This window comes from Macadamia integrifolia, chromosome 3, assembly GCF_013358625.1.
Source record: "Macadamia integrifolia cultivar HAES 741 chromosome 3, SCU_Mint_v3, whole genome shotgun sequence".
Lineage (NCBI taxonomy): Eukaryota > Viridiplantae > Streptophyta > Magnoliopsida > Proteales > Proteaceae > Macadamia > Macadamia integrifolia.
The window spans coordinates 13,308,343-13,371,282 of NC_056559.1; the positions used below are offsets into that span (position 1 = coordinate 13,308,343).

The 62,940-nt window shown below is 36.7% G+C and overlaps 7 protein-coding genes, 1 long non-coding RNA gene and 1 pseudogene across 9 annotated transcripts; 6 read left to right on the plus strand and 3 right to left on the minus strand.

Moving 5' to 3' along the window:
• Nucleotides 1-3,115: 3,115 nt before the first annotated feature.
• On the plus strand, nt 3,116-3,973 carry LOC122073656. Its single transcript, XM_042638281.1, has one exon. The coding sequence runs from the start codon at nt 3,243-3,245 to the stop codon at nt 3,741-3,743; it is 501 nt and encodes a 166-aa protein (XP_042494215.1). The 5' UTR covers nt 3,116-3,242; the 3' UTR covers nt 3,744-3,973.
• A 105-nt stretch (nt 3,974-4,078) lies between these two features.
• Nucleotides 4,079-7,973, minus strand: LOC122073655 (tubby-like F-box protein 5). Of its 2 annotated transcripts, XM_042638280.1 has the most exons (6): nt 7,444-7,973; nt 6,286-7,102; nt 5,789-6,167; nt 5,596-5,683; nt 5,062-5,194; nt 4,079-4,977 (listed from the first exon to the last, which is right to left on the minus strand). In XM_042638280.1, the coding sequence occupies exons 3-6, from the start codon at nt 6,140-6,142 to the stop codon at nt 4,305-4,307; spliced, it is 1,248 nt and encodes a 415-aa protein (XP_042494214.1). In that variant the 5' UTR covers nt 6,143-6,167; nt 6,286-7,102; nt 7,444-7,973; the 3' UTR covers nt 4,079-4,304. The 2 variants fall into 2 exon arrangements, with proteins under 2 accessions (XP_042494214.1, XP_042494212.1); XM_042638278.1 differs by having other exon boundaries at nt 6,286-7,973.
• Nucleotides 7,974-14,526: 6,553 nt separating this feature from the next.
• LOC122073542 lies at nt 14,527-16,547 on the minus strand (annotated as a pseudogene).
• Nucleotides 16,548-22,582: 6,035 nt separating this feature from the next.
• On the plus strand, nt 22,583-23,549 carry LOC122072866. Its single transcript, XR_006138599.1, has 3 exons — nt 22,583-22,751; nt 23,099-23,167; nt 23,290-23,549. It is a non-coding gene; the product is annotated as an uncharacterized LOC122072866 (long non-coding RNA).
• A 3,550-nt stretch (nt 23,550-27,099) lies between these two features.
• LOC122074170 (putative pectinesterase 11) lies at nt 27,100-30,052 on the plus strand. Its single transcript, XM_042639031.1, has 5 exons — nt 27,100-27,341; nt 27,925-28,084; nt 29,031-29,219; nt 29,296-29,531; nt 29,732-30,052. The coding sequence occupies exons 1-5, from the start codon at nt 27,100-27,102 to the stop codon at nt 29,937-29,939; spliced, it is 1,035 nt and encodes a 344-aa protein (XP_042494965.1). The 3' UTR covers nt 29,940-30,052.
• Nucleotides 30,053-31,536: 1,484 nt separating this feature from the next.
• Nucleotides 31,537-33,980, plus strand: LOC122073945 (laccase-11-like). The gene is made up of 6 exons (XM_042638674.1): nt 31,537-31,691; nt 31,793-31,944; nt 32,035-32,279; nt 32,355-32,483; nt 32,618-33,541; nt 33,715-33,980. The coding sequence occupies exons 1-6, from the start codon at nt 31,584-31,586 to the stop codon at nt 33,843-33,845; spliced, it is 1,689 nt and encodes a 562-aa protein (XP_042494608.1). The 5' UTR covers nt 31,537-31,583; the 3' UTR covers nt 33,846-33,980.
• A 3,121-nt stretch (nt 33,981-37,101) lies between these two features.
• Nucleotides 37,102-42,959, plus strand: LOC122073946 (putative glucose-6-phosphate 1-epimerase). The gene is made up of 10 exons (XM_042638675.1): nt 37,102-37,276; nt 37,505-37,618; nt 37,887-38,000; nt 38,644-38,695; nt 39,356-39,493; nt 39,599-39,697; nt 40,205-40,302; nt 42,001-42,108; nt 42,230-42,311; nt 42,703-42,959. The coding sequence occupies exons 1-10, from the start codon at nt 37,209-37,211 to the stop codon at nt 42,766-42,768; spliced, it is 939 nt and encodes a 312-aa protein (XP_042494609.1). The 5' UTR covers nt 37,102-37,208; the 3' UTR covers nt 42,769-42,959.
• Nucleotides 42,960-43,535: 576 nt separating this feature from the next.
• Nucleotides 43,536-45,206, minus strand: LOC122073947 (syntaxin-112-like). Its single transcript, XM_042638678.1, has 3 exons — nt 45,034-45,206; nt 44,794-44,859; nt 43,536-44,693 (listed from the first exon to the last, which is right to left on the minus strand). Exon 3 carries the CDS (start codon nt 44,662-44,664, stop codon nt 43,765-43,767), a length of 900 nt encoding a protein of 299 aa, XP_042494612.1. The 5' UTR covers nt 44,665-44,693; nt 44,794-44,859; nt 45,034-45,206; the 3' UTR covers nt 43,536-43,764.
• Nucleotides 45,207-54,255: 9,049 nt separating this feature from the next.
• On the plus strand, nt 54,256-58,130 carry LOC122073060. The gene is made up of 4 exons (XM_042637569.1): nt 54,256-54,337; nt 54,415-54,539; nt 54,626-54,762; nt 57,853-58,130. Exons 1-4 carry the CDS (start codon nt 54,286-54,288, stop codon nt 57,998-58,000), a joined length of 462 nt encoding a protein of 153 aa, XP_042493503.1. The 5' UTR covers nt 54,256-54,285; the 3' UTR covers nt 58,001-58,130.
• Nucleotides 58,131-62,940: the final 4,810 nt, after the last annotated feature.

Here is a 62,940-nt window from a genome sequence, read left to right on the forward strand (position 1 = left end):
GTTGGATGGTGACACCAAACTCGGATATGTATTCATGAGAGTCCCTTGACATGTGGCATGTCACTATAGGTGGATTAATACTAGTATGATGGTGGTTCTTTGATCATGGATCCAGGGCTACCTATGCCAACTTCATGCTAGGTGACACGCTCTACCTAATAGAATGGTTGATGATAGGTATATAACAAATCATATAATTCAAACTAAAACGAGCAATTACTAATGAAGTCCAAATTATCCTAATTTCAATTGAGGGGTCAGATCCTATGGATTAAGAAGTTCTCTCCTCATTGTGGATGAAGGGAACCTCAACCCTAATTGATAAAAGTGTTTTGCCCTTTTTTCTTTAGGAAGTGGTTCTCTTAGAGAGCATATATGGCCTATGTTTATCTCTCTTCTAAAAAGGGACAAATCTAGGGCAAACATATAAGGGGAGCGGCCAAAGCTTGGACATAATTATTTTCCCATTTTATTAGGATAGTGTAGGGTGTCAAAACCAAACCGAACCATTTAAATCAAGACCAAATCTTTTAATAAAATGTTAATTTCTTATTTTAAATTTGACACTGTTTAATTAGTTAAACGGTTTAAACCGAAGATAAAAATTTTAAAACCGATTAATATATACATAATAAGTCAAGTCATTCAATGTTAAATTTATATATATTTCAAAAAGAAAAATCCATATCAAACAATTATTAAAAAAAAACATATAACAATAAAAAAAATTAATTCAAAATTAAGTTTACATCCATTTCAATAAAAAATCAAAAAGAAAAGAAATCATTTGAATAAAAATTTTTAAAAACTTGATAAAACCGTAGAAATCAAAACCATTTATACATGGTTAACAATTAAACAATTTGATTTTAATTTTATTTAAAAATCTTGCACTGAACTGAACCCAACCATGAAACACCCCTAAGTCTAGTCATTAAAATGGCAAAATTAAGGACGAGCATTTTAATGAATGCGGACCATTCAAATTTCAAGGTGCATTCCGATCCTCTGAAGATCTTGAGATGTTTAATGAATCCCAGAAGAAAGGAGTTTGAGAGTCTCTGAAAGCATCCTTCTTTAAAAATAGAGAGGGAACAGAAAGAATCAAGTAAAATAAGATGGCAAAGTAAAGAATCCATCCTTAACCTACTCAAAAAAACATATATATATATATGAGACTTCTGTCGCTTAAAGAGCATTCTCAAATGCTGAAAAGAATGACGCAACCATTGCCTTGGCCTTAAAAAGAAGATGCCAAAATCAGAAAACCTCTATTATAATTCAAGGTATCGTCTGCAAAGCTATTTATGTCAACCTCATGGCTGAACAGACCATCACCCACAGGCAAATTTGTTCTACTGCAAACCAGTCATGGCTGAACAGAGGCGGCCCTTCTTCCGGCTCCCTTGGTTGATTGCCCAAGGGCAACCGATAGTACAAGCACCAGCACCGGCACCGGCACGAGCACCACCACTACCTGCACCTGCCCCTGCCCCTGCCCCTGCCCCTGCCCCTGCCCCTGCGCCTCCGCCTCCTAGACCCCCAACACAGCAGACCTCTGCAATACCAATTCAGCCACCACCTTTTCTGCCTCAAGTGACAGCCCCTTCGCAGCCACCTCCTCCTTCTCCCCAACCCCAAGCCCAACCGAGGACTGTTTCTCAGCCCCCCTCACCGTCTACCAATGCTCCATCACGATTACCTTCACAGCCTCCATCACCATCTCGTAATGTCCCACCACCGTCACCTCGATCACAAACAGCATCTCAGCTTCCCTCTCCATCACCATCTCGTAATGTCCCACCACCATCACCTCGATCACAAACAGCAACTCAGCTCCCCTCACCATCTACCTTTGCCCCATCACGACTACCTTCACAGCCTCCATCACCAGCTCGTAAGATGACACCATCACCTCGATCACAAACATCATCTCAGCCCTCCTCACCATCCCACTCACTTCAATCCCAACCAGTAACTCAAAAAGCCACATCCCCTCCATCACCATCTCATACAGCCTCTCAAAAAGCCACCCAGCCCCCATCTCCATCCCGCACTGCTCCCCAACAAACACTTGGAACAACTCCACAGTCTCCTTCTCGTACAACCCTCATGGAGCAGCCAAAGGTTCGACCTGCCTCCCAGCCCCCATCACCAACGCAGCAAGCCCCATCATCAATACCAACATCCCAAGCAAGCTACCCCCCTCCATCTCATACAGCCCCTGCCTCCCAGCCCCCATCTCCATCCCGCACTGCTCCCCAACAAACACTTGGAACAACTCCACAGTCTCCTTCTCGTACAACCCTCATGGAGCAGCCAAAGGTTCGACCTGCCTCCCAGCCCCCATCACCAACGCAGCAAGCCCCATCATCAATACCAACATCCCAAGCAAGCTACCCCCCTCCATCTCATACAGCCCCCGCCTCCCAGCCCCCATCTCCATCCCGCACTGCTCCCCAACAAACACTTGGAACAACTCCACAGTCTCCTTCTCGTACAACCCTCATGGAGCAGCCAAAGGTTCGACCTGCCTCCCAGCCCCCATCACCAACGCAGCAAGCCCCATCATCAATACCAACATACTCAAGCAAGCTCCCCTTCTCCATCACCATTTCAGAAAGTCCCTCAACCACCATCACCATTAATGTTACCTCCTGCCCAAGATGAACCACCCCAGCCACCATCCCCAAATCCTGTGTCTTTGATAGAAGCCTCATCTAGACCTCTCTCCCCCTCCCAAAATCAAAACCTGAAAAAAGCTACCACTAAGCCAGACGAGGCTGCAAAGTACCCACACCAAGCATCAGGCCAAGTTGTGGCAGGTACATCCTCTTCCAGGGAAGTTCCAGAGACATCTCCAAAGGCAGAAACTAAAGCAGAGCAGAGAACAAGCTCAGAACCAAAGAGAGAGGAGCCCAAACCCCTAGCTGACGAGGAACCAAAGCAAAGGACAATCACTGAACTAATCAGCACGGCTTCAGGATTAAGCCCTAAAACAAAAGGGCAGCCAAGTATCACACCTCAAGTAGGACAGAAGCAGCCGGAGAAACATGCAGCCCCAGATGGAAAGGAAACCACAGAAACTAGTGCTAAAGAACGAGAGAGCAAAGTGGTGCTAAAGAACGAGAAGCAAAGTGGTGACGAGTGAATCTCGCCCAAAATCTACATCTCTTGCTGAACGAGGCTCCCTGCAGAGAGAGATCAGGGAAGACATTTCAAAGTTCATCCACAAACTGACCATGGGAGATCCAAAACAGGCCAAAGATGAGAAACCAGCAACTGTTATAACCCTGTCAGGCGAAAATAGAGGAGCAGCCATGCATGTGGGTTCTGAGTCAGCAAAACGAGAAGGTAGGTCCCAGTGGAGGATGGAGGATTCAAAGACAGGGGAGGACAGTTCAACCTCGGCATACCTTAATAGCAATCTGCAGAGTGTCAACAATTCAATTATTTTCAACAGTTCCTTTAGCGAAAGGAATCCTGGAGTTCATCTCGTTCTCTCTCACAATCCAAAAGAACCAATCAGCATGAAAGAGGAAACAGAGAGAATCGAGGCAAGCAAAGCAGAGTTCAACATAACCCCAGCTCAGAAGCTCACTTATGAGCCAAGAAGCCTTTTTGTGGAATCCAGTGACACTGACCAAAACAACCCTGAGAAGCCTAGCCATCACAGTTGCCACTACAGCTTTGAGAAGGAAAAGGACAATGACAAGCAAACTGAAGATTCTTCAACTAAGTAGGGTGTGATTACCTAATCATAGAGGTTATGTTGATATATTGCAACCTGCACTACAGAAAGTTTATGTTTGTAGAAAACAGTAATAATCATAATAAGAAGGATGCTGCCATCCTTCCCCTCTAGTATGTATTATCTTTTTTTCCAGCTGCTGTAGCTGGGGTGCGGACATGAAAAGTACCATGGTTGTGTGTAGTGAAAGTACTATCTGAACATTTAGATATATTACAACAAGGTATACAATGGTAACACAAACAAGATAGCTTAGCACAGTTAAATGAGTATAATCATTTCTCCAAAATTACATATCAAATATTTGGTAGTGATGGAATACGAAACTTTAGAAAGAGCATTACATTATAACTACCATCCATAGATAAAATAGGACTGCATCTTACAAGGCATGTTTTGTGCACAATTCAGCCAAGAGATCAACAAATTCCTGCACAGCTGAGAGACTAAATGATGACAAACAGCAGATTTTAATGAGCCTTAGTTTGAAAATATTTACAACCAACTTCCTATGGACATGAGCCATATTCAAGATCAATGACAACAAAAGAAGTCATTCACATGCTGGCTTGGTGTCGAAGCTGCTAAGGCAGATTGCAAAGGCTTGGAAGGCAGAGAGGGGGTAACGATAATCCATTGTAAATATGTCCTTCCCTATTTTTCCAAACTGCAGTATCACCTTTTCTTGCTCTGCCACCGAAACCTGGTGAGAAGGCTCCACAGCTGCCACAAGCTGGAAGTTCTTAACTGAGGCCACAGTAACACGTCCCCTAAAATTTAGGCACCAGCACTGCAGCTGCTCATGCCATCTAGGTGCTTTGTTCTTTAAAACCAGTGGTTCCCCTGTACCATGGACTAAAGCTGGTCGCTCTGGGAGGCTACTGGAGCTGATATCCACAACTGGATTATTGGGTTTAGAAACCGATAAGAAAGAAAATTGCTCATCAAGGGAGTTGGAGAATTCAGTTGGTGTTGGAGCAGATCCCCCCTCTTGAATTGCGGAGACAGGGATGAAATGCATGGTGCATTGCATCCTCCTTGGGCCTCTAGTGCGAAGAACATTGAGTTCATAGGAGATTGTGGCAACATTGTAATTACCAGCAGGGACCCTTGGCAACACCTGCTTAGCATGAATTCTTCGATTGGACCGACTATTTGATTGGACTGCAGTGTCATATGGAGGCTGGCTATCATAAATGGTGAACTTCGTCCCTAGAAAATTCGACCTGGAAATATTTTGTATTAATTGTTGGGATCATGATAAAGAATGTAGTAGCCAAGAAGGTTCCAAGAAAATATATCAAACTTGCCTCATTTTTCCAACATATGTATTGCTTGCACGGGAGAAATCATTTGCATCCAAGGATATCACAAAATCTGTACCTGCTGCCCTTCTGATCTTTCGTGCTGCAAATAACAATTTCCCATTCTCCCCCAACAAAGCTGAGAGATTTCATTCAAATCATCAGTAACACAGAAGTCAGATGACCAGCTGCATTTTCATCTCAACAAATAATTTTTGAAACTCCATTACAAGCACATCTTGGTATCACCACATCACAATTTCTATATTTCAGGCATCAAACTCCAAGAGGAATACCTACAGTAAGGTGTCACCAATCTTATCTCTTCTAATCTAGAAATATAAAAGAAAAAAAAAAGGTCAACTTAAAACTTTCAGTCCAGGAACATCTTTGGCCTGACACTATCAGGAAATGCAGAAATGCATCCTTGAGTGTAGCAACTCTCATAATTCAACCAACAATCAAATGGGACTATACAACAGATGGAAAAACAAGCATAACAAAACAAACGCCACCAAAAGAATGTGTGAAAATACTAACCAGGGGTCAGACCAAGATACAGGCGATAAGTAGAAGTTGCTCTCTCCCTCCTTATGAAGCACTGTATGGGAGAATCACGCGGACCGGGCTGCCAAAAGTTCAACCACAAAGAAAATCAGCAGAGAATCCTGAATACAAAAATGAAATCAAGGAAGTAACAAGCAGGAAGCAGAGGAGTGGAAACAAAAGCCACCTGTTTCAATGATATAGGGAATGTGAGCCTCCCACTTTGTTCTGGGTTCTTCACAACCACTTTTGTAATCTCTCTCCATGACCTGCAAACAGAGGCACATGCAACCACATGCCTCCGCGCAGGCCATGTCGTCTCGCTCGTTTCCAACCTCTGGATAACATCTAAAAGCAGCTCCGGCGGCAGGTTAGCCCAACGGCTCTGCTGGAGGGATCCAACATGCAACCTATACCCATCGGAGTTGATGTGCGATCTGGTGCGGCTGGGCGCATGCTTCCCTTCTACCCCTCTCCACGACATGTTCCCTATCCCATCTCTCATCTCTTTCAGCTCACGAACAATACTTTTTAGCGACATTGAAACCACACCACACAGATGGTTCCTTTAAAAATTCCAAACGAAAAATCAAAATAAACATATAAGTAAATAAAAGAGAATGGGTAAAAGTAAAGCTATCGAAGAGATTTGGCAGATCATGAAACTCTCAAGTTTTCTTTTACCTGATGGCGATGGGGCTATCGAATTAAATCTCAAAGGGGACCCGCAAAGTTTCAACCTTTTTGGAGGAATCCGGTGACCGGCGACGAACAGTTGGATCAGTGCAGAGTTGAAAAGCCAGCAATTTTACACCTCTGCAAGCGCCGTCACCGGACAGAGTTATCGCATTGAAAGAATTGCATTAAAGCGAGATCTACGTTACGGTTCATTCTTCATCTTCAAACCCTTTCTCGTTATCTTTACTTGTTCGCGTCCGATGAAATCATTATCCTCGAAAGATCACGGACTCTTTAGCATAAGAACTCACCGGGAATTTGTCGAAATCCACTCAAATGTTACCAGAAAGAAATGTTTGAAATGAAAACTGATTTTTCCATTATTGATGAAACTTCCTGATAATCCCAAATCACTGTAATGCAGGTTGAACAACCACAATCCCTTTGATTTGCTTGGACCACCCCATAAATTCGATGAAGGACAGAACGACCGTCGGAGTAAACTAGCAAGAATGCTTGGAACTACTTGAAAGTTGAAGATGGTAGAAGATAGATCGAAGCATTCAAGCTTCAGATTCTTGAAATAACAAAAGTTGCAGATCGGAGAAACACGGCCGAAACTCGAGAAGGCCGACCGTGCCCTCCGCTATGCTTTTATTCTTTTATTTCAAAACCCTAAGCAGTCCCTATTCATCCTCCGCCAACCGCCACTACCACCACCACCACCGCCAGCGAGCCTCGTACGCCACAGCTGCAGTCACTGCACCAACGACACCTTTACTCGGATCCCAACCTCTTTCATCTCCTCCTAAACCGCTCCTTCCTACACGTATTCAGATTTCAGCTCCAACATTTTCATTCCAAATTTTTTAATAAGAAAAATCCATTTTTAAAATTAGAATCCATTGGTTTTCGTTATTTTCTGTTTTTTTCCTAACAATCCCTTCGCTACCGTGGCTGCTTGATCTTTTCGAGATTCCCCGTTGGATTTTCCGATTTCCACTGTATTTTTGGTAGGCTTTTGTTTTTCTTTTCCTACCTATTAATTCTCCACAAAAAAAACACCTATTTTTTTCATGACTTTTTAGGTAAAAATGAATTAAGAAACACTTGATCTAGCTGAGCATTAGAAGGAAAAGGAAGAAAAAGAGAATAGACTCAGACTGTGAGAGTGACTGCAACGCTTTGGCCCTCCCCATGAGTCCCTTCGCTTTCGCTTGGGATCTTTAATGAAGCAAAGCACTGACAGCTTTTTCACTCCTTTTTCTCTTTCTTCAGTAATAATTTTTCTTTCCTGAAAGCTCCTGTAGCTGGGAAAGGTGACACTTTTGACGATGGATGATGGATGATGGATGATGGATGATGGCTGATGGATCAGAGTTGAAGAAACTTTAGATGAGCTCCGTCGCCTCTGAAGCTCTGGTAGCCTGATAGATGAATTGGACTACGAGTTTCAATCCAGGAAAACCTCAAAGCCCTGAATTTCCAATCCCGCCGTAGCAAACGAAGCCATTAACACTAAAAGAAGCAGAATCTGGATGTGACGAGTCATCTTCAACCTTCGTTCGAGCTCTCCTAGGAAACTGTTGTCTTCTCTTTCTCGATCATTTGGGTTGGATCATGAATGTGATTTTAGTTCCCGAGTGAATAGAAGTGAAGTAGTTCCAATTGCAGACTTTTTGCGATTATTGCTTTCGATCGGTAACGCAATTATATGTTAAACCATAGATGTGCTCTTAAGATAAATGACTATATTATATTGTCTGCCATGTGGCAACTTAATTGAGCATTATGAATATTTTGGATTATATGTTGTCCACGTCACTTTTTGTCCACTTGGCAAATTTAACCAATACATATTTCTTCATGTCATTCTTTTTATGGCCATCCACTACGCGTCGAAGTGATTTCTACTGCCCACCATATTTCACCACGTGGAATGATGATTGTAATAATTTTTATAATTGGGTTGGTGGACAAGTCATGGATTAATGACACATATGTTGAAATTCAGAGCTAATTCCATTAATAAAAACCCGCACATGCATATTCATGTATTTCCTTTAACTCTTGGTAATCCTTAAAATTTAAAATTTATGGGAAAGTGAATATTAGTGTGGAGGCCAATAAGGAGATGTATATGGGGATCAACAAGAGTGAGGTGGATTGTTGGAATTTTCCGGGGATAGGGCATTATTTTGTCATCCTCTTAATCTGAGTGTAGAGGCCATGACGTGATCTTTCTTTTTCCCAAATTTTATCTTAGAGAAAAAGTTCTTTGAATCGTTGGACAAGGTACGCTAGTACTCTATGTCTATCTATTTCCTTCTTGCATGAAATGACCTCAATGCCTTTCAATATATAATATTGTTTTCTCTCCTTATTGGTGTGTTCCTCTATGCTATTTGCTCAAAGAACCTTTGTCCTTTTTTTTTATCACATGGTGAAATTTGTTTTAGTGGAATTCAACTTCTAAGCTGAGGAGCATGGTGTAGAACCAACTCTGGTGGTGCATAAATGGGCATCATTTGATAAGCCTTAAAATGCTAAGGTATGCCAACTAAGCCTGTCGATACAGGGCTTGCCCTTATGGTTGGCACTTCTCCCTTAGGAGAATGCTTCGAAGGCTTAATCAATGGATCAAGTTCTTTTCACGGCATCTAAATCATAAAATTATATTAATACTTTTTCAAGAAGATTGTGGCCCTCGTCGGCCGTTGGGCCACATTCTATCCCCTCTATGAGTCCTTTTCTTGACCCATGTGAGCGTCTTGTATGACTCCAAGTGGGCCCATCACCAAGAAAAGAAAATAGCCAATTAACCCCTTCAGCCTTCAAGCCATCAAATGATTGATTGAAGAAAATCAACCTGATCTACATAGAAAATGTAGGTTTATTTCCTGATCTATGAACACAATGGGATATAGTATGCAGAATCCAATATTTTCTTACCTACTTAACCATTCTAATAATTGTTAAGAAAATGGAATTGGCATCAATTCATATAGCTAGGTACAAAAGATTGGGAAATTGAAAACTCCCCAATGACCATAAATTGTTCAGCCTTTTTTTTTCCCAATGGTCTGAATGTTGAGTCTATTCTAATCGTCTAATCTAGTGGTCCTTAAAATACTTCTTGAAAGGATTCTCTTAATTCAAACCCCCACCCCCATGTGAAAGTAAGATTCTATCCTATGTCTTTGGTACTAGTGATCAACCCTAAGTATTACTTTTGGATCATAATTTTTATCTCAAACTTTAGGAGAGAGTTTTCTGGATTCTTCTATTTAGGATTTTTTTTTTGTGTACGACTTCTATTCAGTTGTTATAGGGTTGCTTGGAGGAAATCTAATCGGGTGTATACAGTTCTAAAATAAATTGATATTTTGGCTTTTTGTTCTTTCATATAGAGTTTTTTTGTTCTTTGATAGTTTCTCTAAATCCTAAATCCTAAATCCTAAATCCTAAAAAACTCTTGGTCTTTATTGGACTTATATTAGACCCAATTGTCTTAACTACCTGTCACTAAGCTAGAAGCTCATCTCATAAATTTCAAGTTCAACTACATCTCCATAATCCAAACAATATCAAAGAATACTCCCTTAACTCTTTCTCAATGTATTTTAGTAGTTGAAACTTGTAAAATGACAAAATCACACCCAAATATCACCATCAAAGGGCTAGAACACACATGAAAAACCCAATTCTTATTCATTGAAATGCATAAAAAAAATTATTAATTTAAAGGGATAATTTAGTTATTTTGCATTCCTTTAAGAGATAAAAATGTTGTAGTAGAGGAAATTTTGCTAGATTCTCCTCTTTCGAGCTTGATGAATATAAAAATTAAGGGGAAAACTTTCCCACAATGTCATTATAATGTCACCTTCTCACATGAATTCTCATATTTGTGTCAGAAGGAATTCTTTCCCAAAAATTAATTATGAGTTTTTTGGATAAGAATATTTTTTGTAGCGGACTAGTAAGATATATTCCCTTGTTCATGTTTGTATGTAAACATCATCTATGCTTACATATAAATGTAGATGATATCATTATTTGTTCTGCCATTTATATAGCGTGGGAGATTCCTTTAGATTTGTGCCATGAGGAACCCTCTCCCAAGAATTAAATAACATTTTTTTCGTATAAGAATATTTTTTGTAAGGGATTTGTAAGATATATTCCTTATTCATAGCTATGCCTATATATATATATATATATATATCTTCTGTATAGCTTGAAAGATTCTTTCATATTTACGTCATGAGGAACTCTCTCCCAAGAATTAAATAACGAGTTTTTCTATTAGGATATGTTTGATAGCTAAGAGGAATAAAAGAAAGAAATGAAACTGTGAGAAAAATAAAAAGAGTATGTATGTTTGGTAACCAAGAGAAGAAAATAAAAGAAAAGAAAAAAATTCAAAAAATTTTGCATTTCAGGGGAGAGATAGATACATAGGAAATCATTGTGTAATCATTTATTTTTTGTCTTATTATGTTTTCATATTTTCTCATGTTTTATTGTGGATTTTACAAGAATTTTTTTTTTGAAGCAAAAGAAAACTTCACAATTCCCAAGAGAAATTTGGAATTTCAAAAACTAAATCTTCTCTTGCATGAATACATACCAAGTGTAAAAAGAAATTCCTAACCCAAGAAAAAAGTACAAAAAATTTATTTTTTTCTTTTCTTTTCTTTTGTTCTCTTGGGTACCAAATACAGCCTAAAAGAATATTATTTTGTTAGGGATATGGAAGACATATTCACTTGTTCATGTTTATATAGATGATATCATTCTCTGTTTTGTCATTTATATAATGTGTGAGATTCTTTCATATTTGTGTCACGAAGAACCCTTTCCCAAGAATTAAATAATAAATTTTTTGAATAGAATTATTTTGTAACAAATTTATAACATATATTCCCCTTGTTCATATTTATTTGTAAGCATCATCAATGCCCAATGCGCCTTATACTATCCAAATTCCCCAACAGTTTCATCTTTTAATGCTATTGCAAGGCATTTCAAATTTTCTCAAAAAACACAACCCTCACTAGCTTTTTGTTTTTTGGGTGAGAACCCTTACTACCCTTCCCTTATCAAGTGATGGAAGAATAATTGTGGTAGTCAAAATATAAACAATCAACATAGAGAGGAGAATAGGAGTTGTGATTGTTTTTAGAGAGAGAGAGAGAGAGAGAGAGAGAGGAGAATAGGAGTTGTGATTGTTTTTAGAGAGAGAGAGAGAGAGAGAGAGAGAGAGAGAGAGAGATATGCATACATATTCACATACATAATCATTAATATATCGATTTCAGTGTAACGTTACCCGAAATCATCAAATCTCAAAGAATGACACAATGAAAAGGATTGAAGAACATCTTTTCATGGTAGTCTACTCTGCCCATTATGACTGGAAATGGACCACTGGGAAATGCCTCATTATTACCCCCACGCCCCACACCCCACACCCCACGCCCCCACCCAAGGGATTTTCCCTTGGGCCCATAAACATCACAATTTATTGGCCCACTTGATATCCAATGTGTCCCAAAAATTGGACCAAAACTCTCATATTGCTTTTCTGACTCCAATCAGACTCTACACAGTCTATCATGCTTTCTTTGGTATAATTAATTTTAGGTGTATCAAAAGTGAACCTAACCGATAAGAGCGATCAAACCGACCGAAAAATCCGATTCAAACCAAGCTGAACCGGATGTTAAATGGATTGGTTTCGGTTCAAGGGTCTTAAGATCTATTGGTTTTGGTTTGGGTTGGGTTAGCCCAATGGGACCAATTGTTCAGCCCAACAATTGATATAATTAATTGTAGGGTTTCATGAATAAAGAAATTCATTTGATAACTTTAATTTTTGAGGATTGATTTCATCACTAATTTTCTTCCTCTACCGAACCAAACATTAATAGTAGAAAGTAGTTTACAACACAGCCCTTACATGGGAGATCAACAGGGTTTCAGAGGTAGAAGAGAGAGTAATCGAGGAATGGCAGGGTTAGAGAATGGCATATTTGCCCCAGTTGCAAACATGTGCTTTTTAAACAACTTAACGGGATATAGATTCAAAGAATTTTGGTGAAATTTGTGAAGTACTATTTCGGGTGAAATTAATTTAAATGATTCCATAAAATATTTCTTGTAATCATACTAAAAGAGCCCATGTCTTGATATATATATATATATATATATACTAGTAAGATTGACACGTGCAAATGCACGTGTGAGCATTTGTTAGGTCGCAGAGAAATTAAATGTCTACTACAATCTTAATGCATTCTAAAAATTATCCTTTGTAAAATTAATTGATCCAAATTTTTGAAAGGCTCAATCAATTTCAGTCTAAATTGGAAAGAAAAGAAAAATAATTTAAAGTATCTAATTATAGAGTTCACCTCACTTTTGGAGAAGCAATTATTGATTGGATGCCAAGAAACTTGAGACAATGCCAAACCACATTTTCATACTATGATTATTCAACAGAAAACACACAATTTCATTTAATCATCCAATCATGTAGGTACAATAACATTTAATCAGTCGAGAAAGAAACCCGAAGACACAACCTGTTTTGGGCTTTAAGCAATTATGTAAGCATAATATCACAATTAATTTGAACATAGTCAATGCTAACATCATACAACACTAAAGATTAATCAGGTCATTCTCCTTGGGCCTAATCTGAACTAATTAAGCCATCGACTTGGGAAAATATTGAGGTCATAAGAAATATGTCACATATTTATAACTATAAACATCCTAAACCTAAACCAAGATGGGGGAAAAATGAGAGGAAATGTGTGTGTGTGTGTGTGTGTGAGAAAGAGAGAGAGAGAGAGAGAGAGAGAGAGAGAGAGAGAGAGGAAAGTAAAAGAAACCTTAAAATAGGAAGAAAAAGAGAAATATTGTTTGCTTCACATTATTAAGGAATAAAATCATAATAAATAGTGTCAGCAATGAAAACACTATTCATTAGCATCGTATGGGTGGGTGATCCACAATCTATCAGATAATCATCTTTAGGATCAAACCCCAAGGAAATGAGTACCAAAGACAACACTCTCAGATTGCAGAGAAGAAATTTAAGTTCTCCAACACCCATCACGTGAAGAAATTTCTCAAAAAAGGGTTTGGAGTTGAAGAAAGGAAAGAAATAAGTTTCTATGATAATGGAAACAAATTAATATGATTTCAAAGAAAACAAAAGAACATCAGTATCAAGAAATGCATCAACCATTCTCTATGGCCCTCGAAACTTTCTTGGTTGAGCCTTTTTATCAGTGATATCCATGCCAGTGCCAGGTTTGGTAACTGTAAATGCATGTTCATGGATCCACCTCTTAAAGACCAAACCAAAGCCCCCTCTCTTTATTGTTAATTTTTAAATGCTAATGAGGCAGGCAAGAGGGAAAAAATCCCGATATGAGCATGTAATTGAACATAGGTAAAATAATTCAATACTGTTAAATTAAAGGTTGAATCATCATGGGTGAGTAAGGGTACAATATGAAAGCTCAAACGGTTTAACCCTATAATTCTAATGAATTCTATTTGGAAGTCAAGATGCAAATCTCCAATACTTGACAACCACACAATGCTAGTCAAAACACAAGAAAGATACCATGAGAGGCAACAATAGCACAATGGAAACTCGACAATTATAAGTGATGATAAATTTATTTGAAGAAAGTTTATTCTTGAGTTCATACATGACATTCGTAAAAGTATAAAGATCATCAAGCAATTTCTCATAAATTCATGTGTTAAAAGGAGAATACACCAATTTTGTTGTTCTATTCTCTTAAAAAAGATAGTGGTTGCAAACATACTCTCGACAAATATTGAAGTTAAAGAATATGGAAAATATCTAAAGAATCTATCCTTCCACTTGTGAGACTATGATATGCCTTTGTAAAGAATATTCAGCTTCCATAGCAGATGTGAGAGAAGAAGACACCAGGTCTGTGTTGCCATCTTTGCTACTTTTTTTTCTTTTGCTCTCTTGTAATTGCTTCTTAATTATTTCATTCCTTTTCTTTTGCTTTGTAATTGCTTCTTAGTTGTTTCATTATTTTCTTTATTTGCAAGCATATTGGTTTCCTTGTGGAGAGATGAGATAGAGCGTAAACAGTTCATATGGTTATAACATTTAAGATAAAATCTAAGAGATCCTTTTTTCTTTTTTTTTCTAAAATAAAATTAGGGAAAGAGGAGACGTGTGTGAGAGAGAATGAACATAGAAGATTTTTTTATTGCAAAAGGAAGGACAAATGTATTAGAGTTAGAAAATAATGAATAATATTGAATCCAAAAATAATAGAAAGGCACACACTTCCATTAAGCTTGAGAGATATAAACATTCAACTCACAGAGTTCTCATGCTTGACATGTTACTCAATAGAGGAAACTTCATTTATGTTCCATTTATATCAATGATCCCCCTGTGCAAGAAAAATAATTTCATCCATTTTAACTACCCAAAGTTTCTTCGGTGAAGAACACAAAAGGAATGTCATATCATAAGGACCAGAAAGAATATAAAAAGAGAAGGCTTTTACTCACATGTCAATTAAATTTACCAAAGTAGAAATCCAAGACGAAGTGGCCCTTCTACACTTGTAGTCTATATGGTTCTGCCATTGAGAAAATCAAGGCAAGGAGAACCAAGTTAAAATTTGAATTTTGTTCTTAGAAGGTTCTCAGCTGCTCGTTGGAGAATTTATAACTGATTGTAAGAATTTTAGCTATGGATCTTCCCACACCCCCACCCCCCCCAAAAGAAAAAAATAAATAAATAAAGGAAAAAAGCAAGACATGTAGATAGAAATAGAAACTTACAAATCCCTTAAGTTGGTTAAATTTGCAAGTCTATCTGACAATGGCCCTGTGAAATAATTCTAGGAAATCAGACTAATAATAAAAACAATCAAACATTCCATAATATATTAAATTTATTCAAAAAAGATGTAAATTCAAGGGAAGGGGGAACCAGAACTGAATATCAAAGAGGGATGTTCAAGTGGAGAAGAGAATACAACTTACATTCTCTTTATGTCCACCAATGTGCCTAGAAAGAGATCCAAAGAGCTAGTTGGCATGAGGACCCTGAAAATTTGAATGTTTGTAAATGAAAATTTTTAAAATGAATCATTTTTTGAACTATGCAGATAGGAAAAAGGTTGAAAAATCAGAACTTATAGGTCCCGAGAGTAGTGATGTTCCCAATTTCTTTTGGGATTGGACCCAACTATCAGTTTCCGAGAAGGGAGCTGAAACGACATCTCTCTCCATTTTCAAGGAACGAACAGAAGATTTGGATTTGCTTAACATAGAGCCCAAAAGCAGAGAAAGAGAGAGAGAGAGAGAGAGAGAGAGAGAGCTTACGAATATTTTATTTTATTTTACATTAAAAAAAAAAATCCAAGACTCATAATTAGCAACAAAACTTACTTCCATAGAAAGTGGGGGCAATCCTTGCATAATCAACCAAGAAAAAGAATCACTAATAAAGGACGGAAAATAAAAGAGAATCCCCCTTGCCATTAGTTTATTCAGTAAACTAAAGGCCTCTTAACGGTCGGCCTTATCTACTCGCTCAATCTCGTCCTTCTTCTTGAAGTCATAACTGTTCGATGAACCCTTGGCAACAATGATGAGCTCATCTGCCAAGCATTCTGCTATGGTTTTTATATTCCTAAAAGCACTCTCATGAGCACCTGTTAGAAGATATATTGCTTGGTTAACACGCCTTAGAGGAGAGATATAGCTTCATGCCTCACCACACCAGTAGAACCAATTGGAGTTGCAACTTCTCTTAGCCCGCTGTTGATGATTGCATTAACAATTACTTGAATGGGGTTTAAGTCTGTGAGGAGGTGGAAGATTTCCATACCATGCTTGACAATTCGGACAACTATTAGTTTCTTCTCGTTGTTTCGTCCATGCATAATCAGAGAATTTGTTAGCCTCTCCACAATGGGGCATTGGGTCTTCTTGAATCTCTTCACAGAATACCTCCCTTATGTGTGGTACATAGGTGGCATGCTTGGATGGAGACACACCAATGTAACCCACCAAATAAATATCACCGGTCTGATCTTCTTCGAAAGACCATTTGTTGAAAAGCTTCACCTCTGGTTGAGCTCCGACGACCGCCATCGCCGCTGATGCGAAGCATAAACTTGTGCGTTCTCTAAACCCTAAAACGCCTACATCGCACAAGGATACACTTAGGAAGATGCATATCATAACAGGATGATACATTATCATAAAATATATTTAAAAAAGAAAGAGAGAGGAACATGAGATTAAAAAAAGAAAAATAAAGGTGTGTGAGAGAGAGTGAAAAAAGCGCGAGAGATAAAGAAGGGATTTGGATGTGGATCGTGAGAGAGAGTGAAAAAAGCGTGAGAGATAAAGAAGGGATTTGGATGTGGATCGTGAGAGGAATAAGAAATAATTTTTTTAGAGTATTTAACACAATTTTGAATAGAAAATTTCGATTTGCTTAACACAAAGCCCAAAAGAAGAGAGAGAGCTATGAAGATGGAAGGATAAGGAAGTGATAGGCAAAGCATATCATAAAAGATATTTAAAAAAAGAAAGAGAGAGGAACGTGAGATTTGGAAAGGAAAAGAAAAGTGTGTGCGTGTGTGAGAGAGTAGAATAAGAAAGAGAGATAGCAAAGGATTTGAACGTGACTTGTAAGAGGAATAAGAAAGTAAATCTTTTTTAGAATATTTAAATTTTTTTTAGAGATTATTTAAGTATTAAATAAAGTAAAGGGTACCAAAAATTTGGAAAAAATTAGAACAACAAACAACAAAGAAAGTAAAAACGATAAGGTATTTAAATAAAATACAAGGACAAAGTAGTCAAGTGAAAGATTAGCCACGAAGTTTGAGTACATACTTTTATATAATAGTATGATATATAATTTTTTTTTTTTTGGGGTAGAAGCTCAAGTCTAGTCATGATAATTTACCAAAAAAAAAAATGCCTATTCATGATATGATGGAATGTGACATTTTAACGAAATGGCATTTGATTGTAATGAGTTTTCTTAAATTCATGGTGAATGAAAAGGATGTTTTAAATGCACAAATGGAATATTATGAGGATTTTTTTTTTGGAAAAATTATTAATACCTTATAAATGTTTGTGAATCAACTTCACCATATAGTGAAGGAAAGCTTAGAAAAGGGGATCATGTCTACTAATAATAGTTGGGGGAGTGACGATTGGACTTGTAAGACCAGCTGGTGGAGCTGATAATGTCTTTGGTAGACCTGTCATTCCGAACTTACTAACTATGGTCTGGATTCTAGATTAAAATTGAGTTGTTTTCTTGTTATAGTACCAATATTTGAACTACTAAGGCACCGTTTGATAACGTTTTTAATGTTTCTAGACATAGAAACAGAAAAAACGATTTTTCACGTTTTCAGAAACAAAAACGGATTTTTTGGTGTCTGATAAACTTGATTCTCGAAACATTTTTTGTAGACATAATGCCACTAAAAACCCAATAGTATCATTGGTTGCTCAAAAGGGAGAGAGGGTTCGGTTGCCTCTTTTTAGGTTTAAATAGTTGAGAGATTTATTGGCCACAACAACCTTTTTTTTTTTTCTTCTCAAATTCGTTTCTAGAAACAATGAAACAAGTTAAATTTGTTTTGTTAAAGTTGTTTCTAAAATTGTAAATTGGCATAAATTTTGATTTATGTTTTTAGAAACAGGTGAAACGGAACAATTTTATCAAACACTTTTTAGATTGTTTTTTCATTTCTAGGAACAAGAAAACACAGAAACGGAACGTGGTCAAATGGTGCCTAAATGTCATGTATGACGTGAACATGAATTTAGGAGATGATATTGGTATAGATAATGATCCAGATCGGATCGGATCAATGGATATTAGTTGGTTTTGCCCTTGTTTTTTTCGTAAAAGTAAGTACTATTTTTTTTACTATTTTGCCCCTAAAACGATACGAATAACCAATGTAGATTAATCAGAGATCGGTCTCAGCTAATACCAGTCCGATACAACTGATTCCACAGATACAAGACCCATACTTGAAACCATGAGCGTGAAGCGAGCGACAAAAGCAAATGGTGAAGACGTTGTCAAGGCAGAATGTATGTGTGATTGGCATCTGAATCATGGATTTAGTTTTAAACAAAGAGAATTAAAAGAAGTCATAAAAATTCGAAAAAATTACATAATTACCCACTTTTGGGTTTCTCTTTACAAAATTACCCACCAAAAGTTCCAGATAACAAAAATACCCAAAATTAGGTTTTCCTTTACAAAATTACCCACTTAAAGTTTAAGTTAACAAAAATACCCAAAATTGAGTTTGAGTTTTCAAAACTACCCACTCAAAGTTTCATTAATAAAAAAATACATGATTATATGTGGAAGATGAAGACTCATTATTTTGGATAGTTTTGTAAACTCAAACTTGATTTTAGGTATTTTTGTTAACTGAAATTTTGGGTGGGTAGTTTTGTAAACACAAACCTAATTTTGGGTATTTTTGTTAACCAAAACTTTTGGTGGATAATTTTGTAAAGGAAAACTCAAAAATGGGTAATCATGTAATTTTCCCTAAAAATCACAATGCTTCCAAACGTTATCTTCGACTCAACTTCGAGTGATCATCCATTGTCATTCAGAGACATAGGAAGGTAGCCTAATTCCATGTTGGTGTGGGAGAGGAGATGGACCGGGCCCAGATGCTTTGATGATTAAGCATTTTTGTATTTAATAATTAATTTTTTTTTTTTCAAATGGAAAACAAATTAGTTTGATATTTTAGTGTCATTTATATTTTTGTTTATGTCACACATTTATAGTTTTGAAGGTGTTTGGTATCATTTATGATCCTTAATTTATTTAAAATAAATTAAAATAACGATAAAACGACAAACCATTTATGTATTATGGTAAAAAAAAAAAATCGTTTTTTGACATTTATGTAGACAACTTTAATCAACGCATGTTCATAAATCCCAAAATCGATACGTTATTTCTATATATAATTAGAAAGATAAGTCCGACCCTTTCTTCTTGCAACTCCACGCATCACTTCTTCTTCCTCTTCTTCTTCTTCTTCTTCTTAAGATTAGGCTTTAATTAAGAGGGATACCAAACAATATTCATTTTTTTAATAAAAATTGATTTTATTAAGGATTTTTTTTTAAATAAACCATAAACAAAAACATAAATGATTTTTTTTTTTGATAAAAAAATTCATCTTCTGATAATATCTAGTGGGCAATAAATTACAACAAAATTATCAATTTAAACATACCTAACTTATGGTTTGAATTCACTCATATTAATACTTAGGAAAAACTCATCCTCAAATAAAATGTTAGGACTAAGGAGTGTACACCAAATTTATACATATACAAAATAGAAAAAATTAAAACAATTGCAAATTCAAATAGGGTTTTTTTTTTTTACTTTATAATTTATTGCAAATCAAATCTTCCGTATCATCCTTATACCGTGAAGATATAAAGTGGACCGATAATTCAAAAGGTAACAAAGATCTAATGAAATCCATGATTAAGCTAGCAATGAAAAAAAAAAAAAACTATCTTCTTATAGGCTTTCTTGTTGGTGGTGGTTGTCCTTGTTGCTCATGTTTCCCTTTCTCTTACATTATTTGCAAGTTGTTGTGCAAGTAGCGCTTGTCTTTTAATTCGTTCATGGGTTTTCATATCTTTTTCAAAAGATTGGATATTCTTACACTAGTGTGGACTGCAAGAAAATGATAAGAAGAAAGAACAAAAAGTCTAATTATGGATACACTTAAACGTGTGAAAAGACAGAGGAATTTTGATAAATAGATAAGGACATATCAAAAGAAAAGGAGTTTCATGACTATATATACAAGGTTAATGTGTTCAACTTATCTAAGATTTTCCGGGTAAGAAATCAACTATATCAAATGGATTTGACTAGAATGATGGCAACATATTTTATTTTTTCTAAGAAAGGAATGGACTAAAATCATATATTATTGAACATGATGTTGAGACTCGGCTAGCATTCACCCTTAGAATCTAGCCGATAAGAATAGGGTGTCAAATCCCTGATGGGTTTTCAAAACTCACATCTGATATGAGATAATAGCTTCCGTATTGAACCCTATGATCAGGTGGAAAATGAAAGAACAAGAGACATAGATTAGAAATGGCTATATATTGTCCAATTGAGTTCATTTTTCATCTTAAAAAATCTTCTTTGATGTTGGTGTTTGAAAACTTGGGACCCATGAAATCAAACACTGAAACTGAAAGAATAGCCATTGATTTAATTTCTTCCTATTTTTTCTTTATTTCACCTCGAAGGACCTCATCAAAATATGATGTGAACCCCAGTTTAGGTTTCTTTAAACTTCATTTGTGTCTACCCTTTGATCTTACATACATGGTTTCTTTAATTGACATAATTGCAAGTTAAACATCTTCTATAACTATCTTAAAAATTTTTTTTTTTTTTTGAGGTGTAAATTATCTAATAAAATTCAACAATAGAATTGACCCAAGAAGATAACAGAAGGCAAAAAGTTTATATGATTGATATGACATTAAAATTCATATATCATACTACTATATAAAAGTATGTACTCCATTTCTTTAGTATACTTTTTCAAAATGATCAAAAAACCATTTACATTTACCAAAAAAAATTCCCAAATAATCAAAAAACGCTAGAAAAAAATCCCCAAATGAGCAAAAACCCCTCAAAATGGAATATGAAACAAATATCATAATAATTAAACTCTCTATAATTCTCTCTCTCTCTCTCTCTCTCTCTCTCTAAACGTGGACGAGCAAGGGGAGAATGGAGTATTAAAAATGCATATAATTATGATTATTAAGTATTAAAAATGTATATAATTATAAACCCTAATCCCACTCATCCTCTCACCCCTAAGAATGGAAGATAAATCAAATAATAATAATAAACTCTATAATTCTCCCTCTCTCCCTCTCTAAATGTGGAGGAAAAAGGAGGGAAGTGGAGTATTAAAAAAACATAATTATAAACCCTAAACCCACTCATCCTCTCACCCCTCAAAATGGAAGATGAAACAAATAATAATAATAAATTCTATAATTCTCACTCTCTCTCTAAACGTGAAGGAGAAAGGGGGAGAGTGGAGAGAGAAATAGAGAGAATTATGGAGAATGAGGATGGAATGAACAATTATGGAGAGAGATATACCAAATAATAATAATAATAATAAACTCTTCATAATTCTCTATTTCTCTCTCTCTCTCTCTCTCTAAACGTGTAGGAGAAAGGAGAGACTAATAATTAATTATAATTATTGATTAATTAAATATTAAAAAGGATTAAAAAAAGGCATATAATATTCCTCCTTAAATCTCTCTCTCTCTCTCTCTCTCATAAAATGTGGAGCACAATGGAGGGAGATTCTCCGTAGAGAGAATTAAAAATAATTATGGAAATATTAAAAAGGTAAATATAGAGAGATATACCATTAAAAAAAAAACTGCTCCTAAAATCTCTCATTCCATCCCTTACAAAATCTAAACGTGGAGGAAAGGGGTATTTTCTCACTCACTCTTTCTAAATGTGGAGGAGAAAAGGGTGTCATTAATTATAATTATTACGTATTAAAGGGATAAAAAAAAGGCACAAAATTATGGAGAGATTTATTGCATAAAAACGGTATCTGTCAATGATCTTTCATCGACTTTAAAGGTTTTTACTGTATGGAATCATTCCTTATATATACCATAGAGAAGACAAAAAAATCAACTATAATATCTCAGGATTTCTCAATTTTTTGTCTCTTACAACAATAGCTCAGAATATTTCCACCTAATCTTTCTCTTATCCTATTTATTAGTAAAGAAACGCTTCCCTCTCATTCATTAGGAAATAGAATCTCTCTCTCCCCATGTATTTATTAATTTTTTGATATATTTCTTATCCTAGTTATTAGTAAATAAAATCTTCCCTCTTCTCTCCCCTTTATTAGAAAGCAAAATCAGAAATCTTTTTTTTCTCTCTCTCACACACGTTCCTATCTCTACCCAACGTCCGTTATTTCTCTTTTTCTCTCTCTCTCTCTCTCTCTCACACACACACACACACACACACACACACATACATGTTCTCAATTTTTTTCTTATCCTATTTATTAGTAAAGAAACTCTTCCCTCTTCCCTCTTCCCTTTTCCCTCTCCTTCATTAGGAAATAGAATCTCTCTCCCCCCCATGTATTTATTACGTCTCTTATCTTATTTATTAGTAAATAAAATATTTTCTCTTCTCCCCCTTTTATTAGGTAACAAAATCAGAGAGCTGTGTCTCCTCTTTAGTCTTCTCTTCCAAAGCCCACAATATGCTTTAAGAGAGCTCAAAGAACTCCCTTTCTCTGTTATTCCTTTGGCTCCAAGTAAGCTATTGTAAGGTTTCTTATACAGTTCTTTAGTTTTTTCTTTTCCTGTCCAATGATTTAATTTAAGGTATTCGTCTTCGCTCCTTGATCCTATAATGCACTTCTTATCTTCTAAAATTTGTTTGTTTGTTTGTTTGTTTGTTTTTTTTGTTTTGTGTTCTTTTTTTTCTGCTCTTTATGGATGTAAACCTGTGGATTTTAATATGTTTTCTGATTTAGGTTATCTAGGAATCTACTTAAATTTTTTTTTTCTTTTAATCCATACTTTTTAAATATTCGATTTTCTTCGTTCATTTATGGGTTTATCGTATCTAATGTTGGGATAACCCTCTAACTTGTCTTAGGTATGAAACAACCTTAGGGCTTCATAATCCTCGATCGGTTGAAGAAGTTTTTAAGGATTTCAGATGAAGGTACGCTGGGACAATCAAGGCTCTCACCATTGGTTGGATTTTGCTTCGTTGCTTCTCTCATTCTTATTTTGAGGATTTCTTGATTCGTAGGTTTTGATGTTTACATTGTTTTTCTTTTGCAGATGTTGAGAAATTCTTTCAATAATGTGATCCTCGTGAGTCCTATTTTTTATTTGGGATTAGCACGGTTTTGGTTTAAAAAAAGTAATAGTGACTACGGTATCAATTTGGTTTCTGGATGCTGTTAAATTGTATATTTTGAGTATTTGATGGTTGTAATTACTTAGATTTCACTTTAGAGTTAGTTGGATCTCAGATTCAGAGATATCTCCAATTGTATCCCTTATTTTATTTTCATGCAATCCGACCAACTCTTACTTCTCTTCGAGTCCCAAGTTCCCAATAGCTACCGTTTAATTGGAGATTCAATTGAGCACGTAGGACTTACATTAGATGCTCTAATAATTTCTAATGGATTAACCTTTTTTACTGGATGCATGTGATTGCCTCTAGATTTGTCTGAAAAAGAAATGGCTAAAAAGGGACCCCTTCAGCATTGGATATCTGTAACAAAGTGATCCTAAATTGCCAAGTAAAGGAATCTATGAAAGAAAGAGTTGAGACTTTCAAGCAAACCATTAATACAAAGAATTAATATGTTCTGCAGGTCTTTCAATCATGTTCAATTGATCTTCAATTTTTGTGATATGCTCTCTTACATGAAAGCATTACATTGTTGTTTTTATGAACTTTATAAGAAAATCATTTTTTTATTACACAATGATGAAATTGGTGATTGTGATTGCATTACCGTTAACAAGCTTCTGAACTTTTGATTTTTCTGGTTGTAACCAAGGCTATAAAAAGAGCTTAAAAAGAAAGGGCGTCAATGTCGTTCCCTCTTCAGAGACTTCAAGGTTGTTTTCATCCACATTCAAGATTCCTAAACTAAAGAACCCATCCTCGATAGCTTGTAACTGAATCTCTTAGAGAGACACAGAGAGACATTTTACTAAAGAGAGGCCTCTCTCTTACCATTGATTGTCTAAAAATATGTTGTAATTGTCTATCATTATTTGAAATTTAATAGTCATCATAAATTACTAATTGCTTCAATGGATATCATATATGATTGAAATACATCTTTCTCTCTCTTAGCCATGTGCATTTGCACGTGTCCCTTTTACTAGTATATATATATATATATATATATGAATTAAATTTAGGACACAACCATAGTTTTAGAGCACGTTATCAGAATGGGTATCGGTCATCCCTAAAACTGTTACAGTATCAAAATGATTGATATTGGATTGTCCGTATTGAATAGAAATACCACTGCTTTACCTTAAAAATGTTTTTTATTTTTTTATTTTTTATTTTTTAATTGGTGGTCCATATCGTTCAACCAATACGATATTCGTCAGGTATCAAAATCGAACACTTGTCAAACCAATACAAGTCACTCGAAAAGAACAATCCAATACAATACCATAAATAATGATAAGACACTTTTATTTTTTCACACCCCAAGAAACATATTGAAACACATTATCATTCATCCAAAATCAGATTGTCCAATTGATAACTTCAAGTTATGTTCAATTTCTACCACCAAATGGACAGCAGACATCATCAATTACCATGGCATATTTTTCATCTTCTTTGCTTAAGGGTGTGCTGCTATCGAGGAACAAATCATAATCCTAATATATACCGGGCAAAGTTTTTCATCACTTAGGGTGAAGAGAGAATATCTTCATCCACAATGATTTGACAATGTGATTAAACTTTTAAGATCCTCTATTAGTAAATGTCCAAAATACCCCTCTGCAGTTGAATTAGAAGACCCATATTTTCTCTCCTTACAAATGCATTATAGTGCCTCAACTATGTACCTTAGATTTGAAACAAAAGATATACAGAGTATCAAATACGACCATGCATACATACATCCATGCATGCATGCATTTTTCCTTGAGACTTGAGAGGTCGAGTAAGGTTCACTCTTACAACTCTTAAGGGAGAGATGACAGGGGGAGGTGGTTCCGCCAGACTCCGTAACACTTTGGTTAGGTACGTAGCAAGTATTTTCCAAGTTTCGATTCCCAAAATAAGGGACGGCCACATATGCAGTTGAAGCAAAGCATTCAAATTCAACCTTCTATCCTTGGGCCACAACCCATTAAACAACCATCGACAAACTTAACTCTCTCTCTCTCTCTCTCTCTCTCTCTCTCTCTCTCTCTCTCATGCAGGTTTATGTTGAAGCCTGTCTGAGTGGTGTTTAATTAGAAGCCAGGAGTACCCATCTCAAGGATTTAGGGGGCGGTATCGGTATGTACTGATCCGATATCTATCTGGATTGGATCAGAACAGCATATATTGGTCGGTTTTGCTTTTTTTTATTTATTTATTTATTTATTTATTTTATAGATATAATCTTTTTACTGTTTTATTTCTGAAATAATATGAGTAATTGATCCGAATCGATCAAGAATCAGAGATCAATTTCAACCAATATCAATATGCTGCAGCCGATACAATACAGAAACATGAAACCATGACTTTTCCCCCATTCTAGATCTAGTAGTTCTGTCAGTCAATAGACTCAACTTCTTCTACTAGTTTAACGTGAGGGGTTGTAGGATATGTTGGTGGTTCAGATAACCCTTTCAGATAAAATTACATCTAATTAAAGTTGGTCTATATATGTTGGTGATTATTATATATGATAAAAAATTAAGGACAAGTGTTTTCTGTCTTTGTGTGCCCGTGGGTCTAGACACAGAGGTGCATGCCCCCAGGAGGGGCACTATGGTTGTTGCACGCCTTTGTATCTGTGGCGCAAGGGCCGCTCTTGAATAAAAAACTTTGCCCTGAAAATTAAATAGTTTATACAATTATGTTGAATATTACAAAAAAAAAAAAAAAAAGAGTTAATGATTGAAAATTTTCATTTCTCTTCTCTTTAAATACGGGTGTGAAAACCTAACCTTGAACCAATGAAACATACCAAACCACTAGAGATATGAGCTTATTGCATTATGATTCAGGCTGAGGTATTGTGGGACCAAAATCAAACCGAATCACATTGAAGCCGATAGGACATCAAACTGAACTTAAGGAACTGGACAAAAACCATTACAATCCAATAAGAGTCTGACACTAACCCACAATTCATTAAAACAAAACACCTTTTTTCCCCCATAACTTTGAATACATTTACATAGTAAATAGAAATCAAATAAAAACTAAACCAATAAAAAACCAAAACAGATACATCCTTATTGGTTCATATTTCAATTCCATTCATTCTCACACCACACTCGATGAAACCAAAACTGGTTCATCCTTATCGGTTCATGTTTCGATTTGACTCATTCTCAACCAAAACCGACTCAAACCAACAGATTGACACCCCTACCTTTAGGTTCCGTGCAACCATGTCACCAATATAGGTTAAAAGTTAAAACAATTGTAATGAAGCCATGGCACTTCCTTTCCATAATTATCAATCCATCAACTACATACCTTACGTACAATATGTTGATGGCGATAGAATGTGTCATTACAGCTTCCAAAAAAACCTAATTTCAGGGCACCTTATGCGCTTAAGCTATGTAACTCATTAGATAAGTAAGGAGGTCTAAAGGTCTAAGGGTCTTCCTTCCTAAATTGAACTTCTCTTACTATGAACATTGTAATCAAGAATCCTATTCAAGTATTGCTTACACTGTAGGTAAGAAGCGGCCATCTCTTGGATTAGGGTTGACCTTGTGAAGGGTGGCCATATAAAAAGGTCCTAGCTTTCTCGTACTCTGTGTTATTTTTTCTTTCATTTCATGTGTGCATGTGCTAGGGTATAGCTTCTATTCATTTAATAAAATTCTCTGCACTACCATCGAGACAAAGAGATGGTACAAATACACATGGGTGGTGGATCAATGGGGATTCACATTTGTGCTTGTGTTGTTCTTCTCCTTGTTGCCATGGCTTCCTCTTCTCTCATGGTTACTTCACATGCAGCTTCCACTGATTGGTCTACTGCCCTTCTCATCAAGGTTGATCAATCAGGAAATGGAGATTTTAAGAAGATACAAGATGCTATTGATGCCGTGCCATCTAATAACGTTGACAATGTCTTCATATGGATTAAGCCTGGGACTTACAGGTATCTCTCTCTCTCTCTCGGGTGATTAACCTTTAAAGTTGATATCAGCTATTGTTGGAGATACGATGTCTTACATTTCACCAGCTTGCACAAGTGAGTTGGTTCTAAAAGGCCATTATTACAAGGCCAAGTGCCCAAAGGTTTGGAGAACTTGGCCTTAATTAATGAACTGGCAAGGGGGGGGGGATTTTTCAGGTATATGGGTATTTTGGTAAATTACCTTTATACTGTTTCGCTATATGTTTAGAGCGAATATTCTTTCTTTATAATCAATCTGAGAGAGGTGAGAGGATGAACTATTATAACCTTATTCTCCATTGAGAGTGAAACAAGCAAATCTCATCACAATCTGGGTAAATTAATTGTGTGATTGAATGCTTGCCATTGTCATTAGTTTTGCTGCATCGTTTTAGGTTCTTATTTACTACACCCATTTCTTATACTAATTTAGCATTATGTAATATAAAGAATAAGTTAAAGCTCGATCAAAGAAATAAATGAAAAACGGAATTAGGGCTGACTTGTTCTTTTCTGGGTTGAGTTCTTGTTGGTGATCAGTATCTAACTTTTGTTATCTTTGCAGAGAAAAAGTAGTGGTGCCAGCTGACAAGCCTTTCATTACATTGAGTGGATCGAAGGCTAGTACAACCATTATAACCGGGAGTGACCGTGGCAATATATTTGAGTCTCCTACACTTTCTGTATTGGCTACTGACTTTGTGGCCCGATATCTCACAATACAGGTACTAAAACTGATGTGTTTAATTTTGGTTCATATTCGGTTAAATTAAATACGGTTTGTAGTGTTGGTTCACATTCGGTTTAAATATGATTTCTAGAGTCGGGTTTGAAAACCGGTTTGCAATTTTTGTTATTAATGTGTTTGATTCATATTCATTTTAAATGCCATTTGTAGTGTCCCTTCACATTCGATTTCACCTTTGTGCCCTTTAATTCGATTCCTTTTACACCTAATTTGAGAGCATGGATAGATAGATTTAGAATAACTAAATCTTAGCCATCTCAATATATAATGGCGATTTATCTCTTACTATACATTCTAACATCATAAAACGCCACCTCAGAAATAAAGTCAGTTAGAAACACAAAACCAACATTTGCTTGAACGAAAAATAGTATAAGAAATTAAGTTTATTCGATCTGGTTTTCCAATGCAAATCAAAACCGAACTAATAAGAGAACTTATAAATCAGAATCAAATCATTTCTTAGCGATCCGATTCATTCTATCATAATTGGTGAGGTTCCGTTCGGTTCCATTTTGACAGCCTTACTCGGGGTGGTCAGGTAGCACCATGGTTTCAGGTATCGGTTTGGGTTTGGCCGTATTGGATTGATATTGGCTGAGATCTCTGACCAATCCAGATCGTTTCAGGGGTATAATAATAAAAAATTGGTATTCTGTATAAAAAGTAGGGGTAAAATCGACTAATACCCATTGATCCGATTCGATCCGATTCAGATACCGATATCATCACCTAAATCCTTGGGTAGCACCTACTATTGTTACTTAGTTTGGAATCTGTACTACCCAGCTGGGGTACTGTGTACTTACTAGGTACAGCCATGAAATGTACAGTCTAGAATGATTCATGACCTATATAAGTTCAATAAATGAATGATTCAGATGGGGTTGTGGTTGTTCTTAATGGTTGATTAATGGTTACAGAACACATTCGGGGCTGGTGACAAAGCTGTTGCATTGAGGGTTTCAGCAGATAGAGCAGCATTTTATGTGTGCAGGATAGTCTCTTATCAGGATACCCTCCTTGATGACACAGGAAGACACTATTACAACAACTGTTACATTGAAGGTGCCACTGACTTCATCTGTGGAAATGCAGCTTCCCTCTTCGAGGTAACCTCTCTCTCTCTCTCTAACATAATCAATTCAAATCTCCTTATGGGTTCTGGGTTGGATTACTCCTGTACAGAGATGCCATCTGCATTCGCAATCAGAAGGAACCGGTGCAATCACGGCGCAGAGAAGAGAATCACCCTCAGAGAACACCGGCTACACATTTCTGGGTTGCAAGATCACAGGAGTGGGCACTTGCGTCTTAGGAAGGCCATGGGGGCCTTACTCTAGGGTGGTGTTCACCAAAACTTTCATGTCTAGTTCTGTACTACCTCAAGGATGGGATGACTGGGGTCGTCCATCCACGCATGGGTACTCTTACATATCCTTCAAATCACCTTTTTTGCATCAACTCCTATATTATATGATTTCTCACTCTTAATTCTCAACCCGGGTGCTCAACTACCTATAAGACTTCTCACATCCGATTTAGGATTATTATTTTTGTCATTCGCATGAAACCCTAATATTTAATTTCTTCATTGTTGTTGTGATTGTGTGACTATGTACAGTACCGCGTATTATGGAGAGTACAAGAATTATGGACCAGGAGCTAATTCTTCAGGAAGAGTTAAATGGTCGCGAAACCTCACCGATGAAGAGGCCAAGCCTTTCTTGACAAAGGACATGATCGGTGGGCGGGCTTGGCTTAGGCCTGCACCTACTTATTTCCGGAGACCCTCTTGGATCATCTCCAACAAGGGTGACGGGAATAAGTAGTAAATGCATGTTTTATTACACATTATTGTATTCATTGATCTTTCTCTTGAGAAAGAGACTTGTTTATATAATATGAGCTTAAGAAATAAGAATGGGCCAAAGATTTTTCATTACGTTATTGTAGTCTTTGACAACCATGCACGTCTTCCTCTTTAATGGTTGGGGACCCTATATCTACAGTTCCCTTGTCAATGTCTATGCCCTTCGTTTGCTATATATGTATTATACTTCAAATATTAGAATAAGGGATATTTTCCATATGTAAAGCAAAGGAAATGAAAACAACATGGAGAGTAGAAAACCCTCCACCAAAGGCCACCCAAGCACTGGGATATCCTAGGACCTAGCAATAAACTGGTTTCTCACATTATCATGACAAGAAGATAAGATAGTGAGAGATAAAAGGCAATAGTAAATCAAGTCTAATGGTAACTCTTGGATGAGGAAGTCTTTCTATTCATGTTACGCTCGATTAGATATGGTAGATCGTTGCACAAAAGATAAGACGGCCAATAGTATAAGAGATAGTATTTCGATTGACGTGTGATAAAACCCAGCCCTATTTGTAATCGAATGACTTTATCAACTTAGGGACAAACCAACCCTTGGAAAAAACATCCACCCAAATCTCTCTGGAAAATGGACAAGAAAAAAAATAAACGATAAGTATCTTCAAGGGTATTCCAACAGGGATAATAACTAGGGATACTAATGGATTGCAGATGAATGCAACACTGGGTTGGGAGGGTGCAAGTGATAGCTCTCTAAGGGATAAATCTATGCATGTGGATTGATCCTTTAAACCAAATCACCTTGACCCAATGAATGAAAGTAATCTTTTACTGTAACAATTTCCGGGTGGAAGAGGTAGAGATTCAGAAATTCTGGATGGACCATGGGTCCTCTGGATAAATGATGCTACCTTATCCTAGTGTGAATCATATAAGACAAAGAGTAATAAAAAAGTTGACGTCTTTATTTTTTGTAGTACTCTTTTATTCCCCACCAAACGAAGACGGCCACCTTAGTGTACGATGAAGGAAATGCGGATAATAATGGTTAGCTCAGTGTAATCAACCGTGGATACACAAAGTAAAACCATTTGAATAATAGTTATTATGGAATTTTTCTGATTAAAAAGAAAAGAAAGGAGGAGGCCATGGTAAGAAGTATGGTTCATCCAACTTTACCTATGGGCGAGTGTTTGCAATGGAAGATCAAGTAAAAACAGAAAGAGTCAATGATAAACAATGGTGGAAAGTCTAAAAGCTATTCCTTTCCTTAACGGCAAAGCTCAGTGTAAGTAGGTTGGCCTCATGTACCTCTCTTTGCAGAAGCCCTCTAATATTTTAAAGTTGCAGGTGCTTCTCCACCCTTCTTCTTCTTCTTGGTTTGTATTGTCTTTGAACTTCTTCTCATTTCCTAGCCTGCAAGTCAATAACCCCAAACAAGTCCCCATCAATATTTGCTTGCAAGCTTAGGCATTCGATGAGCCCTTCACATCCCATACCTAATCAAACCACACCATCTCCCTTCTAACAAACTGATAGCCTACCCTAACCTCCCCCTAAAAGAAAAAGAACATATAAATATCTCTCATTCACATACACAATTTACTTGGGTCTCAAACATTTTGACCAAAAAATGGCAACTCAAGGCACTTTCTACTCATCATCTCTCTTTCTGTTCTTGTTCTTCTTTGGCCTCCTTTCCTTTTCTGCTGAAGCAGCATTGAAGAAGTATCAGTTTGATGTGAGTGGTTTTGAATTTATATTTCTATCAATTTTTATGATTTGCATTTAACTTGGCCTTCCCATTATTGATGATCTTCTTCTCTTCTTCATTGTTTCCAGATTCAAGTGAAGAATGTGAGCAGATTGTGTCATGCCAAGCCCATTGTAACTGTAAATGGGATGTTCCCAGGACCTACTATTTATGTTAGAGAAGGAGATAGAGTTCAAGTCAATGTTACAAACTCTGCTCATTATAACATGTCTATCCATTGGTAATGTGATGATCTATATCAATTTCATATGTTATCAAACATCAACTTATGGTAATCTAACAAAAATTGAACACTCGTTGGCTTTCGCAGGCATGGATTGAAGCAATTTCGCAATGGTTGGGCAGATGGACCTGCTTATATAACACAGTGTCCAATCCAGGCTGGGAATAGCTACACTTATGATTTCAATGTCACAGGCCAAAGGGGAACCCTATGGTGGCATGCACATATTTTTTGGCTGAGGGCAACAGTCCATGGTGCCATTGTGATCATGCCTAAACAAGGGACCCCATTTCCATTCCCACAGCCACACATGGAGTTTAATATACTTTTGGGTGAGTAGTACTACAGCTAGCTATTGTGAAGATCATACGAAGACTGGACTCTAATTCTTGCTTGTCATATTGCAGGAGAATGGTGGAACACTGATGTTGAAGAAGAGGTGAAAAAGGGTAACAAGTTGGGCTTGCCACCTAGAGCATCAGATGCTCATACCATCAATGGGAAGCCAGGACCACTCTTTCCATGTTCTGAGAAATGTAAGAAAACCCGCTATGATATCATGTAAAGTTTTCAAACTCTTAGGTGTGTAAGGGGTTGTAGGCTAATTAGTAGCCGATGTGGGACTAAATCCCAAAACTAATTGCTCAATCATTCCCTTGCTTTGTTTTAGATACTTATGCGATGGAGGTAGAGCAAGGAAAGACCTACCTCTTGAGAATCATCAATGCTGCCTTGAACGACGAGCTTTTCTTTGCGATTGCTGGACATAGTATGACTGTTGTGGAGATTGATGCAGTTTACACCAAGCCCTTTACTACTCAAGCTCTACTTGTTGGACCTGGCCAGACCACAAATGTCCTTGTTCAGGCTAACCAAATTCCAAACAGATACTTCCTGGCTGCTAGGCCTTTCATGGATGCTCCACTTACCATAGACAATAGAACTGCCACTGCAATCCTTCAATACAAAGGCATTCCAAATACTGTAATTCCAAGCCTACCTCATTTGCCTGCACCAAATGATACATCCTTTGCATTGAACTACACCAGCAAGCTTAGGAGTCTAAACTCTGCTAATTTCCCTGCAAAGGTTCCCCTCAATGTGGATAGGCATCTTTTCTATACCATTGGTTTGGGAATGAACCCATGTCCTACTTGCCAAAATGGAACACAACTCACAGCTTCCTTGAACAATATCACTTTTGTGATGCCCAAAATAGGGCTTCTTCAAGCTCATTATTTCAACATCAAGAGAGTATTTAGGACAGATTTCCCTGACCGTCCCCCTACCCCATTTAATTTCACAGGTGCACCACTTACAGCAAACCTAGGAACCTCCTTAGGTACTAGACTCAGTAAGATTGCCTATAATTCTACTGTGGAGTTGGTTCTTCAAGACACTAATCTTCTCACTGTTGAGTCTCATCCATTCCATCTCCATGGTAACAATTTCTTTGTGGTTGGTATGGGAATCGGAAACTTTGATCCGGCGAAAGACCCGGCAAAATATAACTTGGTGGATCCTCCTGAGAGAAACACTGTTGGAGTTCCCACTGGAGGTTGGGCTGCAATAAGGTTCAGAGCTGACAATCCAGGTATATCATTATTAATAGTAGTAGTGATACTAATGCTCAGGAAAACTGTGTCAAGGACTTGGATAGAACTCATCCTTAAAAGTTAATCGTTAAAGAAAGAATGCCTAAGTGCCTATAATTCTCTACATCCACTCACATCTATCTTTTTCAATTATGAATGTCATATATTCCAGGTGTATGGTTCATGCATTGTCATTTGGAGCTCCACACGAGTTGGGGATTGAAGATGGCTTTCGTGGTAGAAGATGGAGAAGGCCCAGAACAATCCATATTACCACCTCCAAAAGATCTTCCCACTTGCTAAATTCCTCACACACCAATTAACTGTGAATAACTCACCAGAGAGCCATTTGTTTGTGCGAGTCTCTTCTTGTTGGAGATAACTTTTCTTGTATGTTTATGTTAATTAAAAATAAGTGAAAATCTGCTTCTTTTTGCATGATTGTTTTGAGGTGTTTAAATCTACCTCTGTACTATGGCTCCAACATTTAATTATGGTTTTTTTTTTAGATTATTTTGGATCCTATTTGTTCTGTGTTATTTTCCTCAACAAAATGAGGACCACAATAAGCAATTCCCATATCTTCATATGCATGGTCTTAAGATCCACAGGGGCAAGAAGGGGTCCAAATGCCCACTTATTGCTACACTACTATAGAGAGGGTGGGGTAGGAGGGTCCAAAACACATGAACTCTACTTGGATTTATGCTAGATTTTCATTGGCTAGTTACGCCACTATGGTAGAAGCACATCTCCAGGATGAACGAGTAGGTTCAAATCCCACCTTTACAATTAAATATTAATCTATTATTATTTTTACTGTAGTTAGCATTATTTAAAAGAGATATTGGGTTGGGTGACCTTTCTGTTGGGGTCCTTTGTTTCTTTTCTTTTCTTATAATATATTATTTATGTAAGAAAAAAAAAATAGAGCTTATAGTATCATTGTTAGATGTGAATAGAATATACCATCTTTATTATTCTCCCCCCCCCCTCCCTTCTTGACAAATTTCATGAAAGAGAAAGAACACTTCTCTTATTCTTATTTTATCATGTTTCAAGAACTACAAGCATCCAAATGATGTGTACCATTCAACAAAAAAGAAAAAAAAATGATGTTTACCAAACTAAAATCAATTTAATTTGCACTTAATATCCATGTAATCTACAAGTAATAAGAATTGAATAATACATGCATTAAAAACTTAAAAAAGGATAAGAGTCCTTAGAAAATACTTTTAAATGTAAGAAATACCTCACACACCTTATTCTTTATTGGAACCTTATTGCCTTTTATCGTAGCAAATATATGAGAAAAAAATTAAACTAAAAAATTATACCAAAGATTTCCTGTGGTTGACTCATATGCAAGCCTTAGTTTGGTCAATTTGATGAGAAAATTTTCCAGAGCTGTAAGTAAGGGTATATAATTTTAACCACCCCCACCAACCCCCCCCCCCAAATTTTTTTTTTATGGGTATATAATATTATTTTTTAATATAGAATTTAAAAAATAGATTTAATCTTTTAGAGGTATTTATCTTGAATTTGAATACATAACCCTTGTGGAAAAATTATGCTTTTGCATTACCCTCTACCACGATCTACATTCCTTTAGACTTTTCATTCTTCAATTTGATTTAGGCAGAAAGTGACTCATGTTGCTTCTCTCTATTTTTTTATTTTTTTCCTTGTTTGATATGTATTTTTCTACTTGTTAGAGAGTTCCAACTTTAATTGACATTCCTGTAATGCTATATACCTATTAGCAAATTCAAACTAGCTAGGATTTTGTGGAGTGATTTTTATTGGTGACTTATTATTATAAGACTACCTAAGCTTTTCTTAAGTTCTCAATCTCCTAGTTTTTTATATATAAATGACTTTCCATATGTCTTTTTGAAATGGAAAAAAAAAAAAAAAATGGTACAAGGTGATAACTAGAAGGGTTTATTTTAATCAAAACAAAAATTAAGGAGAGGATGAATACTTATGAATATGATGACGTAATTTTTTTGTATTTCTTTTAAGTATAAGTCAACAAGAATTAAGGATTTTGTTATCCATATCAAGATCGGTATTGATCGATTTAATATCAGTCCGAATCAGCCATTTTTGTCCTTATTTTTTAAAAATGTACAGTTTCTTTGCAATTTTACCTTTGAAATGATATTATCGATCTAGGTCAATCAAGTATTAGCCAATACTGATATTATATGGCCGATACAATCAATACGATATCAATACTTAGAACCATCACAATAATTAGTGTATCATCTCTTTTGATCAATCTAGAAATACTATAAACCTGTAAATCTTATAACATAGTCTCCCAACGTTTCACTATGGATAGTCTACCATGCTCATGGAAATTTTCATATATTACCATGTGGGAGATAGAGGCATAACACTTCACTTGGCAAAATCAATTCTAGTTCTTCCATCAGGTCATTTCTAGGCTTCACTATGCACAATGCCATTGAATTTTTCCCTATAATAGGGAAGGGAATTTGGCATGGGAACGCCTAAACACAGGTGGGCATGAAAATAAACAGTTGTGGTAGATTTTTTTTCCCTAAAAAGAGATGTGGTTGTACATAATTTATATATTATTAAATTTAAAGAGAAAATGTTCCAACAATCACCAGTGAAGTAGATCATCACACCTTGTTTTTTTTGCAACATGAAAAGGTTATTTGATAATTTTAGTCATTGAATACTTCGGAAATGATAAGAATCTGCCACATGTTAAATTTCAAATTGAGATTCAATATATGCTCTCCTATGTTGATATATATACCCTCCATTGTATGTCCATACATCCCACTAAAATCCCTTGGTTGCTCTTCAATTTTCAATACCTTATCCTGACACTTGGCTTCTACCAAAAAAAAAAAAAAAAAATTGTGACACTTGGCAAATTCAGAGTGAACTAAAAACTAACAAATGAGCACAAGACCTGAAATAACCACGTGGCAGCTATTAGAAGGGCATGCCATTTTAACTCCATGAGAGGGCATTTAAAGATCTTATTCACATATTCTAAATACCTGAAGAAAAAAAAAACCTAAAATGCAGCATTGTCCTTACCCTCAGACCCAATGGAAGTAAAATGACCGTTCCACCCCTCATGAATGGCAGATATATCTTTCCTCGATGCTTCTAGTAGTGCTCTCATTGGTCCTTACATTGATGTGTAGGGAACATGTTGTCCTTAAGGGAACCTTCCTGTCCTTAAGGGAACCTTTTCCCAAAAGTTTAATATAAAAATGCGTAGGTATTGATAATTTTAATTAGAAACATCTAGTTATGTAGGAATGCTTTAAGTAAATTATTTTAATCAATAGGAGTAAGATAGTTACTCCTTGTGAAGTTATTATGAAAGCAAGTTAATCAACTTGAAAATATTTATTATTAGAAATTAGGTAATAGGTAATTATCTACAATATTGTATATTTGTTATGAGGATGTCAACTATAGTATTGGTTACTTTATCAAAAATAAATATAAAATATAGTATTTGTCAGTTATTACCATGAGTAATCTTACTAAAGAGGCTAGAGGGTTCTCCACGGACATTGGCGGGAGTTATTTCCACTAAGGCTGTTGCCTTTGAACCTGAAACTCTGTACAACCAACCACACAGGGACTACCTGAATTCTGAAGATGGCGACGAATTCCATAACGTCTTCGATTCCGACCATAACTTCCATAGATCTTAAACGACGAAACCGGTGAGTCTTATAGTCTCTGCAATTTGATTTTCTGTCGGGGGGTTTCGGTTCGTTTCTGAAGATCGAAACGAAATGTGGTATTAGGATCTGGTTACTTTTTTGATTCTTTTAACCCGAACTCTCTGAATTTTCAGATTCTATTAAATAGATGATCTTTTTCTGTTTATTATTTACTGAAAATTCTATAAAGTTGAAGCCTTTTCTCAATTTTTCTCGATTTGTGTACAGATCTACTGGTTTAACTCTATCATGTTCACACCAAGAAGCTTCTGCTTTGGGAGTTCAACTTACAGAAGGAGAGGGAAAATTACCCAAGGTTGTGCTGAAATCTGCTCATGGCTGGTGCGTGTTTGTTAGATTCTTCAATCCCTTTTTGTTTCTCTCATCAACTGCCTTCCCGAAGAAAAACCCTTATGTTTATTTTCCAGCACACAATTGACAACACTAACATCGAGTTTGATACAATAAATCCTTTCACTGACATTCCCGAATGTCAAAGGTATTCCAGTTCTTGTAAGTTCCGATCCTAGTAATGGGATCACAAATAACCTGACTATTCAAATCATCATCTGGAATTGGGATCACCAATGAATGAATCTCTTCTTTGCAGTGAGGCTGAGATTTATCTATTTGGTGGCTGTGTCACATCATGGAAAGTTGCAGGTGGCAAGGATCTCCTATTTGTTCGACCAGATTATGCATTCAGTAGTCAAAAACCTATCAGGTATTTGCACATCATCTGATCACTGTAGATTATTGATTTCCATGTTCTAGTTCTTAGAATCATTTTATGTACTATGGGGTTATTCTGTGATGATGTGAAAAGTGATCCTCAAAAGTGGCTTTGAATGATTGCATTCAGTTCAAGAGAGATAAAGATTTCTTCTTCTTCCTTTTAAAAAAAATCCCTGGTGATGCAGCAATTAAAAACAGCAATCAGGTCTTGACTCTGATTTAGATATCTAAATTTGAGTTCAGGATGGAATATTTTTCATCCACTTGAGTAAAAATCTCTCTCTCTCTGCCACTAAATTGGGGAATTGGATGTGTGTGTGTGTGCTGTTGATTTTTTTTTTCTTGGTGTTTTGACTGCCGAGTTGGTTAATGATTTTCATGTTAATGGGTTTTGAACCCAGGTATATTATGTCAACTAACTGTCCATGCTCTCCAACGTAATAAATGTAGCCAACTCGATACGAACAATGAAAATCTGAAGTATGTTGTTGCCTTTCTGGTTTTAGTTTTTGTTCTAATGTATCCATGTCTGATCAGCTTGATTTTGAAGGCTGAAGTTTGAAATTATTACTATTATTTCCTTTAGCCTCTTGTTTCTCATATGATACTAACCATAGTTATATTGAAATTAGTGGAGGCATCCCGCATTGTTTCCCACAGTTTGGACCTGGCCCAATGCAGCAGGTATGGTTCATTTTGATTTTCCCTTTCCTTTCTTTGCTACTTATAAAAAGTCGTTATTTATATCATTTCTTTTTTCCAATAATTGGGGTTTCAATTTCCTTTAGGTGCGCAATAATTATCTGATTAGCTTTATAGTACCCCATGAAGGCATCAAATCAAACTAAAATTCCACTAGGTCAATCCCTGGTAGTATTGACACCTATTTAAACCCAAAGCAAGGAGCAAGTGATAAATAACTCTTCCTAAGGATAGCATTTCATGAAGAAAATGCAAATCATTGAAGTCTAGACAGAAGATACCTAAAGTAGTGCTTTTGATATAGAAGGTCTTAGTTTTTAACTTAAATAATATCCTACTGAATGAACAACTTAAATGATATCCTACTGAATGAACTCATGCACCTCTGGTCTTCTGTTAAATTAGCCATTGCTAGACATTTTCTTACTGTGATATCGACAAAGAGCCTGGATTTAGTGTTCTACAAATAGACAGTGCTGATGGAAGTTTCTAGAAAACTGGTCTCAGTGCTCACTTTCTCTCAGTTATTCTATCTCTCAGTTTTTTTTACTTTTTTTTATTTTTTTTATTTTTTATTTTTTATTTTATTATTATTTTTTTAATGGAGATGTCTTCTTATGTAATTTTTATTTTTCTGAACAGCATGGGTTTGCAAGGAACATGAATTGGTCTATTGTTGATTTTGACAATGTGGAGGGAAATCCTGTCATAACCTTGGAGCTCAAGGATGGTCCTTACAGCCGTTCTATGTGGGATTTCAGCTTCCAAGCTTTATACACAGTCAGTTTTTAAATGAGTTTCAGAATATTACCAGTCCTTTGGCTTACTAAATGGTTTAGTCCCAAAATAAATTCACTGTTTTTTGCCATTCTCAACTTTTTGCAGGTCAAATTGAATTCAAAGAGCCTTTCAACAGTGCTGATAATAAAAAATACAGACACCAAGCCCTTTTCATTTACTACTGCATTACACACTTACTTCCGTGTAAGAATACTAAATTCATTCCACAGGGGAGAAAGGGAAAAGGATGCTAAATTTGTGGTTGCTGTTAGGAATGAAATTGGTTGAATGTGCAGTTCCATGCAGATCTAAATCTATATTTGTATTTGCATTGGCCATACAAAATCTGAATCCAGGTCCTACTGAAACTCATTGATGCATATCTGACTTGAAACTTAATTGTCAGAAATATTAATTGGATATAGGTTGGATCGTGAGAGTTAGGCTTCATTCTGTGTTTGGGATACTACATGTGACAAGACTCTACTTACCCAAAATCTGGCTCTAAGCCAAATTGTAGAACAGTTCTTTATTTTTAAGATCCAACACAGGTTTAATGGATGTAGACCAGAATGGGTCATTGTACTGCAGCTGCTTTGTTTCATGTCGCAACTTCTGTACCTGATTATTTTTCTATACAAGTAACTAAGCCATCGTGTAGATTTTTTCAATGGTGATTGGATTGAAGCTTGTCCAGTTATTATTGTGCAGGGTTGTGTAACAGGGGCGTCAGTGAAAGGTCTGAAGGGTTGCAAAACACTGAACAAGGATCCAGACCCTAATAATCCTGTGGAAGGCATGGAGGAGAGGTCTGTATTCTCTTCTTGTTAGACTACATTGGCTCTAAAAAATATGCTCCATTTTTTAGTAGAAGACAAATCTGCATCAATCACATTTTACACAGATCAGAGAACATTCCCTGCTGCATTTTCTTGGCACCTGCCATGAAAACCATTTCAATCATAATCAATAAAAAAGGTTGCACCTATTGTGACTCAAGCCCACGACCACTATGTCGCAATGGAGCACCTTACTGTTGCGCCAGGGCCCTGCCCTCTTCATTTTATAATCATAGTTAATAATAATTCCATAAAAGACTAAAGACACTCGGAGCATAAAAATTCCATACAAATGGATTCAATACATCACCAGAATGTAAATACAGCTTTGAAAATTGGCTGAAAAGTCGCAAATGGTTTTTACAGCTGACAGTACAAGGGGTAACATGGTATGAGAGGGAAAATAGAAATTTGACATGTGGCTAGTCCAAAGGATCCCCATCCATTTAGCAGCTGGAAATGGCCACTTTACCATTTGCATTGATTAATTCAAGGGCCACTTAAGCAAGCTTGGATTATTGATTTGGGTAGGTGACCTTTTTCTTGTGTTTGTCGGTGAATCTGCTTAATGCAGTTATATTTTTGTTTGGTGATTCAACATGTAAACATGTGCTTGCATTTCTATTTATGGTATGAAATTCCAACTTTGACATGGCACTAAAAGGAAAATTCATTTAGAAATACTGGAAAGCACTAGAGGATGGATTCCATACATATATTTCCTGTATAAAGTCCTGTTATTTCCATCTTTTGGAAATATCTTGTTCCGCTGTTTCCTTTACCTAAAAGTAATTAGTAAGTTATAAAGTAATAGTTGTTCTACGTGGATTAAGACATACCACTTCATTAGCTGTGTTTGGCTGTTAATTTGAGCCATTAAAAAGGGCAGTCACCTGGTTCAGTATCGCTTTTGCAAGTTCCTGGGAAGGGTGGACTGGAGTCAAGTCTTAATTTTGGCATTTTTAGCATGAAGTCGCCTCCCTCATACTCAAAACCCACATCTTTCACATTTGGTTGTCACCTTGAGACTCTCTCATCAGTTTCCCATAGCATTTGGACACCAAAGCAATGCTTCAAGATCAACTCATTTCAGGCTATAATTTGGGTTCTTAATAGATACAAATTTGTACGGTTATGTTGTTTTGGGTTTCACAGATGAATCCATTATTATTGTTATTAACTATTACTATTATTATTATTATTTTCCTACACAGGAAATAAAATGAAGTTCAAAGATTTTCGTATTTTCACACTACACCTATTCGTGTTATTATTATTAACTATTAATATTAGTATTATTTACCTACACAGGAGAAAAAAATGAAGTTCGAAGATTTTCCTATTTTCACTCCATGCCTATTCATCTCAAATAGGACTCTAGATATGAGGCACCTCATGCACTGAGAACTAATAATAATATAGTAATAACAGAGGTCTACTGTAAATCTCACAATCTTTAAAGCAAACCAAACTACTCATTTCATGGATGTTAATCATATGGAAGCACTTTGTTCACCAAACTACTCATTTTCATGGATGTATAATCATGTGGAATCACTTAGTTTTGAATAAATAGTATGATTTTTTACTACTAAGTTAATAATTTCAGGTGTTACTGTAAATGTAGAAGAATCTTTTTGTAGCTTTTGAGTGGTTTTCCAAATTCAGGGATGTGATCACTTATCCGGGATTTGTCGATTGCATTTACCTCAATGCTCCCAATGAGGTACAACTTGACAATGGGTTAGGTGACACGATAACCATCAAGAATTCCAAGTATGTGAATACAACTCTATGTCCTTCACTTATTTTATTTAACCTGTAAAGTTTCCCTAAAAGAACAGGGAAGAAGATCTTGTCTTTTATTCTCTTCTTAACGCCTTTCTTGTCTGTGCAGTTGGTCAGATTGTGTTCTGTGGAACCCTCATTTAAAAATGGAACATTGCTACAAGGATTTTGTTTGTGTTGAAAATGCTAAGGTATTGAATCTACTGATAATTTCTTTTGCTTCCTGATTCAATTGTTTTTTCCTTGTCCTTGATGGACACAATTTTTTTTTTTTAAAGATAATCGTGATTGGCGCAAAATTTTGTGTTCATTAAGTTGTACCACAACTTCTTGGTTCAAGTTTTGAGTTTTTTGTACCTTGACTCCTGGGAAATTTTGTCCAATCACCCCTGCAAGAGGTGGCATGCCCACTAGACCATGGTGGTTGATGGTTCTGTATCATCAAGAGAAAGTCCTTGTGTTTCGTCAAAAGGAAAAAGTGAAGGGCCTTGTGTTCTTCAGACACAGGACTTTCTATTCTATAATTCAACATACTTTCTGCTGGATTGTTATGGAAGTTAATTTGGGTTTCTATCCCAACAGATTGGAAAAGTTCAACTTGAACCTGAGCAGTCATGGGTAGCAGAGCAGTATCTTGGCATTAGCTGAAGCAAAGCTGGATCAGGAGCTGCTATTCTAGTTTGAGATAGAGAATTGGGAAATACAAGTTCAGAATAATGTTGTTATTTGTTACGCATTCATGTACCTCTTAAGTAATATTTTGGTTTTGTTTTATCTAATCCAACATTAATGGGCTACGAAATTGGTGAATGTATCACACTCAAATGTTCTTAGTGATCCGAGTCACTGTTCCTGGCTGAGCACTAACGAGACCATAGCAATTGCGAACTTCTCATTTTGCAGATGGTTTGCAGTTTCTTTCTCCTCATCCAGATCAAGTAAGTTCAGGCCAATTGTGATTGATTTTGGCCAAGCCCCAGGCAAATGGGAATCAAAATCATCTGACGTTGACCCGTTGCAGTTTCCCATTCCTCGATCCTTGCCTCTTGATCATCAAAGCCTTTCTTGAATTACTGTTCATGAAAGGGCAGGTGTAGGCATTGGGTTGGGGGGACAGAAGAGTGGTGCATTTGGTGGTCAGAGGAGAAGGCCTTCTTCAGGGACATTGCTGTTCGATTAACCTCCAATCATGACATTCCACATGAAGGGGTGTCGATTGATGGATTCCTTGGAACACCAAGCAGTCATAGAATATGTTGCCAGAAGCCGAGGTGGGGAAGAATGATAGGAATCTGCAGACTGGGATGATGCCTAGAACAATGCCTGTCTTTAACTTATAATGTGGTGAGCAACTAAGGATGATCATGAACACAGATGAAGAAGCAAATCTCTATAAACTGACTCAAGTATAAGACTGCAGGTAAGAAGTATATAATCTCCAATTAGCAGTTAAAGCTAAATACACTACTAGCCAAGAAGAAAATTACCCGTGAGAGCAACAAAATAAAAGATGTATTTACAGACAAAAAAAAAGGAACTCTCACTGCAAGGCATCATCATCTTCTCCTACCTTAAGCAGATAGATGCCAGAAAAAGAAAAGGACCAGTTAGAAAGTTTCAAGCACGAATAGAACGGTCTCTCCTTCAAGAACTGATAGACACAATGAGGCAGATCAAAAGAATGATCAGCAGCAGAGCCCAAATCCAATAAACCCATCGCCTTCTCTTTCTCTTCATCTTGTTAGCATACATGAGTTGGTTCGTCCCACCACTGATAAAATCACCTGCACGGCCCAAATTCTGTTCTATATTGTCAATCTTTCGGTCCTGTGTGTCAACCAAAATAGCCATATCAAGAAACACCTGATGAAGCTCTGTCAAGCTTCTCTTTATCTGCCTCACAGTCTCCTCCCTCTCCTGATTCTCCAAATTCAACTCTGTCTTTCCTTGAAACACCTGAACTTGCTCGCCCCCTTTCATCATCTTCTCAATCACCTCCTCACTAGGGACCTCACCAGTAGCATTAAAGTACCTCCTCTTCAGGCCTTCTTTGTAATCTGAATCGATCTTTTCTCTCAGGGACTGGAAATTGTTCATCATATCCCTCAATTTGATTCTCAACCCATTTGTTACAGAGATCCTTGTTCGATCAACTGGGCTTCCTTCTCCATATGCTGCTGATATATTACGATTAACTTTGTTGGATTGGTCGAGAGATTCCAATCGTGATTTGATGATTTTTGCCTTGCGAAGAACGTCCACCATGTCTGAGTCCATCTGGTCTCTGAGCCCTCGAAGAATTTTAGTACTGTGAGTGGATTTTGTCTCTTCATTCAGACCTTGAAGGTCAAGGAGGAGATTAGTGATCCCTTCCATCTCAACCTTGATTCCACCAACCTCTTGGAAGAATTGGGCTAGATTCTCCTCATCCGTGGGGCCGAGCTGCCCCATCTTCTCAATGTCAGGCCCGGCCTCAAGGTCCTTCAGCGCCTGTTTCTTCAAGTCCACATAACTGAGGAACGATTTTGTCATAAGATCATTCATCTTGATTTGCAGCTATAAAGAAACAACACCTGCAAGGAAATCATTGGAACCCCAAGAGGAATTATGAGATCAGAAAGAATCAAGAAATGACCCACAAAAGACCTCAGGAAAAAATTATTTCAAAATTACCAGATTCGGATTCTTGGTCTCCTCAAAATCTTCTCTATTGCAACTCTAATTTCTCCTTCAAGAGATCTGAACCAAACGATTCAGTTAAGAATCAAATAAAGAAGAGTTAGGAAACCAAATTTAAAGAAACACCAGAGGGAACTCATGATGATATATCAATCGAAGCAAATGGGTTTCAAATAACGAAACAATAACAGAAACAAAATACAAGAATGGAACCAAAGGTGGTCTGGATGAGACCTTGAAGAAACTGATGCTCCTGCTCTGTGTAATTACTGCGGAGAAGACGACGAAACCTTTCCCTGAGACAGAATGTTTGCGATCGGTGATCGAGGAAAAACAAGAGGAGAATTGAAAGGGTCTTAGTTAGATGATGAATGAAGTCTTCTTGGGGAGACTTAAAATAGGATACGAAGGATCGCGATTGCTCGTTCTATTTCTACTTTCTCACTCTCTCCTGTTTCGAATTTTAAAATTTTAAAAAAAAGAGCCGTTTGGTCAACGTCAGATACATTCCATTCAATGGTGTGATGACCAGAAAACATGTGTCAACCGGCCGGTTCTGGTTACATTTTGACAAGGTGCTGATCAAAATCGAACCGAATAAAAATCAGCCAAATTAAAATTGTTTTGCATTTTTCATTTATTTATTTGGTTTTCATTATCCAATTCACTTGTGGTTTGTAGTGTCAATTTTGAAAATGGTATGTAATTCCGATTTTATAATGTGTTTAATTCAAGGTTCAAATTCGGATTACGTGTGGTTATAGTGTCGATTCACATTCAGTTTCACCTCTATACTCTTCAAGTTGATTCTTTTTCACTTTATTTGAGAGCATGAGTAATAAATTTATAATAAAAGAAATTACACTCCCCTCCCCTGTAGTGTGGCTTAATACCACTTTTCCCTCCACGTACTTTCAAAAATACCACTCCCCTTCCCTATGGTTTAAAGATTCTATCAATCGTGCCCTTTTCGTTACATAACCTAGTTAAGTGATGACATCAACCTTAATGTATTAAATTTAATACCAAAATTACCCTTTAGTGATACAAATAGGCAAATACTATTAGTCAATCTCTTGAAGCTCAACTAAATCTCACCTCATGGAAAGCTCATTGAAATCCTCTGCAGTATATCATCGTTGTTCCGTGACCCAGCTGCAATAGCAGGACGTGATCCGCCATATTCATTAGGTATCCTATTGTATCATCACCGCCACCAATGAACTCCTCGGCTGACACACAATCGCTTCCAATTTTCTCATAAACCTCGTCGAGTAATGGCTTGATTGGGACTGGCTCACCCAACCCCGTAATGGTTCCGTAGGCAAGGAAGAGTACTCTTCATCCAAAGACGAAGAATAAAAACTCAATTTCTTAATTAATTCCAACATCCCTTCTAGATTCCTCTCTTTTAACCTTGCCTTCACTATTTTGTTTTCCTAAAAAACCCCAGCGGAGAAGAGAATGAACTCCCATTGATCGATCAAGTGCCATGTCTTCACATCTCCAAAGTCAATCCTGAGTTGAAAAATAAGCACCAACGAATTCCATCTCGCGCATAAACCTCTTCACACTAATGTTGGAATCGTCGATGTATGACAAGATTGGAAGGGTAAGGGGTCCCGACGAAGCTCGTTGATAGCTTTTGTAACTTCATGGTAGAAGGGAATCAATAATGTCAAGAACAATTATAGAATTTTAAACCTTTTCATCTCATGTGTTGTTGGGTTGTGTTTGGATGCGTTTTAGATACCCAAGTATTACAAAAACTTACCTGAAATTTCAGGCTGAGAGAAGCTCTATCGGTTGAGGTATTACCCTCGAACCAGGCCTAGTTCCATGAGGTTTTTCGTCTCTTTCTAGAGGTAGAAGACGATAACCCCTTTTGCCTTTGTTTCCCTATTCCTTAGCTATTAAACCCCTTCCCCTCTTTAGTTCCAAAAGTACTAAGCAGAATTGGGTTTTCCCCTTTTTTTTTTTTTTTTTTTTTTAATTGTTGAGACCCAGATTACTCATAAAGGTTAAAATACTAAAAGAAGAAATGGGAAAACAAAATTGAGGAAGTTATTTTGCTTTTGAAAGGTAAGAAGAAGTTAATCTATCGTTTCTCTCTTCAATTGTTGATTTGAAAATCAAAATGGAAGAATCAAGCGTCACCATTAACATTCCATGAGATTGCCGACGGAGAGGGTTGCAATTGTGGAGCATTGGACCGAAAGAGGTTTTGTAAAGGGTTTTTTTTCTTGAACATGTCTATATTTGACCGAAAGCTAAACCGAAGCTCACCCACCTCATGGAAACCTCACAGAAACCCTATGCAACCTATCACCGTTATGTCGTCGCTATGCGGAATAGCTTCCAGCAGGATGTGAGCTCTTGCTATGTCCAAATATAAGGAAAAAGGAGAAAAAAGATATGTATAGACGCAAGGGTAAATCGGTCTTTTTACATGATATTTTAACTGTGATACTCTACTTTCTAAACCCGGTCTAATTACCCGTGTTGACTTAGTTTGATCACATAGGGGCTGAACCGGAAAGAACCAGCACAGGTACCATATGGAATATGGTAGAAAGGGTGACCTTGAACTAGGGTTGGCCTGACATGACCGAGCAGGTACCAAGTGTAATAAGTGCACCCAAGTCTTGCACTTACACGCACCACGAGGTCATGTACAAAAAGTAAAGGTACGTACTAGTATTTGTGGGTGCTAACGTAATCTAATATTATGCGAGAGTTTATTCCCATTGAAGCCCACTTGAGATATAACCCACTTGAGATAGCCCACCTGAAATTACCCACCTGAGATATATCCACCGGAGATATAACCCACCTGAGATACCCACCTAAGATATACCCACTTGAGATTTAGCTCACCTGAGATAGCCTACCTGAGATTTAGAAGATATTTCGGGGGGCCCAGGTATAAAATAGGAGACATTAATTGCCTTTTCCCTCATTAATGTTAGTTGGTCGGCGGGAGAGTAAAGAAGAGAGAGAAAGAAGAAGAAAGAAAAAGAGGAAGAAGAAGAAAGAAGGGAACATCGACTGTAGAGCTTTATCGGAGCTGGGTCTTAGTATTTTGAGCCTGAATTAATGATCAGCTCACCGAGATTTTTGATTTGAGGTAAGTATTGTACACATTTCATGGATTTTTTAAGAAAACTCATTTCTTAAACACTCTTTTTAATTTTTGGGAAAGAACCCACTTGGATCTTGCTAATCCTACATGGATAATAAAATTTAAGGTCTAATGGAAGGTGTGTATAATGATTTTGAAGGATTTGGAAGGAGTGCTGGTGAAGATCTAGAGTATTTGGAGGTTCTTGAGCAAAAGAAGTGAATTTGGGGTTTCATTGGTGTTCTTGAGATAGAGGTAAGAATCTTTCTTTTTCTTTTGATTTGATCTTAGATCTAGGTTGAGGGTACATGATTGGACCTTAGATAAGTGATTTGAGTCACCGGATCGTTCCCAAATGAGTTCCTTAAGCCGGAGGAAAGTCGGGAATGATATTGAAAAAAATTTCGTTTAAAGACTGGGGGGTATTTTTACCCCACCTGTCTTTTGATTTTAGCCCACCTGAGTTCGTAAAAACTCAGTTTTTGGCCTCTGGTGTAATCGACGGGCTACATAGCCCGCCTGTCTTTGGCTCTAGCCCACTTGTCTTTCTAAAATTTTCAGAATTGATCCAAATTTGATGGGTAACCCTCATTTATGACTCTAAACCTGATTTTAGTGTTCAAACATGATGATTTTGACCCCAAAATAGTGAAATGATAAACCATTATATTTATGATAGGTTACACTCAATATACACGAACCCACACATCGGATTTTTTTCGTACCTGGTACAAGTACCGTGTATATATACAAGTAAGTGGAGAGTGGACTCTGATTTAATTTCAAAATGTTATTCATCATTTAACATATATTAGTCTAGCCATGTCATCATATCATTTGTGTATAGACTAGACATCACATATGCCATATCACGCATTATATGTGCATTTACATAACATGTTATGCTTTGCTCTATGATGAATATCATTTATGTCATGATGTATGTGATGGAAGAATTTCATTTGGACATGATATATATGCTAGATTAAACGTCGTAGTCGGCATGGAAATAAGTGCATGGTGACTCGTGGTATGAGACGTGGCATCATTATGCAATTGCACCATGCTCATGTAAAGGCATGTGGTTAGGATGTGATTTACCCTTATGCTACGATCCTTCCCAATAGGGATTTACGTGTTGGGGGATCATTAGGGAGAAGCATTAGATTGCGGTTGTTGAACTCCTACAGCGGTTAGAAGTACGTATGGCTTATCGCTAAAATAGTCGTTAACCTGGTGGTATATTCAGAGGGTCAATCGTACTATTTTTATTTTGGGTGGAGTCACCCATTTACTTTCTGTCATTTAAATTTGTCGGAGGTCGGCGTGTATTTAAATTTCGGTGCCAACGGTGGGCCTTCTCTGACAACCCTATGGGTGTATCGCGGGATAGAGTTCACGGCTCGTACCTGAGCCATACACGCACTGTGGTTGTGAGTAGCACATAGCCTATGACCTAGTAATGTTGTTTAGGTTAATTGAGTTAAAATGAATTACATATATGCGCATTTGTGTTGTGACTATTTATGTGGCTTTCCTTGTGTGATCTTCCTTTCCACTTACTAGGCTAGTGAGTTTATCCCATGTACACAACTCTTTTTAGGTGATTTTGCAGATTACTCTCCTAGAGATTAGGAGCCGGGCCCCACTGTGGAGCTTTCCTCTGAGGACTGATGGATCCCTGATGAGTTCGAGCACGGTGCCGATTGCATGTGCGAGGATTGTGCTGCATGGCAGTTGTGACTCCTAAGTGATTCTTTTTTATTCTTTTTGATATACTCCCTTTTGATTACTTAATGCTTAAATTATTATATTCTTGTATATATATCACGCCTCCGGGCCCAAATGTATGTAACTTTTATGTCTCAATTTGGATATCAAATATTTGGGAAACAATTAAAGGTATTATTATGAACAGGTCTTATCTTAGTTTAGTAGATGTATGATGTATTGCAATTACTGCATTGTTGATCCTGACAGGTTTGTGAGTTAACCGGTGTTAACTCAGTCACCGGCTCGGCTTTGTACGAGCGGGGTGTGACATTAACACCGTCAGCCATTAATGGAATGATTGATAGAATCTTTAAACTATAGGAGAGGGGAGTGGTATTTTTGAAAGTACGTGGGGAGAAAGTGGTACTAAGCCATACTACAAGGGAGGGGAGTGTAATTTCCTCTTTATAATAATTAAAACTTACCATCACATTATATATATTGTGGATTCTCTTAGTGTACATTCTAACATCATTAAAGGCCACTTAGAAATACAGTCCCTTAGAACACCAAGCCAGCCTTTGCTTGAACATAAGGCAATATTGAAAATTGAGTTTATTCGGTTTTGTTTTCCCAGTTCATATTAGGTTTAGAACTATGATTTTCCAATTATGATCCAAATCGAACCAGGAAAGGAACCTATGAAATCAAAATCATGTCATTTCTCTTATGTTTCGATTCAATTCAATCACAAATGGTCGGTTCATGTTTTGATATTTGGTTCCAATTCCATTTTGACACCTTAGTTGCGCTACCTTTTTTTGGACTACCCAAAAACATATTAATCTTTTCTTTGGTTGGTTGGGTTTGTCAGAAAGAAAGAACTCCACAAGTAGTTATTTAGATTATATCAATTTACAAGTAAACCAAGCAAGTTGCATTTGTTTAGCACACCAATGAGATGTGACTAAACAGTATCCTACACTGTAACGCAAGAAAATTATTAAATATGAGGAAGAAAGAGAAAAACTTAAAAGTACTAACTAGCGTACTTTGTCTTGGATCCCGACGGCTCAGATAATCTTTTCACTATGACATATATGGATTAGATATATCTAATCTTATGAAAATGCTTGGAAAAAGCATACCAATTCATGGGAGGATACAAAATTTTTGACAAAGCTGAAAAGTAGGTTTATTAAACGAAATCCAAGAAGGAAAACCTCCTCCCCTCAAGAAAGCATTATTTTATAAGAAAAAGGGAACAAGACAACTCAAAGATGGAAGCCCTTTAAGCCATGAAATTGGCTTTCCAATTAGAGGCACGAGGAAGGAGACTAAAATCTACGAACGAAAACGAAGCAGAGAAATCTAAGATATCCTCTACAATGGCTTTAGCAGCCCACTCCAAAGAGTAGACGAAAACCCCTTGCAAGCAATAATTTACATATTAATCAGTCCCCACAAATAACCAAAAACAATAGATCCAACAATTGGACCATTAAAATTCGATCCTTAACGGCCAAAGCCTCCATGGCAGCAGCTGATGAGTTGCAGTGAAAGACCCTTTTAGAGGAGCATACATATGTACTATAGTCTTGTTGAGCAAGCAGTGTGAGATTTAGAGTTTTTCATGTTAGATTTTATGGAAGAGTTTTCTTGACGTGATTTGAATATTCTTGATAGAAATTCCATTGTAATTTTTCTTCAAATATAGTAATCATCTTCTTCTTCACTCGAGGACGTAGTACACTCATATCAGTGTGTGAACCTCGTTAAATCTTTGTGGCTTATGTGAATCTATGTTTGTTTTTCTTTATATTTATTTATATTTGTTTCAACATGTATTAACCCAAGGGGGTAGTGCAGTTGGTGAGCAACGAACTTGATACGGGCTATAAACTCGGATGTCTTAGGTTCGACTCCCATTAGGCACATCATGGGCCAATCACACGGGGTGTTTAGTGCAGGAAACCTAGATACTTTCTAGTATCCTATCCTATCCTATATAATAGGAATTAATATGTAAAGTATTCCTAAATATTTTATCATTGGTTTTTTTTTTTGGTAGAATATATTTTATCATTGGTAGGGCCTGTTTGGGAAAGAGGAGTGGTGATGATGATGAAAAGCCCAGATCAGGGAAGCCTAACAGTTGCCCATCCCTTTAATTTGGTATAGAAAACGAAGATTTCTGTGTGCAGCAAGTGGGCTATATAAGAGCATATTTTTAGAAATAGAAGATTTCTGTGTGCCGTAAGTGGATTGATTCAAATCTGGAATTCTTGGAATTTCTTCCCCATCATAAGGAGTAACGTTCGCATAATTTATTCTTCTATAAATCAAAAGTGATTTAAAGCAATTTTAATATGAGTTTATGTTTGGTAAAGGGTTAAAGATGATTCACATATTCTTATCTAGACAGAAGGGAGTTGTGATCTCTAATGACTTTTAAGCATGATAGTTGAGTCGTCTTATGACTTTGTTTTCTTGGGTAAGGAGAAGGAGTTCATCATTGATGGAGGCCTAACGTACCCGCTCAGATACATTGTTAAGGCTTCCACTTTAAAACTAATTGACTTGAAATGTGGTGACCTATTATGACTCTTATATATGATAGTTGAGTCATTCATAGTCGATGTGAGACTATCTCAATAAAGGAAAAATTACATAATTACCCAATTTAGGTTTTCCTTTACAAAATTACCCACAAAAAATTTCAGTTAATAAAAATGTTCAAAATTAGGTTTGGGTTACAAAACTATCCACCCAAAGTTTTGGTTAACAAAAATACCCAGAATCAAGTTTGGGTTTACAAAACTACCCAAAATAGAGATTCTTCATCTTCCACATATAATCATGTCTTTTCTTATGACTGAAACTTTGAGTGGGTATTTTTGTAAACCCAAACTCAATTTTTGGTATTTTTGTTTACTTAAACTTTGAGTAGGTAATTTTGTAAAGGAAAACTTAATTTTGGGTATTTTTGTTAGGGTTGAGATTTTCTGATCGGTCACCCCATATAAGAATATTTTGAGGGATGTTTTCTGAACTGTTAGATCTACTTTTGTTGGTAATAAGGATTCATTTCATGAAAAGTTGGAGAGAGAGAGAGGGTTTTTGATCTGTGGCGACCTCAGAACAAGGATTTGTTGTCGCCGACAAGGTATCTCCCTCTCTCTCTCTCTCTTTCTCTCTAAAGACTAATCAGAGACAAAGGTTTCAACTTTCGTAACCATATGTCTTATGGAGAATGCATATAGGAGGGTACGGCTCAAGGTAAGCCATCTTTACAAAGTAACTTGCTGCCATTTCTTTCATGGAACGGTAACTCACAGGGTCCAAAGTCTGATTATAGTGGACTTGTACATACTGCAGTTTATGGTGTGGTCTTAATGGCGAAAACCAATTTTTCCTACGGAGGGTTGTTTTGGATATTGAGAATGGTTTTTGGTTTTGGTCTGAGCAGAGAATACAAACCTCTTGGTGGGATGCTTGATCAAGCAACATTGGATGATTTGCTGGTCTCTGGTCATGGTGGAGGTGTTTATGATGTTAATTTGGTCTTAAGATTAGTTAGGCTGTTCGTCAGTGATGATGCAGTGACTATACAGAGGATGAAGAAAGTGGGGAAATTAATTGACAAGAACATAAGAGAAATCTTGCTGATCATAACCTGAAGATCACAAAATATCTTGCCTGATGAGTGAAACTCAAACCCGACTCAGGTCCAGAAAGAGAAATCTACAAATAGGAAAGATGTTTTTACAGTAACTACGTTTTCCCTTCCCATTAGCAGATTCCAATAGACTTCTGGTTTCCCAAATTTTCTAGGTTTTGAATGATCCGGGGAAAATCCGGTGAGGAGACGCCGAGACGGAGCAGAACAAAGAAGAAGAGATGAGGAGAAGAGAAGAATCCATAAATAAACATAAAAAAATCAAGATGATCTTCCCCAGCTGCCAGTGCCTTCTGAGCGTAGGAGGAGTAACGCTGAACACTCTAAACATGGCAATCAGGCCTTCGGGGTCAAGGAAAAAGATGAAAACAGACGAAAATGTTTCGTATTGGAAAAGTAATGAGATGGGGAATTGTTATGAATGACCTGGAATTTTTTTTTCTATTTGATGTTATGGGATTATTCCAGACCAGCAAATCTCTTAGCTGGTCAGCGAACCAGAAAAACTTTTGCCTTTTTGCTAATTGAAAATTTTAATGGATAATTTTGTAAAGGGAAACCCAAAAATGGGTAATCATTTAATTTTCCCCTAAATTCCTGGCTGTTATTATTCTCTCTCCACCTCATAACACAGTAACATTATCTCATTGAAAGAATCCATCAAATAAGATAGACACTGGAATCCACTGGTCAGAAAGACCCACATAGCAATCTCATCATAAGGGAGAAAAAAACAGTCCCAAAAGCAATCCCATGGCTTTACCTATTCTGGCCACCTTGTACGTAAATCTTTTTAAGATAAGAACAACCACAAAGAAAGAAAGTCGACCACCAACAACAAATCATTCCATCTTTGTACTTAGAGGTATCTGTACAGATCGATTCCAACAGTATAAAGGCACTGTTAAATAGTTTCTGGTTCATCCATACTTCATTAGTTCTCTCTCTCTCTCTCTCTCTCTCTCTCTCTCTGATGGGTTCCCCAATGGCCGGATGGCACTTACCTGTCCCAGATCCAAAATCAGGTAATTAACCTCACAAGTCTCTCATGTCCATGCTTTCCCAGCAATCTCTTATATGGGCTTTTTTGTTATTCTTTCAGTTAAATATCTGAGGAACAGATCATTCACCAAAGAAGAAATCGAAGCTTACTGGAGATCAAAGAAGACAATAGAGGAAGAACACCTTAGGACTATTCTTTCTAGTCTGCAAGAAACCACTCATCAGGTCTACTTTTCTGAAGCTGTGGCTTTCATATAGACCCCATTGATGCCCTTTATTAACCATTGGCTTGTATGGTTTAATTATTACAGGAAAGTGGCCAAAAAGAATCAAGAGTAAGGCTTGAGAGATCAAACTCCCTTCCCCTAGTTGATATGAGGAAGAGTAATCTCACAAATGTGGTCTCTGAAACAGATCTAGATGATGAGATCATAAGGAATAATGCCTGGTTAGTATTTATTAAGCCTGTAATNTGACTATTTATGTGGCTTTCCTTGTGTGATCTTCCTTTCCACTTATTGGGCTAGTGAGTTTATCCCATGTACAAAACCCTTTTTAGGTGATTTTGCAGATTACTCGCCTAGAGATTAGGAGCCGGGCCCCACTATGGAGTTTTCCTCTGAGGACTGATGGATCCCTTATGAGTTCGAGCACGGTGCCGATTGCATGTGCAAGGATTGTGCTACATGGCAGCTGTGACTCCTAAGTGATTCTTTTTGATATACTCCCTTTTGATCACTTAATGTTTAAATTATTATATTCTTGTATATATATCACGCCTTCGGACCCAAATGTATGTAACTTTTATGACTCAATTTGGATATCAAATATTTGGGAAACAATTATAGGTATTATTATGAACATGTCTTATCTTAGTTTAGTAGATGTATGTTGTATTGCAATTACTGCATTGTTGATCCTAACAGGTTTGTGAGTTAACCGGTGTTAACTCGGTCACCGGCTCGGTTTTGTACGAGCGGAGTGTGACATTAACACCGTCAGCCATTAATGGAACGATTGATAGAATCTTTAAACTATAGGAGAGGGGAGTGGTATTTTTGAAAGTACGTGGGGAGAAAGTGGTACTAAGCCATACTACAAGGGAGGGGAGTGTAATTTCCTCTTTATAATAATTAAAACTTACCATCACATTATATATATTGTGGATTCTCTTAGTGTACATTCTAACATCATTAAAGGCCACTTAGAAATACAGTCCCTTAGAACAACAAGCCAGCCTTTGCTTGAACATAAGGCAATATTGAAAATTGAGTTTATTCGGTTTTGTTTTCCCAGTTCATATTAGGTTTAGAACTATGATTTCCCAATTATGATCCAAATCGAACCAGGAAAGGAACCTATGAAATCAAAATCATGTCATTTCTCTATGTTTCGATTCAATTCAATCGCAAATGGTCGGTTCATGTTCTGATATTTGGTTCCAATTCCATTTTGACACCTTAGTTCCGCTACCTTTTTTTGGACTACCCAAAAACATAGTAATCTTTTCTTTGGTTGGTTGGGTTCGTCAGAAAGAAAGAACTCCACAAGTAGTTATTTAGATGATATCAATTTACAAGTAAACCAAGCAAGTTGCATTTGTTTAGCACACCAATGAGATGTGACTAAACAGTATCCTACACTGTGACGCAACAAAATTATTAAATATGAGGAAGAAAGAGAAAAACTTAAAAGTACTAACTAGCGTACTTTGTCTTGGATCCCGACGGCTCAGATAATCATTTCACTATGACATATATGGATTAGATATATCTAATCTTATGAAAATGCTTGGAAAAAGCATACAAATTCATGGGAGGATACAAAATTTTTGACAAAGCTGAAAAGTAGGTTTAATCAACGAAATCCAAGATGGAAAACCTCCTCCTCTCAAGAAAGCATTATTTTATAAGAAAAAGGGAACAAGACAACTCAAAGATGGAAGCCCTTTAAGCCATGAAATTGGCTTTCCAATTAGAGGCACGAGGAAGGAGACTAAAATCTACGAACGAACACAAAATTTCTTGCCTATGAGTGAAACTCAAACCCGACTCAGATCCAGAAAGAGAAATCTACAAATAGGAAAGATGTTTTGACACTAACTACGTTTTCCCTTCCTATTAGCAGATTCTAATAGACTTCTGGTTTCCCAAATTTTCTAGGTTTTGAATGATTCGGAGAAAATCCGGTGAGGAGACGCCGGGACGGAGCAGAACAAAGAAGAAGAGATGAGGAGAAGAGAAGAATCCATAAATAAACATAAAAAAATCAGCATGATCTTTCCCGGCTGCCAGTGCCTTCTGAGCGTAAGAGGAGTAACGCTGAACACTCTAAACATAGCAATCAGGCCTGCGGGGTCAAGGAAAAAGATGAAAACAGACGAAAATGTTTTGTATTGAAAAAGTAATGAGATGGGGAATTGTTATGAACGACCTGGAATTTTTTTTTTTTCTATTTGATGTATGGGATTATTCCAGACCAGCAAATCTCTTAGCTGGTCGGCGAACCAGAAAAACTTTTGCCTTTTTGTTAATTAAAATTTTTAATGGATAATTTTGTAAAGGGAACCCAAAAATGGGTAATCATTTGATTTTTCCCTAAATTCCATGCTGTCATTATTCTCTCTCCACCTCGTAACACAGTAACATTATCTCATTGAAAGAATCCATCAAATAAGATAGACACTGGAATCCACTTGTGACAAAGACCCACATGGCAATCTCATCATAAGGGAGAAAAAAACCAGTCCCAAAAGCAGTCCCATGGCTTTACCTATTCTGGCCACCTTGTACGTAAATCTTTTTGAGATAAGAACAACCACAAAGAAAGAAAGTCGACCACCAACAACAAATCATTCCATCTTTGTACTTAGAGGTATCTGTACAGATCAATTCCAACAGTATAAAGACACTGTTGAATAGTTTCTGGTTCATCCATACTTCATTAGTTCTCTCTCTCTCTCTCTCTCTCTGATGGGTTCCCTAATGGCCAGATGGCACTTACCTGTCCCAGATCCAAAATCAGGTAATTAACCTCACAAGTCTCTCATGTCCATGCTTTCCCAGCAATCTCTTATATGGGTTTTTTTGTTATTCTTTCAGTTAAATATCTGAGGAACAGATCATTCACCAAAGAAGAAATCGAAGCTCACTGGAGATCAAAGAAGACAATAGAGGAAGAACACCTTAGGACTATTCTTTCTAGTCCGCAAGAAACCACTCATCAGGTCTAGTTTTCTGAAGCTGTGGCTGTCATATAGACCCCATTGATGCCCTTTATTAACCATTGGCTTGTATGGTTTAATTATTACAGGAAAGTGGCCAAAAAGAATCAAGAGTAAGGCTTGAGAGATCAAACTCCCTTCCACTATCTGATATGAGGAAGAGTAATCTCACAAATGTGGTCTCTGAAACAGATCTAGATGATGAGATCATAAGGAATAATGCCTGGTTAGTATTTATTAAGCCTGTAATCAACCTAATTAAGAGTTTTTTCATTAAATTTCAGCCTGATGAAGTACTTCTAATAATCTCTACAGGTGGACTAGGAGCAACTTTGCTTTTCTGAATGAACCTCCTGTAATAGTTACGGAAGGCCCTTCCTACAAATATGCATCACAGTACCATCTTACCAACTTCAGTTCCTCTGAACCAGCTGGTGCTCGCCCTGGATTAATAACTACCTGAATGATATATATGTAGATTAGCTCAACAAGCAATGGAAGAATATTGTATATGCAAGGGTGGTTTGTAATAGTGATCTGGGAGTGAAGGTTAATTTAGTTGGACAATGAATAAATTTGCTACTTAATTTTCATATGAATCTTTCTTTTGCAACCAAGCTCAGGTCAATAAATCCAATTTTGAGAACCAATTATTATGCTCATTGAAATGATCATTAAATCTCAAAATCTTAACCTAACACACCAATGAGAGAACTACATGCCCTTGCTCAGTTTGTTGGTGTACAATTTCTTGTATTCGGTCGCAGTTTAATTCAATGAGTACTGGTGCAAGCACCCCACTAGATTTTTTTTATTTGAGGCTAGTTTTGTACTTTTCAGATTAGGGTTTTTCACTATATATTTATAGCAAGGTTTACTTTCTCTGTAAGCAATACTGAGAGGTATGAGGACAAGCGTTGTAACCCTATCCTCCATTGATAGTGAAGTAGAATCTTATCTCACCAGGACATAGGCAATCTTGTCGAACCTCGTAAACATGTGTGCATTGTTTTGTTCTTATTTTTCCATTACATTTTGCATCATTTTTAGGGTTGCGTTTGTACACAGCTCACAGTAAAACCTTAATCCCAACTAGGGAATTAAATCTCAGGAATCGATATTATTTGTTTGAGAATAGGTCGAGAGGTTGTTTCTCACCCACTCCCTCTAAATGCCTCTAATCATTAGCTTTGTCTTAGGATGTAAATGAATAGTTAAAATTCGAAATTTAAATTCAGTGCGTATTCATTTAGAGGTATTTGTATCTGATCAAAGGGTATCCAGATTTAAATTTGAATTATTCAAAAAATAATTATTCTATTTGAATAGATAATCAATTAATGATTTTGAAGGTTCTTGAAGTTTAGATAGGTTCTAGTGAATAAAAGAAAAGAGCTAAGGCAATTTAAAAAGATGGATTAAAAGTAAATCATATTCATTAGGGGGAGGAAAGTCCAGAAAGTCTGGATTACATGAGTTATATAGATAGTTGAAAACCTAAATTTGATCCAAATTTGTATCTGGTTAGGGAAATACGAATCCAATTAAAGAATATCAAGATCTGATTATATGTGATTCGAATTCGATTTATTTACATCTGATGCCTCTTTATCTCATAGAAATCACAGAAAAATCAACTACTAGACAGTTCTGTAATTGTGGATTTTCATTAGAGTTTCCTCTAATTTCGTCCCGTTTAAATATAGTTGACCATCTTCCATTGATACTTATTGATCCAAATTGATTTGTATAAACTCCAGTCAGTTTTCTTAAAAAAAAAAAAAAAAAGGGATTTTCTTACAATTTTCACTCTTGATTTAAAGCCGATATCTGATTCAAGATCGGCTAAAGGACAATACCGACTCATGTTAGATTTCAAAGTGTAATCATAACATGGAGAGACCAACAGCTGCCCGTGCTGTGTTGGTGAGTTCTAGTCTCACACCGGCATTTAATTAGTCTGTAGCTCTTTTTATATACCGAGCAATAGGTGCATCTTATATGATTAGTTGTGTGTTTTATCCAAAGTATAAATGTATGGTTAATCTCAATAGATATTGTTAATTCTCTTTTATGTACCTTCTAACATCATAAAAAGGCACCTCAGAAATACAGTCCCTTAGAAAACCGAACCAGCCTTTGCTTAAACATAAGACAATACTAAATATTGAGTTTATCCAGTTGAGTTTTACCGATTCATATTTGGTTTAGAACTATCGTTTTCTAGTTATGATCCGAACAAAATCAGAAAGAAAACCTATAAAATCAAAATCAAGTCATTTCTTTATGTTTTGGTTCGGTTCAATCGTAAATGGTCAGTTTTCTGGTATTCAATTTCAATTTCATTTTAACACCCTTAGCTCCGAGACATTTTTTGGGCCACCCAAAAACAGGTTAATATCTTCTTTTTGTCCTTTCGGTTTGTTGGAAAGAAAGAAAGAACAAGAGTTAGGGTTGTTCTTGGTTTCAAAATCTGACCTATTTAGATTATATCCATTTACTAATAGGACACAAGGAGAGATTTTTCCGAGCAAACCGAGCAAGTAGCATTTGTTTAATGCACCGGTGAAGTGCGACAAAACAATATCGTATATTGTAACACAATGAAGTTATTTCATATGAAGATGAGAGAAATAAACACAAAGGTACTAACTATCGTACCTTGCCCCGAAGGCTTAGATAATCTTTTCCCTATGACATATATGGATTTAGCTAGGAGTGAAACAAGGCTGGGTTGGGTTGGTTTCTTAAGATCCAAGCCCAACTCTGCATCCCTTTAATTGGGCCCGAACCCAACCAAATCCTGTTAGGGCCTGAAAAAAAATCAATCCTAGCCTTTAAGGCGGGCCGAGTTGGGTCGGGTTTTTTAAGACCCAAGCCCAAGCCTGCATCCCTTTAATTGGGCCCGAGCCCGAGCCCGACCCAACCCTGCTAGAGCCTGAAAAAAATAAACCTTGACCCACCTTTAAGGCGGGCCGAGTTGGGTCGAGTTGTTACTTCTGTCTTTTTTTTTATTTTTTTTTATTTTTATTTTAACAAACATCAAATGAGATATCATTCCAATTTATTTTTAAAATCAAAAGTGGGTAATGAGTTAAGACTTTATAATATGTTATGTATAGGTTTTTTTTTTTTTTTTTTTTTTTTTTTTTTAAATTAAAAATGTGAGTGCTATTTAAAAATGTGAATGGTCTGTGCATGCAATATTGTAATATATTATGTTTATAATGTATTATATTATAACCTATGTTACAATGCATATATATACATATATATAAATATTTACAACGAAATAAAAACAATATATCTAAACCTTGTTTGGGCCGGGCCTAGGCCAAGTTAGTGTTTTTCAATCTAAACCTGCCCTCAGGGTTAGAAAACTTAACTTAGACCATGTTTGGGCTCAAAACAGGTTAAGACGGATTTGGGTTGTCAAGGCCTAATTTACACCTCTAGATTTAACTATATCTAATCTTATGGAGATCGTTTGAAAGTCTTTTAAACTATGGAGATTGCACAATAATCTCTAGTAGTGGATACGCAAAGTCATACTTGAAAATGCATGCAGTTCATGGGAGGATACTTTATTCTTTGATGGAAGCCGAAGTAAATTTATTAAACGAAATCCAAGAAGGATGGTTGTAGCCACCAAACACGGGACAACTCAAAGATGATGAAGGCCCTTTTAACCAAGAAATGGGCTTTCCTATTAGAGGCACAAGAAAGGAAACTATAAACAATGACGAAGTAGACAAATCCAAGATGTCCTCTGCCATGGCTTTAGCCCACTCCAATGAAGAAGAAAAACCCTTAGAAGCAAGAATTAGACTTGGCCAATAGAATTCTATCCCTAATAGCAATGAAAGACCCCTAAGTGAGATTTGATGATGGCTCCTTGACTACTTTTACCATTGCTAGGGGGTTTAACTGAGAAAGAAGATGGATCAGATCTTCATACGAGAATGTATGATCTTGATCCACACATATGAGATTTATAATAGGACTTAATTTTATGTGTGTGGATTAGGATTGTATGATAACCATATTCACTCGTTGGAAAAGAAAAAGTGATGACGGAAAGCCCACCTCTTCTTTTTTCATAAGGGAAGCCCAACGCTCTATACTAGGGGTGAAATAGGGTTGGGTTGGGCTGGATTTCTTAAAATCCTAACTCAATCTTAGGTCCCTAAAACTCAACCTAGGCCCAATCGAACCCTATTAGGTTCACGCTTAGGCCCAACCCTATCAGGCTCAGGGTTGGGTTGGGTTGACCTAGACTCGTTCTACATTTTTTTTTTTTTTTTTTCCTACAAAGGTTTACAAATGTTAAGCCTATACTTACCAAAGGGGGTGAGAGATTTTTAAGACTATGGTCATCCCTTGTGCACCCTTAATCCATAAATTTACAGCAAGCAAGGTTGTCAATTTGATTATAAGATATACCTTTTAATCGTTTGGCATCACCACATCTCTCAGAAAATTGGACATACCCAATTCTTTATGATTGCTATAAGATTTAAAGTTCATATTAATACATGGTAGGAGACACAAAGACAACCTATGTACAAAAAAAGAGGGGAAATAGTTTGGCCATTTGATCATCTTAGCTCAATAAGTAATAGTATGTGGATTGTGTAACAAATGATGTGGGTTGAAATCATATAGACACATGATGTGAGTTGAAGTTATAGACAGCTTGTGTAACACATGATGTGGACTTAGGGGAAGGGGGACACTATTACTGAACACAATAATAGATCATGATTAAAATCAGGCCGAGTTAAGCCAGTTAGGTTGGGCCTAAGTCTCAACCCAGGTCCAACCCAATCCCAATCAAGATTGAATCAGGTTAGATAGAATTGACTCATAATTAAATTAGACAGGATTCGAGTTAGGCCGGAAGAGAACGGGTTCAGCCAAACTTACACCCCCTCTCATCGATAGCATAGATTTGTAATTTTGAATACACAAGGAAGATTTCTGTGTGCGGCAAGTGGTCTATAAAGCACATTCACGTAATTGATTTCTGTGTGCGGTAAGTGGAGTAACATAATTGATCCTTTCCCATCATAAGGAGTCACTTTCCCGTAATTAGATTTTTTATTTTTTCAAGAAGTAAAATTTAATATGAGATTATGTTTGGTAGAAGGATAAAGATGACTCAGTGCTCCACATTTTCATCTATAGTTCAATTCCATGTTGGCATATGCTCTTTCTCTCTCCACCTCATTGCACAGTAACATTATTCCATTGAAAGAAACAACGAACTAGGATAGACATTGCGGTCCACGTGTGACAAAAAGCCACATGGCAACCTCATCATAGGAGATAGAAAGAAAAAAAAATCCCAAAGTAATCCCATGGCTTGACCTGTTCTGGCCACCTTGTATGTAAATCATTTTG

Excerpts from the sequence above, each read along its gene's own strand:
- LOC122073656 (XM_042638281.1), top strand. The coding sequence starts at position 3,243 with ATGGGAGATCCAAAACAGGCCAAAGATGAGAAACCAGCAACTGTTATA.
- LOC122073655 (XM_042638280.1), bottom strand. The coding sequence starts at position 6,142 with ATGTCGCTAAAAAGTATTGTTCGTGAGCTGAAAGAGATGAGAGATGGG. Across the intron at positions 5,684-5,788 it reads TCCCTATATCATTGAAACAG|CCCGGTCCGCGTGATTCTCC; the intron begins GTGGCTTTTGTT and ends AACTTTTGGCAG. Across the intron at positions 5,195-5,595 it reads GTATCTTGGTCTGACCCCTG|CTTTGTTGGGGGAGAATGGG; the intron begins GTTAGTATTTTC and ends GAAATCTCTCAG.
- LOC122074170 (XM_042639031.1), top strand. The coding sequence starts at position 27,100 with ATGGGTGGTGGATCAATGGGGATTCACATTTGTGCTTGTGTTGTTCTT. Across the intron at positions 28,085-29,030 it reads CCCGATATCTCACAATACAG|AACACATTCGGGGCTGGTGA; the intron begins GTACTAAAACTG and ends TAATGGTTACAG. Across the intron at positions 29,532-29,731 it reads GGTCGTCCATCCACGCATGG|TACCGCGTATTATGGAGAGT; the intron begins GTACTCTTACAT and ends GACTATGTACAG.
- LOC122073945 (XM_042638674.1), top strand. The coding sequence starts at position 31,584 with ATGGCAACTCAAGGCACTTTCTACTCATCATCTCTCTTTCTGTTCTTG. Across the intron at positions 32,484-32,617 it reads CTTTCCATGTTCTGAGAAAT|ATACTTATGCGATGGAGGTA; the intron begins GTAAGAAAACCC and ends GCTTTGTTTTAG. Across the intron at positions 33,542-33,714 it reads GTTCAGAGCTGACAATCCAG|GTGTATGGTTCATGCATTGT; the intron begins GTATATCATTAT and ends CATATATTCCAG.
- LOC122073946 (XM_042638675.1), top strand. The coding sequence starts at position 37,209 with ATGGCGACGAATTCCATAACGTCTTCGATTCCGACCATAACTTCCATA. Across the intron at positions 37,619-37,886 it reads CTGAAATCTGCTCATGGCTG|TGAGGCTGAGATTTATCTAT; the intron begins GTGCGTGTTTGT and ends TCTTCTTTGCAG. Across the intron at positions 38,696-39,355 it reads GACCTGGCCCAATGCAGCAG|CATGGGTTTGCAAGGAACAT; the intron begins GTATGGTTCATT and ends TTTTCTGAACAG.
- LOC122073947 (XM_042638678.1), bottom strand. The coding sequence starts at position 44,664 with ATGAATGATCTTATGACAAAATCGTTCCTCAGTTATGTGGACTTGAAG.
- LOC122073060 (XM_042637569.1), top strand. The coding sequence starts at position 54,286 with ATGGGTTCCCCAATGGCCGGATGGCACTTACCTGTCCCAGATCCAAAA. Across the intron at positions 54,540-54,625 it reads TGCAAGAAACCACTCATCAG|GAAAGTGGCCAAAAAGAATC; the intron begins GTCTACTTTTCT and ends TAATTATTACAG. Across the intron at positions 54,763-57,852 it reads ATCATAAGGAATAATGCCTG|GTGGACTAGGAGCAACTTTG; the intron begins GTTAGTATTTAT and ends TAATCTCTACAG.